Below are 72089 nucleotides of genomic sequence, written 5' to 3' on the forward strand. Positions count from 1 at the left end.
ATCCAAAGAAGCCTTGTCATATGGTTCATGGCATCTTTCCACCACTGTATCCACCCATAATTGAGTGTGGGGCTAGGGCTCTAAGTTCCAAACATGGAAACTATGATCTATAGTGTGTTCATGACTCAACAATGACATGTTGAGAAAAAAATTGAGTTTTAGAAGGACACCTCTGAGCTATTTACCAAGTAACAATAAAGAGATTAGGGAAATGATCCAACAAAGTCACATCCACAAGAGGAATGACGTGTAATTCCCTTTCTTCAAAAAAAATAATTGTGTGGAAATCATTGCATGATTAATCCTTTTAAAAATCCTATCAGAATCAACTATAAAATTAGACCAAGTATGCCAATTCCCACCAATATGATGGCAATGGGAATTGGAATCAAGAAGGCCTAATTTATCTTGCATATAGTACTAGGATTATTTTTCTCCAACTGTCCATCAAAATGATACATTTTCTTTTTTATCAAAAGATAACTCAACCATATTAAAGTCCCTACACATAACCCAAGTGGCAAGTGGTAGAGAATCCACCATCTAGTGCCAAAGTTGGAATCTCTCAAAAACATCACTAGGAGCATAAACATTAACAATCCCAAAAGAATGATTCTATAAGGACAATAAAATCAAAAAAATCTTGTGTATGGGGTCAAATCCATGAGAAATAATAGATGGAATCAAATAAGGTGACAGAAGAGAAAATACACCACCTTGACTAGCTTCATGCTGGGAAGAAAAAACAACATTATATTGCTAACTAACACGACAAGAAACATTAAGTAAGAACCCTAAAATCTTAACTTCTTGGAGGCAAAGGATGTCTGGGATATAGTTCTAACATCTAGTGTCTTAGACATAGTATTTGCAAGGGAGGTTGGTGAGACCTTGCATATTCCATGAGAGAAAATTCATGTAAGAAACTCTTGCATATCTTCCTCATTTTGAAGAGAGGAGAAAATTTTCTCCAATAGTTTATAAGAGTTAAGTGTAGGAGAGGAAACTCTCATAGAGATGAGTCTCCTCTTCTCTAATCCAACATCAAGCTCTTCACCATGGCCTTGAGGACTATGAGAATTTCACAAGGGTTAAGACACATGAGGGACAACCAAGGAAGCTTCTTGAGGAGTGTGGAACCAAGCGGGTTGAAGAGAACTCATAATAAAGTCCATCCCCTTGGAGCCAAGGTTTGAAATGACCACTGGTCCCATCAAAGTGCCAGCCATTGAGGAGGTGGTGATAGGAACAATCTCTAGCGAAGGTTGGAAAAAATAGAAACCTTGATGCTTAGGTAGTAGGTAAGCCTTACCTGTGCACATTACGGTTGTCCATTCATCCTTTTTGGTGTTATCAATTGGATTTTCCTATGTGTCCTTAGTAGGAATTGTCTTGTGACCCACAACTAGAGGAAAATCTTTGATCTTGTGATTAGTTGACTTACATCTATTTTAGGTGTTCAACAAGTTCAACTACATCACCTTTTGACTAAAGGTGTGTGTTCTAACCTAAATATCCATTGATTCTTTAGGGTCATGAGAAAGGTCCACTTTGACATAAACCCTCCTTTAAGGGTGTTCATTGTGTTGGTGTTTGAAAATGCTGGAGGGTTTTCAATTATCCCAATGAGAATATGACATATCTAGGGGCAACTAACTTCCATTTTCAACATGCCATTTCAGACACCAGGCCAACTATAAGGCTTGACCCTTCTTCTACTTCAGGCTCTGCAAAACCTAGGCATATGGACCTCAGATTCTTTATATGGTAACAGTTATCAAAGCATATATTGAATCTAATATAAGAAGATTTTACCCTTATTTCTCCTGATAACTCATGAAATAACATCAATCTATAGTAGCTAAATGCAGATCTAGGAATCTCATAAGCTGAGCGAGGGCATTCTATTATAGCTCTTCAACACAAAAGGGGAAACGCGTTTGATTAACAATGTTGATATTAGGAAGTCCCAAATATAAGCAACAAAACCTCATGATCCTATCTTTGATCAGTGCCTTATCTATTGGGAAATTAAATGATTTACATACATACATCTTCTAGAAATCTCAAACATATCTCTACATCAAGATCCCTGATCTATCCTTCACCTTTTGAACAGACATCTATTTCAGATTTGAATCTCATACTCAAATTATCCCATCATGAAATGTGCAAACCCTGTGATAAACACCAAGCAATTACATGGCTCTTTGTTCTATCTGCAAGAAATTTTAACCACATACATTCCGAAATGAAATGCAACCTAATTCATGCTCTTGGTTCACAAATTAGAAGAAATTACACATCCATGAATAGGAGACAAGATCCAGACTAAATTTGAAACCCTTTGCTACACTTTATTTATTTTCCTTGAAATCAAATACATGAAAGATGTACAAAAAATAACTCACAAGTCACCTAATAGACAAGAACTATCTGTATATAACTCAATTGTTGTTCATACAAGAAGAAATGCTAAAGAATGATGTCTTAGTATTTGAAATCCATCAAAACTGGAACCAGAATATGGTATCACAGTAATGTGTAATTTTTTTCCAAAGAAATGAAACTCGTACAATGAGAAAGAAAGGAATAACATAGCAGGAAGTGAGAACTCAGATCTGTTGTAAAGATGACATGCGTCCACTCAGAAATCCTTCCCAAGAAGATGAAATACCTGTTTCTACCCTCTCTCTTTAATTGCATCTCAGATCCCTTTTCAATTTTCTTTTAGAGGCATAAAATATCTCAAAGATGTCATGATGAAAGATCACAACTGATTCTGATGTTAAAATGAATTCATGGTAAAAAGTGAAAATCAGTTGAAATGTAACTTCTAAAATGTAAGAAAATGGTTTAAAGATGATTTTCTTCACATTCGAATCTCAATAAGCCCTTAGAACTATCCTCCAACCAATTTTGATGCTCCATTATCAAATATGCATGTTTTGCTACCAATGCCCTAGAAATCACAAACTGACCTATATCATGAACTAGTGAATACTTGTGCAAGAACTGACATCAGATTCAGAAAATTTGGATTCGCTCAGTTCCAGTGGTATATTGGAGTGCCAATTTTTGATAAAAAATGCCCAGGTTATGGCCCTCTAAAGTTTCAAGCTCTCATTCATAACTTAATGTATATTTTGCACAAATTTAAACTTTACATAAAGTTCAAACTATATTAAAGTTGAGACATTAATTTAAAAGACCTGCATGTGGATTTGAGGAAAAATAATAATAAAATATTAAAATTTGAAAATTCTCAAATTTCCCCTCATTTTCTACCTAGGCCAAACTTCCTTTGACTAAATGGCACATGGCACATTCTAACTGGTCCTCTGTTCTGCCACCTCATTGCGCCAAGTCACCCATGCCACATCAGTGTTGCTATACCACTATGGCTAACTAGTGAGCATTTTTTCTTGGTGAGATAGTGACGATTGTCGGATCATCCATGTGGCACATATCTCCTTCCTCTATCTGCAATCTCACCACATCATCACCTACTCGTACATATTGCTACTTGTCACATGTTGATTCACTTATCTATAACCAAGCAGGACCTATGATGCTGATTTGACTCTTGCTAGATTCCTGAGTTTTCTACCAACCTCACTATGTTGCTAGCCAAATTTTCCAAGATTTCTTGGCTAGTGAAGTAGCGAGGCACTTAACTTTTGAATTTTTTGATTGCCCATTTCTGTTGATGTCACCATAGGTATGCGTGTTTGTTTCTTCAAAACTTATGGCTGCTACATCCACATTGGACTGGAACCCACACACAAGGTTGGCTTCCACAAAGAGGTGTGTCTTAAAGACAACATACCATTTGACTGTCCATGTATTTAAACATTAGAAACATCATTAAATCCCAATCAATATGGGATAACACCTGCTGTGTTTTCCTCAACTCCTCTGTAGATGCTGATTTCTTCTGTTGCATATGTGTGAGCTATTCCAGCTGCTTTGGCAGTTGCTCATTCTTACATGGAGCTCTAACCTTGTGATTGATAGCTCCACAATGGAGCTTCATTTTTATGTAGATATCCCTGCCTATTGGTCATTTTTTGCCATGAATCCGTAGGCTCTTCATAGTGATGGCCATTTCTTATGCACATGGTCATTCAAAATGAAGTTGCCCCCTTCTAAAAAATGTGATACTGTTGCTGGAGGAAGCCATGGGCTTCAAAAACATGGATACATGCTTCCTTGAGCTTTGTTTCACCAGTAGATCTATACATTCTACTAAAAATGTGGACTGCTCCTTCCTTTGTGGATGCTCGCTATTGTACTCTTTATTTTCTCTAGACATGGAGCACATCTTCCATGCTAAAAACTACCTCTCAGCTACAACTTTCAAACTGAGACTACAATGTGGGAGAGAGCAACCTTTATGCAATCATTCCCTTAATTCAATGTTCAATCTTACAACAAAAAAGCTTCATTGTGCTTGTGGATTTACTCATATCATTTACCAGAATGTAGATTGCCCGATGGTGGGTGTTTCAAATCATCTGCACGTTTCCTCTCCTTTTGAGAACTATGATTATGCATTCAAATAATTAGAATCATGATAAAATTTATTTGATATTAACAATAACCCATGCTTGAAGAATTTAGTCAGATCCCAAAGCGGGTCTGGCTAAAATTTTTGCCTTTCAAACAAATGGCATCCTCCTATTTATCCCATGATTGCAATGTAATGACTGGAATTAGAACAATCACTAGAACATCGCTTTAAAATTCCATTTTAATCATTTTTACACTAGTGTGAAATTTGTGTTTGGAGGCCTGCTAGGTGGCTGTAAAAACTAACTCAATCAAGTAACCAGGCCATAAAAATCGGAATGAGTGTTCAATCCCGCACACTCTATCATATTGAAAATTCTTAGCCCATGAAAATTTTCCAGTAAAAAGATTTTAATTTCGAAACATCCATACTTCAATTACCCTGTAGGCAAACAATGTTAAAAATCATAAACTGGGCTCGGGTTTTGCATTATAAACTGAGTTATTGATCACTTGGGGTTCTGAAAACCAGGGTATAAGTTCTTTGCCATGAGGAGAAAATAATTCTATGGTTTGGGCTCATGACGAATCACAGGATGCATTTGGAAAATTTCTAAAAACAGGTACTTGGAAATTTTAACTGGGAAATGTGTCAAAAAGTGATTTTTGGTAAACGGTCAAACATAAGAAAGTATGCAGATGGATTCATCATGACTTGAGAACTGGCATACTTCATGAATTTCTAGGACACAACAGGATGGTATAATTTATTTAGGCTTTCCAATCACAAGATCAAAGTTATAACATGCCAAACAGGGGTACAGATCAATCTGAATACCTTAGCCATAACAAAACAATGTAAACTGGGTTTTTAATCATGTTTGCAAATTGACCAAATGGATTTTTCATGATCTCAAAACTAGAACATATGAAGTATCTAACCCCTAGAAAATGATGCAAAAGGAATTTTCTTACTCGGGTCAACTGGTCAAAAGTTATAATCTGTCAAACAGTGCTACTCAGAATTATGGAAAATATGCAAATTTACAACAATGATAACTGACCAACTTTGAGGGGTTTGAAAACTAGACAAAAAAATTGAAACAACTTGAAACTTGAAAAATAGGTTCTTTGATATGCATACTAAACATCCTCAAAATGGTGAGCCATGAAACATAACTGGGTATAAGATATTCAAAGGCAAACTGGGCTCTCTGTTGCTATTTGACACTTGGGGTAAAAATGCAACAACTGAAACAACTCAAAAGAAGACATCACCGAATGGTTCCAAATGTCAATCTGTCATTATGGAACACATACATAGGCTGAATGAAGGGTGTTAGAAACATAAAACACCTTTAAGCATTAAAATCTACAACTAGGGACATAGGCCTGAAAAGCGTTCAAAGGGGCTTGAAACTACTCAAAATTTGGAATGGTTGCTCAAAATGAGAATGCCATTTTGAGCACCAACACATTGAATAATTTCTCAAGCTCCACACAAAAAACCCTTCTAAGGGTTTGAGCAATAACATGAATAAACTTCCAGCAGGGAATGGGAACCCTGGAAACTTGACCCAGATAGGGACTTTCAACTTTTTGTCATCAGACATGCTGATATCATAAGACCAACACTTGAAAACTAGTAGTGAAGACCTAATTAATCATGACTCATAGTTAAAAAGCATGTTGGCTTGGGAAAGGTTAGTGAAGGAGAAAAAATCTTTAGTAAGACTCTAAATGTCATTGATCTAGACTCTATGAGGATTCTAATTCTTAGCAACCCATTCCTTGAGCATGCTTTTAGGAGGAGTCCAACCCAAAAAATACCTTATTAGGGCATGGTTCTCTAAATAGCTACATGCATCTCTAAACTCTTCAATATTAAGGATGATATGAGGGGAAGAAGGCTTGCCTCATGAATCGCTTTTAGAACAAACTTTCTTAGCTATTTATTTAGAGGAGGCCCCATGAGGATCTGTTGTAACAACTCTATTACCAAAAAATCTTACTAGGATAATGCTAGCTAGAGCCATAAGTAAAAACCCCTAATATTCCTGCAGTTAATTTGGTATGAAAAGTGAAAACTAGAAGTAAATTCAAAAAACAATGTTGTACCATATATATATTTTTGATGGCAAACCCCTCCATCATTCATGGTGCAATAAGTCTACTTAAAAATTCTATTATCACATGTAACTAGAAATTAGAGGATGGATGCTATTCCTCCTCCCCTCTCCCCTATCCAGTCTCAGCCTCCTTTGGAGGAAAAAGTGAATGTCATCACTGGTGAGAATGAGGGGGAAGTGTAGGTCAATAATAGGACAAAGGCCTGGAAAAATTTCAATATGAGGACTGCTACTATGGGGATTTTTAGGGAAGTTATGAACCCTCAAATCTTGGTGGACAACCTAGAGCAAGCTAGGCTCAATGAGCTCATAGACCCAGCTATCCTGGCCATTTCAGACAATGCAAGGGAGACTGGAATGAACCTTCTGAATAACGCCCATAGCAGTATGATTGACAACTTTAGATCAATCAAATGGCTCTTCCATGAGCTGGAGGAAGTTAGAGAAAGGGTATCCTACATGGAAAGTATTAAGAATAAGACAGGTAATGACATCCAGGAGGACCAGGATAAAAGAGAAAGCTTAAATGAAAGGAGATTAAGAAATCTTGAAAACTACAACCACAACCTAGCAAGTCAGATGATTTCTCTCCTGAGTTCGATGAATGACAACATCTAATCCCTTGCTGGTAAACTTAAGGATAGGGGCTTGCTAGTGGAGGAGGGAGGACAGAATAGGGATAAGGCCAGGCTAGTTGATGACAAGGCCACAATCAGTACATTCACCAGTATGGATCAGGGCATGGAGAAGGTCTAGGATCAAATGGCAAAGGAGCAACAAAAGATAGTTGAGGCAGCTCAGACTATGCAGGAAATGGAGAAGATAACTAAAGACTAGTTTTCTTGTCTTTTGTCTTTTTGTCTTCCTGGCTTTTGGCTTTTGGACAGGCTTTCTGTAGTCTGTTTTAGTTTGTTTGTTTTCTGGCCTTTCTATGGGCCTCTGTTTTGGGCTGGGCCTTCGAGCTCTTTTTCAGCTATTGGATCTCTATCTTGGCTAGGCTTCTTTTGCTTATTATCAGCCTTGTTTTTGTAATACTTATGGGTTTCAGGATCCCTTAAAACCTGTTTATCTTATCAAAAACAAAATATTGATCTAAACATTTAACCATCCTTCATTTTGTGTTTATTTTTTATAAAATTGAAGAACATAAATCTTAGGTAGGGTTAGGGATCTTTATTAAAGGATTTTTAGTCAATTTTGTACACACAGGTTTTGGGAGAGTGATTTTAGAATTGAAGTTTAACAATTATGAGTATTTGGATTGTGTTCATTTACTAGATTGTCCAAAATTGTAGCTATTAGATTAAGGTAAGGTTTGACAATCCCTATATGGAAATTTTTTGGAATATCTATCTACCGTGTGTCTGCCACATTGTTAAAATTTAAATGTTAAAAGTTATGGAATGTAATTATTGGAGCAACTTTGGATTTCATTTGAAAATAAAATTTAATCATGCATTAAATTAGAAACTTATGTGAGATGTAAAGAGAAGAACACTTCTAATATTTTTTCAAAAACTTAGATCTAAGTAATGACAAAAAATTCAATATTTTTTTGATTAATGTAAAAATAGGTTTTGAGGGGACCCAAAATCCCATATAGTAATTAACTAAGATAAAGCATTAAGTTCAAAGTATTACCAAAATAAATAGGTTTTAAACTAACTCGAAACCTCAAATATAAAGAACTGCAATACAAAACAAAATCCCAAAGGGGAATAACTTACTACTGTAAAAAAGATAAAGACCAGTAGTACTAACCAGACATTGTGACCAAAACTAGAAATTAGTAGCACATGATAGGCCAAAATGATGCACATAACCAAAAAGGTTCCTAGAAGCCGCTTAGATGAGACCTTTCACTACTTTAGGAAGGTTTTTATGAATGTTAACAACTACCTTGATAGATTGTTTATCAATCAAACCAAAACCAACCTCAATAACCTTCTTAGTGCTCTGTTTAGTATGCTTGTAGGGACCCCTACTCAAAGAAAAAACCATTGGAGATACAATCTCATCCACACTTTTCCTTGCCAAGCTAGTATCAACTAAAGATAAGTTAGAGGTAACCACATTCATATTCCGCTCACTATTCTTAATAGACTTCTTGAATTTATCCTCATATTCTAGGAGCTTGCCAAGAATGTCCCCAACCTTTACTTCTAGCTCCATTCTATTTTTATTTTCTACCTCCAAATTATCTTATAGATCCTTAACCATCTTTCTCAGAGAATTAATTTTATTATAGATCGATGTCCCAACCATGGGGGATAGCTCAAAATGCATCTTAACCTTATGGATAAACTCAAGATTACCACTGCACTCCTTCTCAACCATCTCATTAGGGTCATTAATTACATATTTAAAATTCTCACCATATTAAGCCTTGTTTAGATCCTCTGGCCTAGTTTCCATGATACTCTCTAATAGATTCTTCTCATCCTTATCAAAAATATTATTACTTGACTCTTCCACATTATGGTCCATCTCAGGCACATCCTCCATTGGTTTGTTTAGAGGGCTACATGGGATTTCCTGCAAATCCTCCTTATTCTTAGTCAAATATTTAACTTTCCTATTCTCATTATCCAAGGAAGGTTCCTCCATAGAAATGTCCCTAGATTCCAATAGGAGGACCATTTGAGAATCATCATGACTCCTTTTCTCCAATTTTGGGGTTTCATCAATATCAACCTTACTATCATACAATTTTTTTGATGCACTCCCAGTTCTCATGGTTTTAACTGATGCCTCCTCTTGGCTTCCAAAATATCCTTCATTATTTAAACTACACCCACCACTCTCTTTAATAGCCTCTATATTTTGACCTCCCACATTCTTCTTTTTTCCTTCTACCTTGACTTCCATATCATCATTTGAGTCTATATCCTTTTCTGAAATTTTTTATTTCTTCTTTCTAGTTCCCATCTTTAAAGTAATACATGCCTAATTAATATGATAATAATGAAAAGGTACTTACCCAATTTTTTTTTTCCTTCTAAACTTAATCCTTGAGTCCATATCCATTTTTGTATCTTTAAAGCAATAGTAACCCCATAGTAATATTCTCACTAGATCATTTAAAAAAAGAATTCCTCCACAATGTGTGACTTATAACCATGGCATTTTTCTAGATAACAGGTAACCTTACCTTTTTTAGCTACTCACATATAGGCTAATTCTCTTTCTAAGACTTGTAATTTGACGACTCCTACTATCTCGGCTCACCTCTCATTTTCTAGGCTAGATAATCATAGATCTTTCATAGAGAAGAAATGACACTCCTATAAAGGATGAAAAAAGAACAAAATTTTAAGACCCAATGACTCCTTCTCTAACACTGAGAACATGTGCCTCATTAATATGATAATAATGAAAAGGTACTCACCCAAATCTTGATGAATCATTTCATTATTACCAACACCCAAACAATTCAAAAAGAAAAATTAGTTAACCCACCACACATTAGTTTCAGTCACATCAAACCTTAATAATTCCTTAAGCTACATATGGGCACTTAAGTCATCCCTTCATGTCATCTATCTATGAGTGTTCATCACAATATTAGTGATCTAGTCAGCCACCTTATTAGTTTCTTGGTAGCTATGGGAAATATGGACTTTATCAAAATTATTTAAGAGACCCTTTATTTCCATGATCATAGCTTCAATATTCCATGAAATATAATTTTTATTATTTAAAGAGTTAATTATGTTAAGAGAGTCCCCTTCCAACCAAAGATTCTAATTTCCAATTCCCATTTTCATTCTAATTGCACAAAGAACAATAGTTTCCTTTGCAATGTGACTAGAGGAAATTCCAATAGGGATTGCAATAGCATTAACAAATCTGCTATAGTAATCCCTCAAAACTCCTACACAATCAGCCCTTCCCAAGTTTCCTTTCGTAGACCAATCAAGAATTACTTTTAACCATCCAATCAAAGGGAAAATCCAAACCACATACTCTCTTATCATTTTTTTTTTATAGAGATATTCATGGTTTCATCCATGCTATTAAAATCCAATTTTCCTCCATTATGGGAGATTAAATTATCCTTAATTACCTTAATGATTTTTTGACCCACCACCTAAGCTAGAGAATATTTTCCCCTGAAGATACAACTATTCTTTTCTTTCTAGACACCCCAACACAAATGAGGAAGAGAAGTTCCATAGAAATTTGACTTCAATACCTTTCATAGGATATTTCTTGCTCATAAATCAATTAGTCAGCTTATTAGCATGATCCCAGATCACTTTCCAATATTCCAAAATAATCATCCATACCTTTTGACTAAAGCTGGAATGGATGAACTAATGGTCAGTATTTTTGCATCTTTCTTGCAAAGAACACATCTATTAACCAAATGAAATCCTCTCTTACTCAAATTATCAATAGCTAAAAAATTATTCTAAAGAGCAATCTTGAAGAGAATTTTGACATTAAGAACAAGACCTCTTATCCAAGCCTTTACCCTAGAGAGGGTCTATCCTTAATTTTAGTTCTAAAGATCATTGCCACATTGTATTTCTCACTAGAATGGATTCCTAAAATAAGAGAATATTGAGAGTTTGGATTAATATACACATAATTAAGAGAATTTTAAATAAATCCAAGGTCTAGATTAATATCCAAAATATTCATCTAGTTCCCATTTTTCCAATAATTAGAAACATAGTCTCCAAATCTCTATTTGCACCTCTCTATAGTACCTCAACAATTAAAAGTAATCTCTAGAGCATAGTTGAAAAGATAGTAATCCTCCAAAAACTTCACTCTCCTTCAATCATCCACCTTCCATCTACTCCCTAAAGTTGTAATCTCCTTAACCCCTTGAACAACATTCCAAATGGAAGAAGCATTGGAAATGGAGGGGGGGATTTATGAACTCCTAGATAGAAGGTGCATTAAACAAATACTTATGTTTTCCCATCTTACTCCATTCCTTAGTTTCATCAAAGACTCTCCAACCCTTCTTAGCAAGAAGAGATTTGTTCATTAGTCTCAAAGGCCTAATACCAAGTCCACCTAAACTCTTTGACTTACAAACTAAGTCCCAAGCCACCAATGACATTATTTTATTTCCTTCTTTCCTATCCAAAGGAAGTTTTTCTAAATTATTTAAATAGCATCAACATACTTTATTGAAATTCTAAAGAGGTTGAGAGCATAGGTAGGTAAACTTTAGAGGCAAGATTTGAGCAATATGATTTTACCAGCTTGACTAAGAAAATTTCCTTTCCAACCTAATAACTTCATATTAAACTTATCCACAAGAAAATCCTAAAAAGATACAAATTACTTTAACCCTAAAGGAAGGACCAAATAAGTTCCTTGCAGTGAAGGAATAACATATCCTGTAATACTCGCAATCTTCACCTGTCTTGGAAGAGGAGTATTAATGAAAAAATTACAAAATTCTCCCAATTAAAATTCTAACTAAAGGCATTAGAGTAAAGATTAAGGGAGATCTTCAAACTCCTAGCTTCCCTTATAAAGGCTATTCCCATAAAAATTGTGTGATCAAAAAATTGTTAATAAGAACAAAACAAAGGGTTAGATAAAGGTATAATATTATGAATAGCTCCCTTATTCAATAGTCCCTTAGTATGTCTACCCAAACATTCAACCATTATAGTGAACATGATAAGAAAAATATGATCCTCCTACCTCAACCCCCTAGTTAGTTTGAAAAAGAGAGAAGAGGCCCCATTAACAAAAATTGCCATAAAGGAAGTATTAACTATTAGAGAAATAAGTATGATGCCCCTTTCACCAAAATAAAATTCCTCAAGCACTTTAGAAAGGAAAGTCCATTCTTCCTAGTCATAGGCTTTAGACACATCCACTTTCATAACAAGTCCCTAAGTATAAAAAGTAATCTTTGAGTGGATATTCTCATGAACCATAATGATTGAGTCCTAAATATGCCTTCTAGGAAAAAATTCATTTTTCTACTCAAAAATAAAAATTGGGATAATTTTAAGGATCCTTATAGTAAAAAATTTAGGGACGATCTTATAGATCAAGTTACAAAGACTAATAGGTTTGAAAGAATCAAGGAAGGCCGCACTAGCCTTCTTAGTAATTAGGCTAAGGAAAGTGGAATTATTCTATTTTATCATTTTTCTATCCCCAAAAAAATCCTTAATCATATTACAAACCCTTACCAATCACATCCCAAAGAATGTTGAAGAAAAATATAGGAAACCCATCTGGCCCTGGGGATTTGTCCCCATTGAAAAAAAAAACCTTCCTTATTTTCTTAGCTGTGGGGATACCCACCAACATTTATTTTTCTCTTTAGAAATAAGGAGGTAATAGATTCCAAAATTTCATCCTAACCTACTTGTGAAAGACCCTTGTTAGAAGTTAATAAGGAATAGGAGAAACCCACTATTTCTTTAGTAATTTCCTCCTCATTCGAAATATCTCTAGAATCAATATTCAATCTATAAATCTACTTATAACCCAATGTATTATAGTAGTTAAATGGAAGTATTTTGAATTTATATCTCCTTCCTTTAGGAATATAGCCCTAGCTTGATCTTTGTCTCCAAAAAACCCTCTTCCTTTACCATAATATCATGGTACTTGACCATCTTATAATTTTCTTTCTCTCCAAGATCAATAGTGTATCCTTCAAATTTAATTCTATCTTGAATCTCCTTTAGATCTTCTTTTAGGAAAGTCTTTTGCTATAAAATATCTCCAAAAGATAACTTATCCCATAATTTCACCATATCTTTCACACGTCTTAGCTTCTTGGCCACTATGAAGAGAGAAGATCCCTCCACCCTAATGTTCCAACAATTATCAAAGTCATGCAAAAGAAATGAGCACTAGATCCACATTTTTTCAAATATAGTAAAGGGGAAATTCCTTCTCCCTAAAAATGAACCAAAAAAAAGAACTAGAAGAAAGTGGTCTGAAGCAACCTTATGAATAAAAGATAAAGAATGGACAAAATCATGAATCTAGTTGGGAGAAATTAGGACTCTATCAATGTGATCTTGAATGGAACTCTCCCCCACCCTTTTATTGGTCTAAGTAAATTTGATTCCTTGTAGGTCCATGTCCTATAAGGCTTCATGATTAATTAAATCCATGAGATCAACTTGACCTTCAAATTGAATCCTATTACCTCAAATTTTTTCATGATCAGAGAGAGGTACATTAAACTCCCCCATTAAGATCCAACTTCAAGCATCAATCTTCCTCTTTCCATAAAATATATTGACTCAATATATTTTCCTATCTTTCTTATTTTTTGGAGCATAAATATTAACTAGAATCTAGTTTATACATAAATTGGAGAGATGGAGCTTAAGAACCAACAAATTCTTACTAGAATCAAAGATTTGATGATTCAACAAAGCCTGATTCCAAATCACCATTGTCCCACTAGATGCCCCTTCCAAACTACTAGGCATAATGCTACAATTTTTAAAAAGCCTTATCTTTTCTTCTTTTTCCTTTTCCATCTTAGTCTCATGAAGCAAGAGAATATTATGTTTATGATCTCCAACCAAATTTATAACCACATCAACTTTATGGAGGCTATGTAGCCCCCTTATATTCCATGACACAATTTTGATTTCTTTCTTGGGGTATATTTTAGAATAGCATCATGTTTTCCATCATCTATATTTTGCATATTCTCCTATTCTTCTTTATTCTTTGAAATTTTCCTAGAGAACCAAATTCTAGTTTTACAACTAGGGAAGCTAGCAGAGAAAGATTTCTTCTAATTGACACCCTATTCAAAGATTAGGAACAACCCCTTTCCTTATTAGTCTTCTTTCTATTTCACCTTTTGTGTTTCTTGTCTCCAAATCAACTAGGCCCCCTTTCTTAACCATTAAACTATTTTGAGATTCACCAACATTATCTTTATCTTTTGGATAGGTCAACATAACAATCTCAATTGAGGGGGAATCATAACCCAAAATTCCACATTTTTTAGGCTCGTAGAAGGATTCAGTCTAGGCTTCCCCTTGCAATAAATCTTCTACTCTACTCCCTAAAGTTCAATACTGATCTTCATTTTCATCCTTAGTGGTATCCCCTTCCCCAATACTGAACTCTAGATTCAAAGACTCTAAGATAAGGGCCTAAACTTTAGCAGGCCAAGCAAAACAATTCATACAATTTTTAGGATGTGTATCCTTTAGTTCATACTCACCCAACTATACTTACTGAGATGTGAAAATCAAATTGTTAAAAAATTGAAGAATGACTTAAACATTGAAAAACAAATGAATGAGAGAATGTTGAAATTACAAGAAGACATGAATCAATTGAATCAGCAAAATGAGGAGAATCTTCATAGGAGAAAAGATAAAGCAAGACTTGGATACAATGAAGAAAAAGGTGAATATTCCAAGCAAGGTGCAAAAAGAAATAAAAAACGCTCATGCAATCATTGTGGGAAAATTGGTTATACATCAAACAAATGCTAGAGCAATGGAAAAGAAAAATTCAATGGAAAGTGCTACAACTACAATCAGCATGGTGACAAAGCTAATGAATGCAAGGAGGAACAAAAATTTGAAGGTAAATGTCACAAATTGAAAAAGCATGGTCACAAGGTATCTCAATGCAGATCCAAATCATTCAATCTAGTTGAACAATTTGTAAAAGCAATATTTGGATGGGACTACAATGCCTGGTGCAAATGTCATTATTGTGGAGAATATGCACACACTGGCATAAATTGTGCAAGGCATCATCTAAGAAAGAAAGATACTACTATAAGGTGGTACACATGCACTAAACTCGGTCATATAGCTAAAAACTGCATGAATATAGGCAAAGTTGAAGATGAAAAGAAAGTAAGGGCTAACAACATAAGGAAACAAATGAGGTAGAAATGGATTCCTAAATCTACTAAGGACGCAAGCTCAAATCATGGAAGTGAAATCACTCAAGAAGTGGGTGACTCCATCCCATCAAACTAAATTCCTAAGAATGCATTGGAGCTATACTCAACAAGAAAATCATAAGAAGTTTCAAGAAATATGAGGAATGCAAATGATCCAATTAGTATTCCAGATACACTAGGATCACAGAAAAGTTATCTTTTGCCAAGTTGCATTAGACTCCACCGAGGAAAGTTGGTTTAAGACCCTACCGAGCAAGGTCAGGAGTAAGAGAAATTTGGTTCATCTATTGAGTTGATACTCTTGCCAAGTTAGGTCATTGGATGACAGTCAGTCATGCACTGTGTCATTTTAGTGTTGAGCATTTATGAAATTTTCTCAACAAAAGGGGGAAATTTTGATTTTATTTTTCACTACATTCACAAAATTTGAAGAGCAGAGTGATTTGAAAGACGAGTATAGTGTTTTCAAGTGATTTAGTAGTGAGATCTTCATGAAGTTTATCATCTACTGAGTAGTGATGGCATCTACCAGTGGAAGCAGCACTAAACCAAAGAAGGGTTCTGAAATGTTGGTTAAGGGTGTTGAATGGAAGGCACCAAATTTCAGGATTGTTTTGGCTATTGCTGAATCTCTTGGTCCTTATGGGGCTCAATCACAAATCCTACCAAAGGTACTCCTAATTAACAACATAAGAACTAATTTTAAATGTTTTGTTCAAGAATTAGGGACATTAGAAATAGATGCTACCCTAGCTGAAATGTGTGTTGATGGAGTTTTGAAACTTGAGCATAAACATTTGGAAGCTAAAGGATTAACTCATATCCTTCACATGCCTCAAAATTTCCAAGTGAAATGGATAAGATTTGAGTCAGTTTCACAATGGTCAATTATGGTTGGAGCAACCCATTCTAATTACAAAGAAGATGATACACAAGGTTACAGGTCTGCCAATACTAAGCAAAGCTAAGACAACCAAAACCCTAGCCAAATGGGATGGTAGAGGTTTGAAAATAAAGAGATTAGGTTTGGCATCCACATTATTGCACACAAGATCTTTAGCTTGAGTCAGTCAAACAATGTTCCTTGTGAGGCAGTTGACCTAGCATACAAGGTTATAAAGAAGAACCTTGAATTTGATTTGTCAGATGTGTTGCTGAAGTAGTTAAACAAAAACATTGAAAGTGTGAAAACTTCCAAGAATAATTCCTTCAAGTTCGGTTCATTACTCACCTATTTATTTTTCTATGTTCAAAAATTCTTTCCATCTAAGGGCATAGTTATATGGAGGAAAGACACCCCTATTCTTTATCAGATAAATGAATTTATCGAAGAAATGGGTGAAAATTTTGAAAGGGTGTTGGATAACTATTTTGAGGCATTCAAGGAGAAAATGAACAATAGATTCCAAATCCCACCCAAGCTTGTTGAAGACTACAAGGATGACATATGTTTCATGGTAAACTATGATAGAGTATACATTCAAGTAGTCATACCAAGAGTGGCATGGGTAAAACCATTGCCTTATGAAATTAACATTGATGAAGCTAGAGACATCATTGAGGCTTTAGTAAATGAGCCAGCTAATCCTAATCTTCCTGCATTTGGCACATATGAGGAAGCCAAGAAGAGGATAGATCTTAGTATCAAGATTCCTCAAGCTCTCAGTAGAAGCAAGAAGAGAATTGCCAAATTAAAGATAGCTAAAGGTCCTCTAATGCTTACTGAGGGCAAGGGTGAGGATAAAGAAGAGGAATATGAAGAAGAAGAAGAAGAAGAAGAATTAGAGAAAGAGGAACTAGCAAGGAAGAAAGGTAAGGTGATTATCACCAAACCTCAGAAGAAACCTACTACAGTGTTCTCTAGGAGAGCGATGAAAGGTAAAAGTGAACTAGTATTCATTCGCTCTCCACCTTCATTTGAGGAAAGGATGAAATAGCTAAGAGTTGGAGCAGGAATATGTAACTTCAAAGTTCTCAAATATGAGACTCGGACTCCAACTGAGCAAAAAGAGATTGAGGAGTTAGGAGAAGATTGGCATTTGGAAATACTCTGCTACACAAATTCAACTTCAAATCCATGCATATATTTTTTCCAAAATCGAAGTCAGATGGGAGAACACAGTGCAAATTGTAAAAGACATCTTTGAACAACATTTGAAATAGTTAGTACCGAATCTGACTAATGCAGAAGTAAAGAAGGCAATAAAAGAGCATGAAGATAGAATGATTGTAAAGCTTAACACATGTTTCATATTAATGAATAATATAGAATCAATGGTTAAGCATGCCTCAAACATTTGGAGAGATGTATATCATCTCAACAAGCCATTAGATGAAACTATTGTAATTAAAGATGATGATAGTGATGATGATGATGATGACAACACTCCTTCAATCTTAGTTATTGTAGGGGAGTTGCATGCTCTAATGGACGAGAAGGAATTTGAAGAGATGAATGAAGAATGAAAGGAGGAAGAAGTAGAAGAGGAAGAAAAGGATGAAGATTATCTAGTTAGAATTGTAGTAGAAGCAATTGCATATCTTCCTCACACTCTACCACATACTGTCGCATCTATGGAGATAGATTCTACTAGTGAGATTGTGAGCACAAGAACACCATCAATTGCTCAATCTTTACTAGCCTCCTCCCAGCTCTAGGTGTCTGCAATGGAAGTGTCAAGCACTTCATCTACCAAGCCAACTATTACTTCTTTAGCTACCAAGTTAGCTCCCTCTACTCAATCATCATCAGTATGTGCAATAGTAAGTTCTACAATTTTTTCTTCATCAATTCTTGTAAGCTCTACATTTTTGTTTTCATTAGCATTGTCTGCATTAACTTTGATTCTAGTTACTTTAGAAATTTCTATGGGTATTCTATCAAGTATGGCACCATTTTTGGGAAGCGTTCCAATTTTTGACTCAGTTAGTACTCCTAGTCTTAACCCATTTTTCATTGCTAACCCTTTTATCTCTACTATTGTGTCTGTTCCAAAGGTTAAACTAGCAATCACTGAAGTAAAACAAAGACAACCATTGAAACTTCTGACCACTAGAAAGGAAATTGAAGAAGATATTGACTTAGATATAGAGATAGTAATACCTAAGATTGACTATGAGACTGCTACTATTGAAGAAATGAGGTTAGCTAGTCAACTCATAGAGAAGAAAGCTACGCAAAAGAAGTTAAGGTCTTAAAGGGATAAGGAGTATAGAATAATTGAAAATGCTAAGAATATAATCATAGAAGCTTTAGGTGTTGAAGTGGATTCCTAATGGGGACACAACACAAGAATAGAATGGACACAATAGAAAAAGGGAAATTGTATTAACTGAAAAATAAGCTAGTACATTCAATACAGATAAAATAATATTCAAAACATGCCCTAAGGACTTACAATAGCATAAATGTGGAGATAATTTCTCCTTTCAGTACCTCCTCCTCAAATTCCACTCTGAACTTCCTTTTTACAATGCCAGGAATCTCCTTAAATAGACCTCGAAGGCTTAAGGACTAGGAATACATTCTAGAAGGTGCTAGTAGGCATCCACTAACCAAATAGAAGGCTCCAAAAACTGCATTAGAAGTTGGTGCAAATCTAGAAGAATCCAAAAATAGTAATCAAACTTTCAGGAGGCATAACTTTTGAACCATAGCTCTGATTGACGAATCGTTTACATTTTCAGAAAGCTCTCAAAGTGCTCTATAGCCCTATGGACAAGCTTCACTTGTCCCCCATTTTTTGGCCCTTTTTGAGGTCATTTAATGCCCTTAACCTAACTTTGAAGCATTCTTAGGAGGTCTCCAAAACCTAAAAAACTGCAATAACTTTCAAATCGTGGGGCCTTTTGACCTGATTCTTTTTCTGGAATCCTCTAAATCACAATTACATTTAGCTAGCCAATTCACACCTTCTAGTTTACCAAAATGATGGCCCAATTACATAGTCCTATTTTTTCGAGATTTACTAGCTCACTGACAGTGGAACTGTGAGAGTTGGAACCTTTATTTGAAAACACATGAAACAGAAACTAAGTCTAAGTACATTTTTTTGGGTGACACAGGATTGCCCTTATACCTCTGGATGCTCCTGCATCAGACACCCAGGGTAGATTGAAAAGTGACCCTGTCACTTTATGAATGGTAGAGGAAATCCCAAATGGGAAACCTCAATTGCAAAAATCTAAGTTGAGTCCTCAATCGGTCGTCATTTCCATTTGATCAAATACTCTTCATACTGCTTGTTTCTGGTACTCCTACCCACACGATGATCTAGAATGTCTCCTATCTCCTCCTTCTTAGAAGTAGGAATCAGACATTGCTCTAACACCAGCTCCTCATTTGCACCATCGTCATGATACTCATTTAAATCTACAATGTTGAAAATGGGAGAAATGTGAATAGCATCTGGCAGCTCCACCTCATATGCATTTCTTGAGTCATGTTTCTTCAAAATTTTGCAAGGGCCAAATTTCTTCATTTTCAGCTTGTTCTAAGTACCGGCTGGAAATCTTTCTTTTTGTAAGTGCACCATGACTAGATCCCCTACTTGGAACTCCTTATGTCTTCTCCTTTGATCAGCACCTAGCTTTATACTCTTGATTCATCTTGGTAATGTGTGCCTAAACCTCCTCATGTAGATGCTTGATATGTTCAGCAAATTCTTCCACTTCAGCACTTGTCCTCTCCCCTTGCTCTATCTTCCTCAATTTTGGCGCAATCCTTGGGCTATTCCCATATACAATTTGGAATGGTGATTTTCTAGTACTCCTATTTATAGAGTTATTGTAAGAAAACTCTACTTGTGGTAGAATCAAATCCCATCCCTTGGGCTTATCCCCAACTAAACATCTTAGGAAATTGCCTAGACTTCTATTTACCACTTCTGTTTGACCATTAGTTTTTGGGTGATGCATGGAACTAAATTTCAAGTATGTTCTAAAATTTTTCCACAATGTCCTCTAGAAATACCTCACAAATTTAGTATCTATATTAGAAACTATACTCCTTGGAAGACCATGTAGTCTTACCACCTCTTTGAAAAACAAGTCTGCAATATGGATAGCATCATGAGTTTTGTGGCATGGAATGAAATGTGCCATTTTGGAGAACCTATCAACCACCATGAATATTGAGTCATTACCCCTTTGTGTCTGTGGCAATCCAAGAACAAAATCCATACTTATGTCCTCCCATGGCCTTGATGGAATAGGCAATGGATGATATAGGCCAGTATTGTGACTAAACCCCTTGGCAACTTGACAAACCTGGCAACTTTGTACAAACTTCTTCAAATCCTATGAAATTTGAGGCCAAAAATAATGTTCTCTAAGAATGGCAATGGTCTTATCTTGACCAAAATGTCCTGCCATCCCTCCACTATGTTTATCCTTATTCAGATTTTCCCTCATGGAACTCCTTGGAATGCACAATTGACTACCCTTGAACAACATGCCATCCTACATCAAATAGTCTAACCACTTGGTTCTATCTATAGCAACAAGTTCTTTACAAGCTTTCCATGCTTCAGAAAAATTAGGATCCTCGGGGTACAAATTCTTGAGTTCATCAAACCCAACTACTTCAACCTGCATTACTGTAAGCAACAACTGTCTCCTACTTAGTGCATCTGCAACCTTGTTAGATTTTCCACTTCTATGCTTCAACACAAATGTATAACTCTGCAAGAACTCTACCCACTTCATATGCCTCTAATTCAATTTACCTTGGCTATTTAGGTACTGTAATGCTTGATGATCAATATACAAAACAAATTCCTTGGGCAATAAATAATGCCTCCATTTCTTTAAGGCCTAAACTATTGCATAGAATTCTTGATCATAAATAGAATACGTCTTCTTTGCATCATTCAATTTTTCACTAAAATATGCAATAGGCTTACCTTCTTGGCTTAATACAGCCCAATTGCACTGCTACTAGCATCACAATCCACCTAGAAAACCTTTCTAAAATTTGGAAGTGCCAACACAGGTTGTTCTGTTACCTTCTTCTTCAACAATTCAAAACTTCTCGTAACTGCTGCAGACCATTTGAACTCTTTTCTATCCCCTCTTAAATTGTATTAGTTAGGGGTGCACATATGGCACTGAAATTCTTAATAAACTTCCTGTAAAAACTAACCAGGCCATGAAATGATCTTACCTCAATAGCAAACCTTGGAGTAGGCCATTCCAAGATGGCTTTTACCTTCTCTGGATCCATTTTGAGACCGTCGGGTGATATAACAAACCCCAAATAGACTAACTCCCTTTTTGCAAAGATACACTTCTTCAAATTAATTAATAGTTTCTCTTCCCTTAGCCTTTCTAGGACACTACGAATATGCAGTAAATGTTCTTCCAAAGTCTTGCTGAAAATTAAAATATCATCCAAATAGACAATAAAAAATTTTCCCAAGAACTTCTTAAGTACCTCATTCATGAGCCGCATGAAGGCGCTTGGGGCATTCGTCAATCCAAAGGGCATGACTAACCACTCATAAAGACCCTCCTTGGCCTTGAACACTGTTTTCCACTCATATCCTTCTCGAATCCATATCTGATGATAGCCACTCTTGAGATCTATCTTTGTGAAGTATTGAGCTCCACTCAAGCAGTCCATAAGATCATCCATCCTTGGCAAAGGAAACTAGTACTTTATGGTTATCCTATTTATAGCTCGAGAATTTGTACACATCCTCCACTCTCCATCCTTCTTTGATGTGAGTACTACAGGTACTGCACATGGACTCAGGCTCTCTTGAATCAAGCCCTTCCTCAACAACTCCTGAACCTGTCTATTTAGCTCCTCTATTTCAGTAGGACTCATCCTGTGAGCAGCCTTTTTAGGAAAACTAGCTCCTGGAATCAGATCTATCTGATAACTAATTTGCCTTACTCATGGCAATCCATCTGGAACATTATCAAAGATAATATCTCCAAACTCCCCTAGTAAATTTGAAACTTCAAGTGGCATTTCACTACTACCTTCTTTATCTTTCCTAGTAATCAAAGCATAGCACATATGCTGATGTTTCACACCATCTAAAAACTTCCTTCCATCAACAAGACAAATCCTAGCACTACTACATGCCTTTTCACCTTCCTTTTTCATCGGCTTCAATTTGTGGCAAACTCCGTCCTTTGTCAGAGAGTAAGTGTTTGCATGTCCATCATGTACTGCATGTCTATCAAACTGCCATGGTCTACCCAACAATAGATGGAAAACATCCATCGAAATAACATCACAGAGAAATTCATCATGGTAACTCCCAATTTTGAATTTCACTAAACATTGTTCACTTACTAGGACCTTATGATCATCTTTTACCCAAGCAGTTTGATAGGGCTGGGGATGTTTCTCCCTCTTGAGCTTTAGCTTAGAGACCATCTCTTCTGATACCAAGTTATCAATGATACCACCATCAATGATCATGTCACAACATTTATCCTCACACTTGCATCTGGTATGAATAAAACTCCTCAGTTGTCCTAGTTCAATCTCACCACTTAGTAGGACTCTTTCATTGACCAAGGTCTCTTCTCTTTTTGCATCCTCTGAATGTGATGATTGTGCATCCTCATCCACATGAGCAACCCTAGCTTGGCCCTTAGCTCTCCTATCTGTCCTTCCTTTTCGTTGAGGGCATTCAAAGGCATGATGACCTTCTTCATTACAATGGAAATAGGTACCACAGAAGCCTCCTCTTCCTTTGTCCATGTCCTCTACCTCTTCCTCTCTGATTTCCAAAGTCTTGATCATGGGAGCAGTTGAAACCCTCATTCCTCTGGTTCCTGCTAGTACCCACATCTTCATTTTTCTTTTGGGTTTCATTGTAGCCTCCAGATGATCTACCGCTTCCCCTTCCTCCTTGACCGCACCCTCTTTTTCTTTCTTCAAACCTTTTATTCAGCTTCTCTTCAACTCATAGGGAAAACTGGTATGCCTCTTCAACACTAGTCATTCTTACCAAACTTAATTCCTCCTAGATGCTAGGTCGCAACCCACAGATATAACAAGAAATCTTCTCCTTATTTGCTTCTGTATGCCCTACTCTAATCAAGAGTCGGTAAAATTCCTCAGTATATTCTTGGACTGATCTTCCTGCTTGCTTTAACCCATGCATCTTCTTAAACAAATCAAGCTCGTAGTCTACAGGAATGAACTGCTTCTTCAATTTGTCCACCATGCGATCCCATCTTGTGATCTTCTCCTTTCCTCTTCTATTTCTTTCCAATTGAACCTCTTGCCAATAGATTTTGTCATGGCCTTTTAGTTTGGCCTTTGCAAACTTAACCCTATCTAGGTCCCTGATATCCTCATACTCAAATTATTCTTCCAGTTCATTGATCCAATCAATCAACTCATCTGGTTTCAGATTTCCTGAAAATACACCCACTTCAATTGTAGGTCTTTTCCCAAACTTAGTAATGGCCCTAAAGAGCCTTTCCTCTACATGATTCAGAACTTCCCCATCAAATTCCCCTTCTGGTCCCATTTCTTCTTCTCCATTGTCATCCTCACTGTCGTCACCTACGGCAACATTTGCTCCTCTACGGAGCTCCTCTTGCAATGCCTATACCTGCCTTTGGAGGGCTCTAACGTCCTCAAGATTAATAGCTCTGGCCCGTCTGCCATGCTCTCTTCATGTAGGCATCTTCTAACTTGAACCCACAACCACACAGTCCTAGCGCAAACTACCTCACAGTCGGCGCTCTGTCTACACACTCAAGAAAACTAGCTCTGATACCACTTGCTGGGGACACAACCCAAGAATAGAATATACACAACAGAAAAAAGGAAATTGTATTAACTAAAAAATAAGCTATTACAATTAGTACAAAGAAAATAAACTTCAAAACATGCCCTAAGGGCTTACAATAGCATAAATGTGGAGATAATTTCTCCTTTCAGTACCTCCTCTCAAACTCCACTCCGAACTGCCTTTTTACAATGCCAAGAATCTCCTTAAATAGACCTCGAAGGGTTAAGGACTAGGAATACATTCTAGAAGGTGCTAGTAGGCATCCACCAACCAAATAGAAGGATCTAGAAGCTGCATTAGAAATCGGTGCAAATCTAGAAGAATCCAGAAACAGTAACCTAACTTTTGGGAGGCATAACTTTTGAACTGTAGCTTTGATTGACGAACCGTTTACATTTTCAAAAATCTCTCAAAGCACTCTATAGCCCTATGGAAAATCTTCACTCATCCCCCATTTTTTGGCCCTTTTTGAGGTCATTTAATGCCCTTAACCTGACTTTGAAGCATTCTTAGGAGGTTTCAAAAACCTAAAAAATTGCAATAACTTTCAAACCGTGGGGCCTTTTGACCTGATTCCTTTTTTGGAATGCTCTGAATCACAATTACATTCATCTGGCCAATTCACACCTTCTAGTTTACCAAAATGATGGCCCAATTACATACTCCTATTTTTTCAAAATTTACTAGCTCACTGATAGTGGAACTGTGAGAGTTGGAACCTTTATTTGACCCAAATGGGTGTCCAAAAATGAAAACACACGAAATAGAAACTAAGTCTAAGTACATTTTTTTGGGTGACACAGGATTGCCCTTATACCTCTGGATGCTCCTGCATTAATTCCACTCAACATATTTTGATTTAGTCAGAAGAGGCTATACTGAAATATAATGAGGACTCCTTTGGATAAGAGAAACTCATTGAAAAGGCTGAAAGGAAGTTTGATAACAAGGTGCTAGAACATATTGCTCAGTAGATTGCAATCAAACAAGATGAGTTGCCCACATTTTTGGGTAATTTTGAAAATTCTTTTAATAATGCAGCATCACTTTTTGCCAAACTTTGTGATGTGTCTAGTTTTACCAATGAAATAAAGGAGAAGCTAAATAAGATTGATGCTGACATGAAATCTAATGCATCAAATTTGCAAGCTGACCCCTCTTCTAGCTCCTCTCATCACACCAAGGTGAAATTTGTAGTAGAAGTGCAAGTAGAACTTCTAAGAGAAGAAGCAAGAATAAGGCAAAACTTGACTGATATTTAGAACATGATCTTACCAATAATGGATATAATGTAGAAACATATTGCTCATTGCAAGACATTGGTTAAGGATCAGAACTTCTCAGTGGCTGATCACATGATCAAATTATCAGCAGAAGTTTAGATTGCTCTCTTCACTTGTCAAATTTTGTAAGAGAATTGGGATACCTCATTTTCTCTCATTCTCAACATAAATTAAGAATTTCTCTCTCATTTTGGTGTAATTATAAAGATAGTATATGTAGCCCTTTGGCATTATTGTCAAAAAGTGGGAGAGATATTTATATAACCAAAAAGGGAAACTCTGTATATAAGGAGAGATATTAGTATAAGTGAAAAGGGGAGATAAAACTCAATAGAGTTAGCATGTATATGTGTATAGCTATGTACATAAGTATCCTTTTATATACATTATGTGTCATCAAGGAGATATATGTAGAAATGTATATGCAACAACTTTACAAAGATCAATTTTGAAAAACCAAAATTCAGTGAGTCAGTTTATGTACATATGTTTTGGCTTATAAGTGTTTTGTCACTAATGCCAAAGGGGGAGATTGTTAGAATTAAGTTGCTATTGCCATTAGTGACAACACTTATCCATATCAGTATAGCTACCGAGCTCGACACTTAATTTCCTACACTCACCGAGCATTCTAGTAGTGTTTAGCAGTTTACACAGAGCAGACAGTGGCTATCGAGTAAATATAGGCAATGTGAAGATCAGCAGTGTCTACCAAGCTTCACAGTGTCTACTGAGTAGTAAGTTTGTGTCATGAAGATTCAGTGTAAATTGAGCATTGGAAGAAGTAGTGTTTACTAAGTGAAGCAAGGTAAACTCAATGTGCAGTATCTATCGAGTCACCAAGTGATTAGTATGGACCGAGCCTTTACTTCTACCGAGTGCATGATGATGTTGAATAATGTAGTGGACACCGTGTATCAGAAGGTCACTGAGTCAGTTCAATGAACTCAAGTTATTTACTATTGGGCCGACTTTGTAATATATTGTTCATTTGTATTTTGGCCGATCTTGCAGTTTTGTAAATTGTAAAGGTATATATGTAAGGTGTATTGTAAGATATCATATGTATGAAGACATAGAGAAGTAATGTGAAGTGACTTTTGAGAAGTACATGTGAAGGGTTATCCACAACAGTTGAAGGAATATAGCAAGGTAAATACAGAGGCAAAAAAGTTATATCCATCACATAAGGTGATCAATGCATAGGGGATCTTATCAGCAATTAGTTGTAAGTAGATCCACTACTTCATCTTAATAGGTGAATTAGTTTCTAAATCCTTTAACAAGGTAGACTTAACCATCTTTGTATAAATCTCTTAACCAAGTGCATACTTCATTGTATGTTTGTAAATCCTCTAACAAGGTGGACCTAGTAGTCCTTTGTGCTCCTAACAGGGCAGATCACCAGAAGTGGTCAATGTAAGCCTTAATAGGCCAACTTTATGCTATAGTATTGAAATTTTGTGGGTACCATCCCCACCCCAATTTTACTTTCTATTTGGAAGGTTTCTAGGTCACCAAAACATTGTGTTCTTTTGTGTGGTGAATGTTTTATCTTTCAGTATTAATGTATGCAGTAGCATAGATGGATTTATGGTAAATTTAAAAGGAAGGATTTTAAAGTTATTGATTCACCCCTCCCCTCTTAGTAACTTGTCATATCTTGAATATTTCCAACACTTTATCCTAACTAGCCTTAGATTTCCATACCATTTCTTATCCACCTACAAATTTTTATTTATTGGATCTTATTTTTTTAATCTACCTTTAGTTTCTTTGGACATTTTTTGGCCTAATGACCCACAATTTTATAATAAAAGAAAGGATTTGACAAGTCTACAAATTCTACTTCCTGAAATCATTTACCTAGTTTAGAAATAATTGCAATCTTCTACGGAAGATTCTTAAGATGATGAACCTTCACATGTATTCTTTCATACAATAGCCTTGTCTTAATAGCATTTATGCTATCTATAGCCAATAAATCTTCAAAAGACCCTACGAGACTTTTAAAAATATTCACATGCCAAAACTCCAATGGGAGACTTGAAAGTCTTACCCAAAAAGGGGTTGTAAGGAAAATAGAATCACAAAGATCCTTAGTATCCCAAATGATCATGGACCCCTACATAACAACATAATCATATCTTCCTTACAAGTAAAATGAAAGAAAAGGAACTCTCTTCAATAGCTACAATATCCACTTGACCATGAAGGGCCCATTTCCTTTTGACCATAGACCTTAGAATTTTAATGCTTGGCCTCAGCATCAAAATTTTACCAAGGTAAATTCTATTAATGATATCGAATAATCCACAATGGGATCTAGGAAAAAAACTTGAAACTCATTTTTTCCAACAAGAATTAGGAGTCATAGGTGGAAATGATGACTCACCCACAAGATTTCTACAAAATAAAGAAGAGAAGAGAGGTCCTTTCTCCATATTAGCCCGATCCACCTCATTAGATTCACATGGGGCAAGAAACCACCTAAAGAACTATTCTCTAGATGTGATGTCCCATCTTTCCCTCAATTTACTTTGTGGGGCCCTGTGAACCATGTGAGATTCACCACAAATGATAGGAGCCATAGGATCATATGTATTTCCATTTTCATCCACCTACTTTGAATCACTATTGTAGTCCATAACTCCATGACCATTTTCCTTATCTAGCTTCCTACTTGAGCTCTCCATTTGATTCAACATTATACTCTAAAGGAAAATGATTATTATAAGCTATGGTTTAAAATATAATTATTTCAAATATAATTTCTATTGGAAATATAGGATAGGCTAGGTTACTAAGAGGGAAGGGGTGAATTAGGAACCGATAAAAATTATTCTTATTTCACCAATTAATCTTTCATATATATTCTGATCTAATTATATGCATAAAAAATTGAAAGCATTAAAACATTCATAACACTTTGACACAGGATATGGTGACCCAGAAACCTTCCAAATAGAAAGTAAAACTGCGGCAGGGATGATACCCACAAGCTTTATTACTACAATATAAATTTGGCTAGTTAAGGCTTACAGTTGATTACTTCTAATGATCTACCCTATTCAGAGCAATAAGGACTGCTACGTCCACCTTGCTAAAGGGTTTACAAATTATACATTGAAATATGCACTTGGTAAAGAGATTTTCAAAAGACTATTAAGTCTACCTTGTTAAAGGATTTAATTGTTCCACCTATTAGGATGAACTAGTGGCTAATCTCTGATCTACAACTTTGATTTGCTAGTTGAGATTCCTTTGGAGTGTGATGATCACTTTGCTATGATAGATAAATATTTGCTACTCCTTATACTTCTTGTGGCCTTCTTAATTTTCACATTTGCTCTTATTATATTTACATCATATGTTCTTCTATATATCTTGGATGTGATACACTACATTACATATATACCAATCCAAATCATAATTCATCAAAGTCAGCTACAATACAAGTAGACTAAAATACACAAAGTCAGCTCAACTACTAGTACTCAAGTTCTAAAGACAAACTTAGTGAGGTTTTGATACTTGGCAACCATTGTCAACACTTGGCATAGTCATGCTCTTGGCAGAAGTAGAAGCTCTATTCATACTAATCACTTCCAAGTAGTCTAAACTTGGTAAACATTGGTGACTCTATGAACATTACAAAACTCGACATATAAATTGAATCACTTGGTTGACATTACAAGACTCATTCAACATAAGCACTATGAGCTCGGTATAAACTAAATCACTTGGTTGACACTTCCTAGCTCAATCAACACTTGATTCACATCATTGATGCTATGAATTAAGTAAATACTGTAGACCATAGTTTTTACTGTGCAACTTGGTATATATTATGAAGCTCAGTTTGCACTGATACTCATAAACTTGGTAGATACTACTAAGTGTGAACTAAATACTTATCCTAGAACTCAATAGCAACTGTAGAACTTGGTAGAACCTAAATTATTCGGTTAACATTGTAAATTGCAAGATAAGCTAGGTAGTTGCTAACCATTTGACTATGTTTTAGTCACTAATAAACAAACTTGACCATAATATCAACAAATTTCAGTAGAAACCCTTGTAAAGATTCATGAAACAAAACTTATATTTTTCTTAGATTTAAATAGAATTTATTGGTTCAAACTCTTTGTGAAAATCAAATACAATCAAGATAGAAAATCAAGTATATTATGCTTGCATGTTTCAAAATACCTTAGGCATGTGAAAATAATATATTCAAGCTTATTTTATTTTTAAAAATGTAATCTATTTTTTAGAGTTATTTAAAAAAAATTATTTATTAATTTCAAGAACTTTAAAAAATTAAGTAACAATTAGGCTTTGAATTTTAAATTATTTTTTTAAATTTTTTTTTTAATAAGTGGCCCTTTTAAAAAACAAGTGTTTTCTTTATATGAGTTATAACTTAGTTATAATTTAAGAAGAGTTATAGTGGAGTTCACCTTATAAATATTTAGTTATGTATAATTGATATTATGTGTGAAACTATAAATAGTTAAAATAAAATTATAATTTTGAGATTGAGTTATTTGTAGCTGCATTATAAATTAAAGGAAAAGTAAATATAAATATTGGACTTAAATAGAAGTCAAATTAATATTCTAAAAATGAAATTGATATTAATATTTGGTCTAACAATATACATGTATGTTATTAAATAAGTCATTTATGATTTAAGATTATTTAAATTAATAATATGATAATAATGCATGACATTTTATAGGCACAAAGAGATTTGAAATTTAAATACTCATTCATTGAAATAAGTATATTAGCCTAGCAATTTTTGTAAACATGCATATCCATACTTTATTACTCAACATAACTTTATGGCCTAATCTAAACATATAAAATACAAAATTAAAAGATAGAGTTGAACAGGATAAACTTTAAGAAAGCCACCTCCAAAAAAAGATATAAAATATTGGCAAATCTTTCATTATTTTGAAAAAAACAAATTTATTTCTATTGATGAATTTCTCAAATTTTAATTCTAAATATAATTAATATTGGTGATTATTGTTGAATCATAATTTTTTTGTATAAAATATTGATGAATCTCAATAATAATAGGAAGTTCATTAATCACCATGGAATATTACAAATCAAAATTGAACATTTTTTTACCTCATAGAATATTATGAGGATCATTACATATACTTTAAATCAATAGTAAAAAACTAAATATTGGTTATATATCCCTAAAATAACTAATAATTATGATAATTATTGGTTACCTTAATTTAATTTCTCCAATATTATATTATATTTAAGTGACTAAAATCTAATCATGTAATGAATATTGTGGTGAATATTTGAGTTTAAATTTTTTAATAAAATAAATTATTGAGCGATTTTAAATATTATAGAACTAAATTGTATAAAACTATGGTGATTTAGGTTGTATCAAATCTTAAATTATTAGCCAAATTACTAGCCAAATAATTCTAAAATTAGCCAATTCGCAAATATTAGCCACTAAGATATACCTTTGAGCTGAAATTTGTGTTTCTTTATGTTTTGTTTAAAGTCTTGTGATATTTGTTTCATGATGATTTTATGCAACTTGTGTAGTTGCCCAAACTAGGATGTGCACTAGAAGCTTTTTATATTTCTTTTGTGATGATTATTTGACTGGATGTCATGATGTATTTTATGATTTAGGTTTAGATTTATGTTTATGAGATTTATTTTAATGAGCATTTATGATGAATTTAGTCTTTAGAACCAATACATTTTATAGTTTTTTTGTCATGAAACCAAATTCAATTAACAATATTTTTGCGGCGTAGGACACAATTGTGGTTTGTAAGTTTGGGGACTATCTAGTCTAGGTGCATTCCATGGGAGTGGTTTACAATTGGAGAGAGGGGTCAAAGTGGTTGCAAAGATAACTCATTGTAAGTTTTCTAATAAGTAATAACATAGTAATTAAAATATTTATACACATATTAAAAAGATAAATATAGATGTTTCTTCCATTCCTTAAGTTCTTATATATGCTAAGGAGAAGAATGCAGTAATACCTAATGAGAGATAAAATTAGTTTTCCTCATCTTTATGAGAGGGTATTCCAGTTCTATACGAGTCATGTTGAGGGTTTGAGGTTTTGAGTGACCAATCTAGGGTAACATTTTGCTTTTAAGGGTTCATCGAATAGTGAGAAACTAGTCTAGGGTAACTCAAGTATGTTGACCATGCAATGACACTCCCTTTATGTAGCCTAAGTCTCCTCCATAAATTTTACATTTGTCTTTTATGGCATATTTAATATTGAAGTTATTGATTAGTGATTTATTCTCATTGATGACAATTATTTATTTATTGGTTATCAAAATTTGATTTAAATTTTGTTTTTCTTTCAATGTTTATCTTTCTTTGGTTTTGATATTTAATTTTCACTTGGTTTGTGACCTTAGTATGAGATGTTGGTATTGGTTGATTTTCTATTCAACTTTGGTTATCTTTTCTTGATGAGTATTTTATGTTACCCTTAAGGTAGATTGAGCTATCAAGATTCATTTCGTAGGATTTGATATCAGAGTGTGGATCATATTTTATCTCCCTTACATAGTGGGAGTTTTACCTAACTAGGTTACCATAAGGTCCAAAGGTAGCAACTTCTTACCATTTTCCCCCATTTAGATCAACATTGATGTTGGATGTTCCTCTGATTTAGTTGTATTCTTATTCTTATTCTTATCTCTTAGAGTCTTTGTATTAAGCCATGCATCTATATATTCATGTATGATGTATCTTGAATCTTAAGATCCTACATGATAACATGTATTATATTCTATAGTACTTATATTTATTATTACATACACAATGACATGTGAAATTGATGTTGTTAGTGGATGTAACTCATTTTGTTAGTTGTAGTTATGTATTTTCTTATGAGATTATGTATCTATTTTTATCATGAATATGGACATTGTATGAGTTAAGAATAAAACTAATTATAAAACCTTTTTAACATGACTCTGTAGGAAGCAACCCTTGAGGAATGAAACTGTAATTATAATGGCTTAAGTGTAGTTGATGTGTATATGTATATTACTTCCACACAGTTACTTTTATGTTGCAAATATTTTTTTAAAAATGATTTAGTAAACATTGTGACATATTAAATTAATTTCTCTTGGATTTGCAAGTGAGATATTACAATAATCTAATTGATCAAGTATTCTCCATTTCATGATTATAATATTGTAAATTAAATTTAAAGTATGTCTCGAATCTTCTTTTATAATTTTGGATTGTTAAATAAGCTTCCTATAGTATATACAATAATTTGGTTATTTTGTTAAAATACTTACCAAGATCACTTCAATTTGACATTTAAAATGAATGCTAAATTACAAAGCATATTAATCATATGGAGCCTGATGCCCAACCCCTAATTTTTGTTAAGAAAAGACCAATCATAAAAGATAATCACACCAAAAATAATTTATTGTTTATTTGACTAAAATTTTGATTCTTAAACAAATCTTTAAAATTAAAATGATTCTCTCACCCAAACCTATTCTACACACTATCTATACACAATTCATACTTAAGAAGTATTGAAATTGGCATCAATTTTATATTCGTATGGTTGTAGAAGACAGTACAAATTGTAGAACCCTGATAACCATTTCTAAGCCTAACAAAATAAATATCTTTTACAAATATAACTTTTACTCCATAATATTAGATTATTGATTGCCAATAGGATATAAACTTTACCCTATAATATTAGATTATTGACTGCCAATAATTAAAGAAAACATCTTTCTAAGCACTAAAGAGTGGCACTCTTTTTACTATTTTATTTTTTATTTTTTATTTTTCTTATGGATTTGAATATTAATGTTATTTTGAAATGCACTTTTATTCATAAATTTTCTCATACAAAATTTCTTTTTTTATTTTTAGTGGGAATCCTAGAGAATTTATAGTATAGCGCATAGTCATATTAATGTTTGCTTTGTATTATAAAGAGACGATTCTAGTTTTTTGATCCCTTATAGATTCCTAATATTAGGATGTGATTATATAATCATATAGAAGAGTCAAAAGGAAAAAAAATTAGAGACTACATCTACTTACAAGATATAGATATACATATGATGATGAAGTTGACTATTAATTTTGGTACTTCTTCCTATAAAATTTACAAGTACTTTTTAGAACTTAGAAATTGTTGGTTATGTAGGTGTGAATATTCATTTTACTTTGAGGTCATAGATTGAAATTTGTGGAAGTTTGGAGTCCTAGTATATTGAGATTTAAGGTTGACTAAATATTTAAATTTTAAGGTTGATATGTGCTTATAATCTTTTTTTAACTAAATTTTTATGCTACAAATGTGACACTTGTTTTTCAAAATTTTATATATAATTAATGAATTTAGGTTGGGAATTATCTACAACATTTTATTATAGTGAGATGGTTTGGATGTAGACTATTTATACCTAAGATACTTATTTCATATTAAATAAAATTTTAACAGTGTGTCATAAAATGGTCATTTTTGGATTATATTTTTCATTGGATGAGAGGATGGATTGTTAGAGTATGTATAAAGTTCTCTTTTGGAAGTAATATAATTTTTTTTATGATTTCATATAAAACTTGGATAAATATTTTTGTTGGATACTTTTATGGTGAAGGTTTTTTCTTGAATTCAAAATCTTGGTTATACTTTAACGTTATGAGAATTTTAGTTAAGTATGTGAGATCCATTATGATATTTAAACTAATATGCTCACCATGATACCTTAGATATCTCACATCAGGATTTGAAGGGAGCTTTAGTATTGGTATGTTTCAATTTACCATTAACGGATTGATGTTTAGATGTCTTGGAGGATCTATTTGACCTATTTGATTTAGTAGTATTTAACATTTTTAGTTTCAATTGCAAGAGATAGTTATGTTCATACTATCAAAGATATTGATATCTAAGAGTACGATTGCCATAATGTCTTAGTTTATTCTTTCTTCTAGCTAAAAAAATTGATATGATATAGGTTGTCTTGAGATCAAAATGTTTGCATTGGTGCATACAATCTCTAGGAGAAAATGCCATGTAATTTATTTTTATTTTTATTCTTCGTTAAAGATTTGGAATGACACTTTTCTTGTTGGCTCTCTTGGTATTAAGCATTTGGTCATTTTATTTGAGATTTAATAATGGTTTTTTAATTATATTTTAAGTTTAGGATAGATTGAAGTGAGATTTCCTCCATGTCAGCTCCTTGTTATATATGTCAGAGTTTTTCTCTTATAGACTTCGAGTATTTCATGTGCAACATGAAATCTTTCATCAAAGATACAAATGGTTTTTGTAATGTTAGATACTATAGCTAATATTTGCATATACTATATATATGTGACCAATAATTGGTACTAGAGCTAGCTTGCCCTAAAGTTAGATTAACCACTTAAGGAACATCCAAGATGCAAAATCAATATGGTAGAAAGGTATCTAGGTTGGATGTTAGAACTTACATAATTTTTGGAAGGAGAGGATATAATTACATTTAGACTGAATCTCACATTTGATTTTATTGATGCTATCAGGAAGAAATATGTTCCTCTAGCATATGTTACTCCTACATGTGATGAATTCTAAATTGATTTCTCAATATTGTAGAATGAACAAAAATAAGAGCTTCCTTATTTAGCATAATTAAGACATAATTTACTAATCACAAGGTTTAAACAAACTTTCTTCTCAATTTTGTATTTATTCTAAATCTTTTCATTACTTTTGAAATAAACATAGCTTTCATATGTCCTCACACACTTTTAACTTTTCTCATCATTCCATAAATATAGTGTTGTGGAAATAAAAGATATCAATAAGCTTGGCAAATAGAAAAATAGGAATTATAAATGCAAGGTATTGACCAAAAATTGTCTTTTATACTCTAATATTAATTTCTTTAATATTTTCCCTTAGCATTATAATTGATTTTGATCTATGGACTACATTTATTATACTTTAAAAAATAAAATTAAACCATATAAAATAAAATAAAATAAATTTATTCATCCTTTAAATTAAATTTAAATACTATACTCTAATATATTGAATTTATTTTAATATAGTATCCCTCTATTTCCCCTTTTAATATAAAATTTATTTATCTTATAGCCCCACTTGCCTAAAATTCTCTTAAGCCTTCATTAAATTACAATTATTTTAATTCAATACTCTTTTCTATTTTCCTATTCTTTCTCTTCTTTATAATTTTCATGTAATCTTGATTAAAATGGTGGATTACCCTTAATCATTTTAAAAATAACTTTTTCTAAGGTGACCACTTCTCCAATTTTTTTATTCTCCAACCATTTTAGATTCCTCTCTTCCTAATAAAAGTGAACTTTGAAATTTATGTGCTTATCCTCCTAGCATATATATCACCTATGTGTCTCTTATGGTGATAGCACTTGTATGCCACCTCATTCCTTTTATAACCTTCTATTGGTTAACATTTTGTTCTCCTATTAGGTTTTATAAACTAACTCTTTTTAATGCCCAATGTTTGGAGGAACAAAAGGATGTTACTAATAAATGGGTTAGTGTATGTGTTATATCACTACCCTCTAAATTACAAGGTGCAACTCCCTTTATTTTGAAATGATATACAATGAACTATTGTATTTATTTGATCATGACTTTAAAGAATAAGCTCTTGACCTAAGAGCAGAAGAGGCTACTAACCAAATGGCTTGTAGACACAAAAAATTAAGACAAAATTGGATTTGGTTAACTCACAGCCCCCAATGGAATGTTTGTTACAAGTTATCATAAAGTTTTAACATCTAACTTCTAATTATAAACTATTTTAACTTCTACAACCATGACTACTAATTCTAATGATGTAGATACAATATGGAGGTGCATAAATAGAACCACACATGATACCATAAATGGAATTATCTATGATACAATCACCATAATGGAATAGAATCCAAGAGAAAATAATAGTACTAATCTTTTAGCCCTCAACACAAACCTAATCTATCCTATGATTGGAGCAACAAACGTGAATGCCAAATCAAGGTAAATGGAATTACCAACTCAACACTGTCAAGTTTTTCGACCCTTTCATTATCATTAGAAATTACATTTATACTTTTTCTTTTAAACCCATTCATCACTAAGAATCCAATAGTCATGTTATTACAAATATTTAATTTAATAAATCTTGGAATAAAATCCTAAATTTGTAGGCAGATTAATCTATTAATATCTTTCTTGATGTTAAGCCCTGGTCCTATGATGACCCTATAGACATATAGTAGACACTTGGATTTTTGTAATTGAAACAAATTAATGGAAAAAAAAAAAATTTCCTTCATGTTCCCAAGAAAAATCTACTTTGGCACTAATACTTGTATTTCATATCTTAACAATCACAACAAGTTTGAATCTTTGTCATCAATCTCCTATCAATGATCATGATTTAAACATGGCAACTTTTTCATCTTAATCTTTGTCACTTCTTCCCAACTATCCATCGTACAATAATTTAACCCATGCAATTATGTAATGACTAATTGTTATTTCATTTCAAAGCTTCACAACTAAAGACCCTAATTGCAAATGAAACCATGTGATATGTGCTAGCCTTTCACTCAACTATTTTTACTATTTTTTCACCCTCGCAACATAAGATTCTAACTCAGCATTTAACCCTTCAAAGTTGTGATCAAAGCATTTCCCTACTTCACCACCTTAACTCTAGGTTAGTCTTAACCATGTGGGATGGAGTGATAACTGTGAACTTAACAATTTTCTAATTTATCATTGCCTTGTAACTTGAAAAATCTTTAATGCTTTCTAGCCTACGAAATTGCAATAACTATAATCTCGTGGCTTTAGAAGACTTTATTGACATGTACTCAATTTCTTTATTAATTGGAACCTACTAAGACATGTGTCAAATGCTCACATTCTTTATTTGGTTATTCTTCAAGCATCTTTATAAAGTAAAAAAGTGACAGGCATTGATATGCTTTTGATCAACGACATCCATAAAGTGAAGATCTTTTATAATAGTTAGAAACACCAACCACCCTGAGCATGTCATCTAGAAAACTTGTTCTAACACATTCTTTTCTATAGCCCATAGTTGAGTCCAATCCCACCATCTCTATGTCAAATACACACATTCTTGCTTTGGTTATTTCTTATGCAACTTTATAAATAGAGAAAGCAATAGGCATTGATCTTTTAAGATTTGATAGTGGGGAAGATGTATCATTTGACATCTCTTGGAAAATAAAAAGGGGCCCATAGGGATAGGTGAAAGCTCATTACTTCCTTGTAAATATGAAATCTTAACTCATCTCTTAACCCTATGAAGCCGTAAATACATGCTTCCACTCCTTTGCAACCTCAATCTCAATTTACTCTTAACTACTAGTGATAATGCAATGAAGAACTTTTGATGCTTTGCTTCCTTAGTTTGAGGTTAAATTTAACTATTTTCAAAGATGTGATAGCCTTAGATCTTAACTGTCATGTTAACCCTTCACACCATCACAACTTAAATTTCTTTGAGTTAGAGTTAATTCATGACCTTCAATTTGATCCTCATCTAATGGTTAGGAATTCATCTCTAAGGGCAATTGGCCTTTCAACCCATGATGTGGAGATTCAGATGCATTTTGCACCATTGATTTGATTTCCAACTTTTCTCTTGCCATCTTTGACTAGGTGTTTCTGTCATTGTTGAATATTTGATCTCTTCCTCTGCATTGAATCCAAATTCTCTTCCTTATAACCTATTTCCATTATCTACACCATATCCTCTAGCCTTGGTATCAATGTTCTCTATTGTGGTTTTCTCTGAATATAAGTATGATCCTCTTTTGAAATGCATCTTGTCTTCACCATGAACACATGATCAAAGAATTAGTGTTTCAAAAAAAAATTCCCTCTCATCTAGGAAATGCATAGAGTTACCCTCCCTTTCCTAATCACCTAATATTAATGAATGCATTAGATTGCTTTTAAATGCCCACCTTGGTGCACACAAAGGGATAGATGAGAGGAGAAGTTCCTTAAGGGTAATCTAGACATAGACATGAAATCACATTGACTCAACCCTAATTCTAGAATTTTCAAAAATATAGGGGAACTATAATCATGGCAATAGTTGGCTCTGACTAGTGAACTAGGCTTGTTAGTGCCTAGGCAAGAACTTAGCAATCTCTGGTTTCACTAAAAAAGTTGAGAACTTGGCAACAAAAAGAATAGCCTAATCTAGGAAAGCAACAACAACTAACTAAGAAAGTGATCATATAATCTAAAGAAAAATGCTTGAAAGGAAAACCTTCCTAACTAGCTACTATGTAGGCCTTACCTAATTTAGTTTTGCATTTAATACAATTTCAAATCATTCCCATGATTAGAACATGGTAGGAGCTGTCCAATGGGATATGAAAAATTAAAATAATTGTTCTAGTTCACTTGCATGATTGGAAATGGCCCTTTCCACAAAGACTAAAACTTGGAGTGCATTCCTCTTGGTTCATGCCTCTTATCGCATAGCAAGACTAAATTACCTTCCATAAAAGGGATGTATTATCATAAATTGGTCCTATCTACCCATAAAGGGTCATGTATCTTCTTGTGAAAACTTCTCTAATTATTTGAGACTAATTTCTTCAAGATATTAATCAAATTCTTATTTGTAGACTTAGCTTGTCGATTTCCTTGATGATAATAGCCAAAGAATGACCAATTTGGATACCATTATCATAAAAAAATTCAACAATTTTGGAGGAAGAGGAATAAGATGCATTGTCCATTATCAATTTCATAGGAACTCCAAACCTGACAAATATATTTTCTTTAAGAAATTAACACACCACTTTTGATGAGGTCTTCTTCATTGGCTTGGCTTCCACCCATTTACTAAAATAATTTGTGGCATTCAATATGTAAGAGTGTCCTTGGCTTAAAGAGGGATTAATTAGGCTTATGAAATCCAACCCCCATTGGTGAAAAGGAGCTTCAATCACCAGTGGCCTGAGATGAAAGGCAATGTTAAGGCTTACCAATAAACATCCTATATTTCTCATAATTGGAAACCCACTTATATGCATCCTTAAACAAACCAAGCCACTAGTAGCATTGCCCCAAAATTTTGAATGCAGTAATAGTGGAAGAAAAATGTCCTCCATGTGCTTCATCATGGAAAGATCTTAATAGCTTTACCTATTGCTCCTTATCAATACATCTTAGAAATGTACCATCGATAGCTCTCTTATACAAAACACCATCATGAATTACATACGTTAAGGCTTTTGTTACTAAATCTCTCTTGTACTTGGCATTTAATCCATCACAACACTCACCATAGGTTAGAAAGTATATAATATTCAAAAACCAAGGATCTTGAAGGCTAACCATAAGGACCTTTGTAATATCTTCTAATTCAACTTGTTGATCTTCTACCAAGGCTTTACAAAGTGCATTTCCTATCACAAGTTTGGTTGGCTTAATTTCTATATCATACTCTTGGACCTTTTCTATCCAAGATCCTCTATTATTGCAAACAACCTCCTGTTGTGTCAAGATATTTTTAACTGCAAGATCGGGCACATATCTCACTGAATGGGAATGCAACACATAGAACCTGAAATTCTTGAGTGCTCTCATCATTGCATATGCATGTTTCTCCATTTGTCATTATTTTAATTCTTAATTCTTTAATGGAATACTCATGAAAGCAATTTGGACTTATATTTCTTCTTTGTTTTCCAGCATCAAAATGGTTGACATGGTATAATTTTATGTATAACAATATATGATAAAATCCTTAGTATAGTCTAGATGAACTAGAATAGGAGCTTTGGAAATAGCACCTTTGATGTCTTCAAAAGCCTTTTTTCCAATATCACTCTATATGAAAGCTTTATTACCCTTCATCATATCTACTATACACCTAACTATTTTAGTGAAATTAGGCACAAACATCCTTAAGAAATTTTGTTGGCCAAAGAAAGACTTTACTCTAGGTTTACTCAATGACAGGGATAGCTTTAACTCTATATGGATCAATTTGTATCCCTTCTTTAAAGATAATGTGACCAAGAAGTTTACCTTTTGTCACACAAAATACTGATTTCTTGGGATTCAATAAGACACCATGCTCTCTACACCTTTTTAGCACTCTTTCTAATTCTTTGATGTGATTTTATATTTTCTTGAAAAAGACTATAAGATCATCAAGGTACACAACAATGATTTCATCATTCAAATCACCAAAAGCCAAATTTATTGCACATTGAAATATTGCACCTATATTAATTAATCCAAAAGGAATCCTATTACATGAAAAAGTGCTCCAAGGTGTGGTTAATGTTGTCTTGAACTAAAATATCCTAGCTACTTGAATCTGATTATACCCTAAAAATCCATCTAACATAGACATAATCTCTAACCCTGCAACAGTTTGTAAGAGGTGATCCATGTTGGGGAGAGCTAAGTTATCTTTGAGAGAAGCCCAATTTAGATTTCTAAAATCCACACAAATTCTTTTCTCTCCATTTTTATTCCTCACTAGAACAATGTTAGCTACCCAAGTAGAGTTATGAATAGCATATATGATCATAGCCTTCAACATTTTATCAATCTCCTTAAAAATTGATCCATCGACTATAGGGTTGTAATTCCTTTATTTATGTCTAAATGGTGTTGCTCCTGGCTTAAGGGGGATTTCATGTTTCAATTTCCCATTCATGAAATTTTTTAAATCTTCATGGCTCCAGGAAAATACATATTGATATTCAATGAGTAATTTTTTGATTTCTACCCTCTCCTTTTGTGTGCAACACTTCCCTATGTTTATCATTTTTGGACTGATTTTTGTCCCTATATTTATTCCATCATACTCACCACAAGCTTTTCTTTTCTTATCTCCTTCTCTCTTAATGTATGCATCATGTCTATCAAAATTCTTTTCCAAAGAAATGAGATGATATGGGATCTTGTTACCTTTCAACTAGATCATATTTGGCTCTGGTTTCCTTTTTCCATCTATCAATGGTTCACCACTTGAATTAATGCTTCCTTCAAAATATAAGCTATCAAAAGGTTGTTCCCCTTTAATGAATTTTTGTATGTGTTTCTCATCATCAAAAACCTTCCAAGAATTTTCATTATCAGGAACATTGGACCTAAATAGAACTTCTACTTTATGAATTTGATCTTTGAAGGAAGGATGTGGTAGGAGCAAAGATGAAGAGTATGCCAAAGAATCAGCTCCTAAATTCAATGCCCTTGTTGTTTCTATAATTGAGAAAGAATCCAAACTTTTGATCTCATCCCACACCTTATTATGGTAGTTTTTCAATTAGTTATTTACCACATATTGGTTCTTCACTTTCGTTACCACCAATTTTGCATCTTGTTGAGCTTTGAATATCTTAACCCCTTTTTGTTTTGCTACCATTATTCCAAGGAGAAGGGCTTCATATTTTGCATTATTTTTGGTATTCTTGAAATCTAAATTGTATGCCAAACATGTTGTTTCTCTACTAGGTGTTGTCAAAAACTCTCCTGCACTTGAACTAGCATTAGCACAACTGCCATCAAATTCTAAAGTCCAAAATTGTTCACCATTAGTCTACTCTAACTCTTCTTGAATATTAGGGGTATTGAAAAATAGCATATAGTTAACAAAATGCATTTCTTTATATAATATTTGAGACCTAGGATCATATGATTTTAGGATAGTGAACTTTTCTTTTTCTTCTAGTTCTAGTTTCTCCCTTTTGTTCCCAACTAGAATGGTAGCATAGGACCAGCCCAATCTTATCTCTCCCCCCATGTCCTTGCAAAAAAAATATACTTAGGATCATTCAATCACTTGCAAGGATGTCTTCCAATAGGATGGTGAGTTTTATCCTTTTAGAAGGATAGGCAGCTAGAGAAACTTGAGCATATTTTATTTGTCCAAGCAAGGGTACTTGTTTTAGATCCATTGAGTAACAATGGAAAAAAGTTTGAGTCAAGGATAGACCTAGAGCTTTACCTACAAAGGTAGGAATCACATTATCTAAAGCCCCTAAGTTTATAATGCAATTACTCAACCTATTTCCATTAATAAACAAGGAAATGTAAAAAGGATTTGGTTTTTTATTGGGAAAAAAACAAATCCATAGATCCCTTAGATGTCTTAGAAAACTAGTTACTGCTATCACTCAATAGCTATATAGAAAAATGTTGTAACACGGTAGATGCAGTGTATGTTATCTTTAACAAAACTTTAAACATTCACAGTTATTAACATGCATGCATAAAGAATTAACACGAACACAAGAGACACCAGATTTAACGTGGAAACCCAATATGGAAAAAACCACCAAGTAACTACCTACTAATTTTCACTCTTCTAAAGTGAGCCCTATTAGGAGCCAATCCTATTAAAGGTTACAAAACACATTGTTAGGTGTGATCTTGTCAAAGGATTTAATCACCCTACTAGGAGTGGCCTTACTAGAGGACTTTAGAGCAATTCAATAGAACTATCACCTTGTTAGAGGATTACAAAATGGCTATTAGATGAACTTTGTTAAGAGAATTAGAAATCACTGCTACAATGGTGAGAAAGTAACAATGACTTGACCTAAATGAGATGCAACTATATTGCTGATACAGATCTTAGTTTTGCTTTACTAGATCCTCTCTTGATTGAATATAACTTTGTTTCTCCTCAAGGATATTTGATCCTTCTTCAAAATTCACTCACACTTTCCTCTTTACATAATCAACACACTTGCATACTCGCTCATTACACTTTGAATTCACAACTTGACCTTTTATTTATACCTTAAAAATTGTCAAGTTGGCTTATTTACAAGCTACATTTATCAATATTCATTACATCAGTTAGCTACAATCATTACATGAAACAACTAAGCTTTATTTCTCAAAAAAATGAAATCCTTCATTGGCTGACCCTGCTCGGTAAACACTGCTCCAGAGATGATTTCTAGTTTTAACCAATTGAAGCTCAATGAACACTATGAACTCTATAAAATCCTTTGGAGACCAAGTGGACTTGATAAACATTGACTTTCCTTTGCTAACCTTGTTAGCTCGGTTACCACTGACTTCTACCACAAAATCCTTTGATGCTCGAGTGAGCTCAGTAGACATAGTTTCCATAGAGTAAGTATTAGGAATGTCCAGTAGACTCTAGACTTTTCTTTGTTGACCAACTAAACTTAGTAGACTCTATAATTTTCTTTACTAACCAACTAAGCTTGGTAGACTTTGTAATTTTCTTTGCTAACCAATTAAGCTTGATAGACTATGTCTACTGACTAATATGACATTTGTGTAACATCAAAGACAACACACAATTGAACAATTGTATCCAACACCATCTTTATTATTAAAATGCTCAACAAGTATTTGGAGTTGATCAAGATTAGACTTCAAATAATCTAGTGTAGATATCTAAATCCTCACCTTTTCACAGTATTGTATTATATCAAAGGAATTATCTAACTTACCTTTGTGTTCCTTTTGTGAAGTTGAAGGTATCATGCCACTATCTCTAGTTGCTTTGTTTGATGGTGCATGATTTTTGGCATGAACTAGATGGTAGGTTTAATTCTTTTTCTTCTGACCCATAGTCATGACTATCAATTGAGGTCCACCTAGAGTTTCAAAACTGTCTCCACCAATCTTTGAATCTGATTGATATTCCAAATAAAAGTTTTTAGAGTCGTCACAAGGAGTATGATCATATTTACTTTCTAGATATTCCACTATTTTCTCATTATTGTCCTCCATCTTCTTATATCTGATCATGTCAGCGCATGTATCTCCATTACATGTATCCTATCTCTCTGGAGTAGCCTCAATTGCTAACCTCTATTAAGCAGGTGGTATTTTAAAAGTCTTACATCCATTTGGATGTCTAGAACCTTCTTGATAAGGTTGGTGAAAATAATGAATAGGCCTATTGATTTGTTTCTACAATGAAATAACCCTATTAGATAACTTTTGGAGCATGACATCTATATTATTTCAAGTGCTAGTTGCATTACCAATGGTTCCCAATTGGAGTTATATTTTCCACTAACCAAAGGCTATCATGCTATCTTCCATCTCCATAACTAGTGTTAATGCAGCTTGTAAATTTTCTAGATTTTCTCTCGTAATTTGATACCCTAGATCATAAGGCATAGAGTTGATGTAGAAGGTCTTCTTATTGTCTTCTATTAGTGCACTTGAAGTAGCTATTCTCTTGATAAGTTTTTAAAATCTTGCATTAGAATCTGTCATACAAATGGATGGTTCTTTCTTCATTTATGAAACTCGTATCAACTACTAGAAACAATTGATTAATTGTGTATTATCTTTGATGTTACACAAAAATATCATATCATTACTAGTCAATGTATGTTGAGCTCACTCGGGTGATGAAGAAGTCCCTATATTTGATGAGCATTCTAGAGTTTTCTTAGTTCAGAAGATAGTATCTACCGAGTTCACTCAGTAATCAAAGGAAATTTTGTAGAAGTTGAGTGTTAATCGAGCTCACTCAGTTAATAAAGAAATGTTGGATGGAACCAATGTTAACCAAACTCACTTGGTTACCAAAGGAACTTTGTGAATATGCAATGTAAACTAAGTTTACTTGGTTAATGTGAATGGGAAATGTGGGCCTGCATGATTCACACACACTTCAACATAATCCTTATTTGAAGAATAATCATGGAATGAACATGGGATTGCTCATCCAAAATGTACAATAGGTCAATTTGTTTCCCCCAACTAGAATGATTTTTCTAATTTCTCTTAGATCAAGAAGATAGCAACCATACATCTAGAATGACAGATTTTATACCTAATTGAGATGTGAGATTAATCTATGCAATGCAATATTAATCTAGAAATAAATATAACATTTTAATCTAAATGAATGCATTTAAATCTAAAATGAGATTAAAAATGCAAGAAAATCAAAAGATATGAATATAAGAAAATGAGTAATTATTTAAGCATAAGTTCAATATAATTCATGTACATCCTCTAAAATGAGGAATTGAAAGTATCTTAAAAAGAATTCCAAAATTGATCAATGATCAAGATCAATTTTGATGGATGGTCAAGATTGGAATTAGGATTTAGTTGGAATGGAAACTTCCTTGTGAAGATGAGTTAACTAATTTAATTCTTAGTGCCATGGAGAGTTAACTGTATTAATTTTAGTCCACTCAAAGTTTCCATTTCTAAATTGAAGAGAGAATTTGGAGAGTATATTTAATTTAATAAAGTTAAATATGACCTCATAAATGCATAATCTTAATTAATTGAATAATGAAATTCAATACATTGAAATGAGGATATATTTAATTAAATCAAATAAATTTAATTTCCTTGTACATTAGCTAGAACGTAATTTTAATTTAATTAAAGTATGAAGACTTATAATTAAATTAAACTTAATTAATAGCTTTACTATAGCTAATTTGAGTCAATACTTAGGAATTAAATAAAGTATGTAATTAATACAAATTAAGGATTCTCTGCATTTGACACTTATGTCAAGTAGTTATTATTAGAATTTAGAATTACCTAGTAAAATAGGACTTAGAATTGATTAAATAAACCAAAATTGGTTTTGCATGGCAATGTGCCAATTTTCGAGTATTAGATTTGCCCCTCTTTGAATGAATGTGCGAGCAACATGTTTAATTCAAAGAAATTAGAAGTGTGAAGCATAGATCAAGAAATAAGATTAGTTCTGAAATTTATGATACAGAGACTAATTGATAAGCTTTTTAAGGTTATCTCTAGAACAAAGCTTAACCTTAGGGAATCTAGATTGAACACCTAGATATTGATGTTGATAAACTTTTTAAGGTTATCTCAAGAATGAAGCTTAACCTTAGGGAATCTACATAGAACACCTAGAAACCAAAATTGATAGAACAAAGATAATAAAACTTCATAGGATTGTTCCCAGAATGAGACTCAATTCTCAAGAGTTGGGGTTAGACTATGCCGATACCTATATGTTAGCAACTAACAAGATTAATCATGATTCATAGTATTATCCTCAAAATGAGGCTTAATCCTTAGGAGTCAAGGTTAGACTTTCTCAATACATATCCATTAAATAGTGATTGAAACCAAGAGTTTAGAATTGTCTCTATAATAGAGCCTAACTCTTAGCAATAGTTAGGATTATCCCTAGAACAAGCTTAATCTTGAGCAAGAGTTTGGAATGATCTCTAGAATGGAGCTTAATCCCCCAGAGTCCATATAAAACACTTGAATATTGGTCCATAAAAGATAAAAATACCTATCATAATTCATAGAATCATCCCCAAAATGAGGCTTGATCCTCAGGAGTCAAGGTTATCCATCAAACTCTGAAAATAATTGTTATAAGATTGATCAACTGATCAAAAGATAAGATAGATGACATATGATGCTAGATAGAGGGGAACAAGATGCCCTGAGCAATGAGATGCCTCAAGCAATGAGAATATAAGATTTAGATTGAGTTGAAGCTAGCTTTGAAAGATTCAATAATGTAATCATCCTACCCCCTCGAGAGTGAAATTAAAAGATGACACACCAGAACAATGATGTAGAGTTGTATACTAAAGATACTAAATAAATCTAAGGTTTGGAAGCACATAGAAGAGATCAAAATGAGCTAAGAAAATTTGAAGTCGATTCGAAGTGATTTTGAGTTCCAAAGAACCAAGTTTGACCAAAGTTGACTACATTTGACTTTTTCTAGAAATTTTGTAAATTTGAAAAAAATGTGATTTAGAAAGACTCCAAGGTTCAAAAAGTATCATAAAAATGGACTGTAGAAGCATTTGATCATTTCAGCCCCTAAATTTTAAAATGCAATTTTGAGCTCTTTATGTGTGTCAAATTTTGAACTCGATCCCAAAAATGAATTCAAAGTAGCCAAATTAGCTAGGGGATGATTTTCACATCAATTGAAGACTTTGAAAAATTAGGTCAAAACCTATGTAAGGGCCCAAAAGGTTATTTTCAATTCATTTGTACCTTTTGTCTTTTGTGAAGAAGAGAGCTCTAAGGAGATAGATGGTGGTCCCCATGCATTTGGATCAATTTCAGCATTCCAAGCAATACAACTGACTAACAAACTATGGACATCTAGTGAGTAGTTGATTATCCCACTTTGCATTTGAAATTTTACATATTTTCAGCATTTTTAGCAAATTTTTTAAGGTTTTTACGTTGTCCATTGTTGGATTTCTTGCAAGGATGTCATTCTTTGCATGATCCTCAATCTTCTTTCATGTGAGGAAGTACTAAAATGGAACTTCTCCATTGGACATTCTATGTTTCCTTGCATGAGAGATGGTGGTTGATATTTCATTGAGTCTATTGAACTTTCTTAATCAAAGATTTGATTTCTCATGTGAAAAAGTGTAATCTTGTTAGAAATGCTTTAGAATAACTTGGGCGGGTGGAGGGGGGTGAATCAGTTATTCAAGGTCCAAATCTCTGAATAAAACTTTTTCATCAAGTAAAGTAAGTTCATTAAATTGTTTATGCATCCAAGCTTAAACTTTCCTTCTTAGCAAGTTACTGAAAATCAACATGCAAGAATAACACATGAAGAACCAACACATAATATAATGATTTGCATGGAAACCCAATTTGGGAAAAACCACTAGTAACATGCTACTCAATTCTCACTCTTTTGAAGTGATGCCATGTGAAAGGCCTTCCCTATTAAAGGCTACAACACACTGTTAAATGTGACTTGATTAAAGGATTTAACCACCTGGTTAGAAGTGGGCCTGGTTAGAGGACTTTAGAACATTCACTTGGAATGCCACCTTGTTAAAGGATTTACAAATGGTTGTTAACCCAACCTAAATCCATAGGATTTACCCTAACTAGTACAATTGTTATAGAGTAATAATAAGGGCTTTTGACCTGATATAACTCACAACTTAATGTGTAGATTTCATATCTCAGTTCAGCTCATAACATTTCCTAGCTTTCAATCTCTTCTGCTCTAATAACTTGTCCTCTTTTCGAGCTTTGTCTCCTTGAGTCTCCATGCTTAGTGTACCAATACAATCTCCTATATGGCCACTTATTGAAATAGAGTCTCTATGCTCTATCCTTCCTTCCTCTTGATGCCTTCTTCTTAACACCCTTCAACAACTTTGACCCAACAACTCTAGCTTCTTGGCCTATGACTCCTTAAATAGAAGTCTGGAATAATTTTCCTACTTAAATCTTCCATTTTTTAATTTCAATTTGAATGGATTAGGTAGGGTTCAATGAATCTACCCCATATCTTATTCCTTCAAGAAAAATCATGAAGAATCCTCTTGAATTAACCCAAAAATGGTTTACCCAAAATTTTGTGCCACCAACTCATCATCCTTATCCTCCATCTAGTACACAAAATTCAAGGTAACAAACTTGTCAGCTTAGATTTGGTGAATCTTTGACTTTTCAAATAATACAACTCGACACTATTGAAATTCTAGTGCTTGGCACATACTACGTTACTTGGCACCAACTACGTTTTACTGATGCTTGGCACCTACTATGGATTGACTTGGCATCCACTAAGTTTTTCTTATGCTCAGTACATATTACTTGCTCGGCTCCTTTTGTATCACTTGACACGCACTAGATTTTTCTTTTGCTCGGCACTAACTAAAAATCTACTCAGCATGAACTAGCTTGCTCAACATCCACTAATGAACTCATTCAAGCTTTGCAAACAGCCTTGTTACAACTTGTACTTCTAAAGTTTCTAAGTGTGGGCAACCTCTCTATCTTCAAGCATTTTATCAATACATCATTTTACCATTATCTTAACTAATCCTTGCACTTCATTACAAAACAATAACTCAACCTTTCCCTTAGGTACTTTTTTTAGATCTTATTGATTAAATCCTCTTCATCAATCAACTAAGTGATAGTATTTGGATCTTATAAGAAATTGTCATTATAGAAAATAGTAGGTTTGACATCAGTGACAAACAATGATTGAAAACATTCTTTATCAACAATCTCACTCTTTGCAAACAATCTTCTTTTTCAACAATGATTTTCAATCAAATTTCTAATAATCTCCCTCTTGGGCATTGATGGAAAACCAAACTGATCAACCAAGTTATCAAAATGCTAACTAGGTTAAAACAATAAAACAAATGCCAAAAATAAATTGTGTTATCATTGTTATTTTCATCAATTTTCACATCTCCCTCTCCAATCTTCTATCTTGATTTCTTTGTTTCTACTTCTCCCTCTTAAGTGTTATTTCTCCCTCTTACATTTTGTTTCTTCCTCAGTATACATTGATAGGTTTATACTATTTTGGTATTAGCTACTTCTTCCTTTGATTCTATAGATTTGATCAATTTCTACAAATTCTCCCTCTTTGACAATAATTCCAAAGACATATTATTTCAGCATCTCAACATGTAAGTATAACATCTTCAAGAACTTCAATTTCTCCCTCTGTCACCTTGCTTGTGACTAATTTGGAACTTCAACACTTTAGTTACCTTAGGAAAAAACCTAAAGTAAGTATCCTCCACATCAATTTGTAAAATTTCATCATTCAACTCATTTGATGCAGGGCAATCTTGTTGTTGCTCAAATAGCCTTGGATAGGGGTATCACCCCTAACTTACCTCTAAGATACTCAATGTATCTTTAGGTAGTGCTTTTGTGAAGATGTCAGCAATTTTTTCCTTTGAGCTAACATATTACATCCTTGCTTGTCTTCCACCAATTCTCTTACATAGTGATACTTAATTGCAATGTGCTTTGTTTTGGCATGCATCACAGGATTCTTTGATATGTTGATGGCACTTGTGTTATCACAATAGAGTATCACAGGTTCAGTCACCTCTTCCTTCATACCTTACAGCAGATGTTTGATCCATACAATATTAGTGCAATTGATAGCAGCAGCAACATATTTTGCTTCTGCTATGGACTATAAGGTACAACTTTTCTTTTTGCTAGTCCAAGTGACTAACCTTTTTCCTAAGAAATGTGCTCCTCCACTAGTGCTTTTTCTGTCGTCAACATTACCTCCCCAATCTACACTAGTGTAGGCTTTCAACTCAAACTTTTCACTCCTCTTGTAGTATAATCCAAAGTCATCTATTCCTTTTAGGTACCTCAATATTCTTTTTACTACCATTAGATGATTTTCTCTTGGGTTAGTAGAAAATCTTGCCACTATTCCAACAACTAATGCAATGTCTAGTCTACTGTACACAACATACTGTAACTTTCCAATCATTGATCTATATATTATTTGGTTTACTTTAGCTAACTCATCATTCTTGGATAACTTATGTCCTGTTACTATTGGTGTACTTACTAGTTTTGAATCTTCTAAGTCCAATGTCTTGAGAATCTCCTTGATATCTTTTGATTGGGTCACAAATATGCCATGTTTTAGTTGATGTACTTGCAATCCAACAAAGAATTTGATTTCTCCAAACATTGACATCTCAAACTCATGTTTCATTTGATCAGAAAAGTCTTTGCATAGGGCATCTTTTCCTCCAAATATTACATCATCAACAAAGATTTTAGATATCAGAATATCATTACCTTTTTTTGATTTGATATATAGGTTGTTGTTGTCATCTATTCTCTCAAATCCAATCTTCATAAGATATTTGTGTAGTCTCTCATACCATGCTCTAGGTGCTTGCTTTAAACCATAGAGTGCTTTATGTAGTTTTCAAACCATATCCTTATTGTTATCATCAAAAAATCTCTCTGGTTGTTCTATGTAGACTTCCTCTTCCAGTTTACCATTCAGAAAGGCAAATTTTACACATCCATTTGGTAGACTTTAAAACCTCTGTAGGCAGCATATGCAAGTAGTGTTCTTACTCCTTCCATTCTTGCAATAGGAGAAAATGTTTCCCCATAGTCTAGTTCTTCTTCTTGTGCATAACCTTTGTAGACTAGTCTGGCCTTATTTCTTGTAATCTCACCATTCTCATCTAGCTTGTTTCTAAATACCCATTTGGTACCAATCACATTTTTATCAACTAGTCTTGGAACTAAGGTCCAAGTTTTGTTCTTCTTTATCTGATCTATCTCCTCTTCCATAGCTTCAAGCCAATTATCATCTTGCAATGCATCTTTCATTATTTTGGGCTCAATCTTGCTCAACAGACATGATTCATTTCTTAGTTTGTTCCTTGTCATTGGTCTAGCTTCCTTGTCACCACTGATTTATTTAGCAGGGTGATGTCTTCTCACATACTTGGATAGTCTTGGTTCTATCCTTCTTTCCATGTTCGATATTTTAGTTTCAGAGTCACTATGCACATTTCTTTCAAATATTTCATCATCTCTTTCATGTGTATTGATTTTAGAATTAGAATGTACATTATCTTCATTCTGTAACTTAGCTTATGAATGCAGCTCGATATTCACTGGCTATGATTTGGCTGATACTAAAATTTGTTGCTGATTCCCAACCTGATTGGTAGCTTTATCTTCAATAGGAATTCCTTCAAAGAAGTATACAAAGGATTTGTATTCTTCTAATTTCTTGATTTCATCAACTTGAGCTTTTGCATGCTCATCAAAATTTACATTTTCACTCTCCACAATCTTGTTAGCGTTAGTATTCAAACACTTATAAGCCTTACTTCTAGTGGAGCATCCAAGGAATATATCTTCATCACTTTTTGCATCAAACTTGCCATTTCTATAATCTTTAAGAATATACCATTTACAACCAAATAATTTGAAATGGTTTACATTGGGTGAGTGACCATACCATAATTCAAAAGGTTTTGCATTTGTACCTTTCTTGAATTGTACTCAATTCAGGGTGTAGATAGTTGTACTTATAGCTTCTCTCCAGTACTTCAGAGAAACATTTTTTTCTATCATTTATGTCCAAGCATAGTCTATCACTTATCTATTCTTTCTCTTTGCAATTCCATTCTGAGGTGGAGTCCTTGGTGCTGATGTTTGTCTTTTAATTCCTTTGTCATTGCAAAATTTCTCAAACTCTTTTGATGTGAATTCTCCTTCTCTGTCTGATCTTAGGCACTTTAGACTCTTACTTGTTTCTTTTTGAACCCAAGTGAAATACCACTTAAACATTTGAAATACTTCTATTGGGCCAAATAAATTAGTATGCACTAATTCTAGCACTTCTTTGGAAGTGTAGGTTTTTCTTTTTAAACTTGATTTGGTCATCTTTCCTAGTTGACATTGTTTGCACATTGTATTTTCAGACTTCTTCAACTTAGGCAAACCTCTAACTTTCTTTATTTTGTTGATGCTAATCAGATTATCAAAGTTGACATGACATAGCCTTCTACGCCATAACCACACATCATCAAATCTAACAACAAAACATTATGGATCTTCCATATCTAGGTAAAATAGATAACTCCTAGTTTGTTCACCTTTTCCTATCAGATTTCTGTCAATGTCATAGATTTTGGTAGATTTTTTTTCAAATTCTTTTTTGCAACCTATATTACTTAATTGTGACACACTCAACAGATTGTAGTTCAATCCTTCAACATAATATGCATTATCACATGAAATTTTCTCTGTAAGTTCAATAGAACCTTTTGCTTTGATTTGACATGGAACATCATTTCCAAATCTAACACTATTTCTATCATACTAAGTAAAGGTAATAGACTTACTTTTGTCTCTTGTCATGTGATGTGAGCATCCACTGTCTATGATCCATTTGTCATTTTTGTTCACACAAGGTACTAGTGTTGTTGCCTCATCTTCATCTAATTCACCCTTCATGGCTACATAGACTGCCTCATCATCATTTTCATCAGAATCCTCTTCTTCAACAATGTAACAGTTTTTGCCTTTATCTTTGTAATCTCTACTATCATCTTCTCTTATGTTCTTGTTCTTGTTGCCTTCTCTTTAATTCTTCTTCTGTGTGCATCTTGCTACAATATGTCCTACATCATTGCAATTCAAAAAAATGATAGGGAGCTTACCTTTGAATTTACCTTTCCCTCTTTGAATTTACCTTTCTTCTAGCTAGCAATGCTTCAAATTGTTCGACATCTTCTTCATCTGTGCTATTGTCACTGGATGCATACTTTACCTTTTTCTTTTTCTTCTTTGTTTTCACCTCCTTAGTGTCTTTCAATGATAGCTTGGCCTTGAAAGTAGATTTAAGATTCTCAGGTCTGTAGTTATCAAAGTTGGACAACTCAAATGTAGTGAGTCAACCTACTATTCCTTTAAAAGTTAGCTAGTTTCTTGGTACACACCTTAACTCTTGTATGGCTGAAACTCTAATAGCATAGATGGGGAGCAAGGTTCTTAAGTATTTTTTATTGATAGAATCATCTTCTAAATGACCACCCAAACTTCTTATTGCACTTACTAATTCTTTCATTCTAGAGGCATATTAAACAACATTCTCACCTTCCTCAATTTTCATGTCATAAAACTTTCCTTTGAGGCTTTCTCTTTTTTCTCTTTGAACATTCTGATCCCCTCAATAGATATCAATCACGGCTTTCCATATTTGAATGTAGATTCATATCCCTTGATGTCATCAAATTCAACATAGTTGAAGGCAGAGGCAATCTCCAACATTGTCTGATTGTGCTCCTTTTTATTCATATCTTCTACAGTGGGTATAGTTGGATCAAGATATTATACTTTAATTGAGGTTTGTGCATGATCACTTATTGATCCAAGGTGTAGCTTCATCAAATTTTTCCATGCAGTGAAGTTATCTTTGTTGAGCTTGGGAACTTCTCTCTTGGACATCTTTGATCTTCCTACTTCTAGTACCTTTAAACTAAATCAATAGATGACTCTGATACCAACTGTTAGAAATGCTTTAGAATAATTGAGAGGTGGGTTAAATCAATTATTCAAGGTCCAAATATTCAAATAAAACTTTTTTATCAAGTAAAGTAAGTCCATTAAACTATTTATGCATCCAAGCTTAAACTTTCCTACTTAGCAAGTTACTAAAAATCAACATGAAATAATAACACATGAAGAATCAACACATAAAACAATGATTTACGTGGAAACCCAATTTGGAAAAAATCACCAGTAACATGCTACTCAATTCTCACTCTTCTAAAGTGATGCCCTGTAAAAGGCCTGCCCTGTTAAAGGCTACAACACACTAATAAATGTGACCTCGTTAAAGGATTTAACCACCCTATTAGAAGTGGGTTTGGTTAGAGGACTTTAGAACATTCACTTGGAATGCCACCATGTTAAAGAATTTACAAATGGCTGTTAAAACAACATAAGTCCATAGGATTTACCTTAACTAGTACAACTATTTAAGAGTAACAATAAGGGCTTTTGACCTGATACAACTCACAACTTAACTTGTAGATTTTAGATCTCAGTTTAGCTCATAACATTGCCTGGCTTTCAGTCTCTTCTACTCTAACAACTTGTCCTCTTTTCAAGCTTTGTCTCATTCAGTCTCCATGCTCAATGTACTAGTGCAATCTCCTATATGGCCACTTATCGAAGTAGAGTCTCTATGCTTTGTCCTTCCTTCTTATTGATGCCTTCTCCTTGACATCCTTCAACAACTTTGACCCATTAACTCTAGCTTCTTAGCTTGTGTTTCCTTAAATAGAAGTCTGGAATACTTTTCCCACTCAAATCTTCCATCTTTTAGTTTCAGTTTGAATGGATTAGGTAGGCTTCAATGAATCTACCCATATCATATTCCTTCTACAAACATCATGAACAATTCTCTCGAATTCATCCAAAAGTGGTTTACCCAAAAAAAATATTCCACCAGCTCATCATCCTTATCCTCCATCTGGTTCACAAAATTCAAGGTAACAAACTTGTCAGCTCATATTTGGTAAATCTTTGACTTTTCAAATAATGTAGCAACTTAGCACTATTGAAATTCTAGTGCTCAACACATACTGTGTTACTCAGCACTAACTATGTTTTACTGATGCTTGGCACATACTATGGGTTCACTTGGCATCCACTAAGTTTTTCTGATGCTCGATACCTATTACTTGCTCGGCTCCTTCTTTATCACTCTGTACACACTAGATTTTTCTTTTGCTTGGCACTAACTAAAAATCTTCTCAACATGAACTAGCTTGCTCAACATCCACTATTGAACTTAGTCAAGCTTTGTAGATAGCCTTGTTACAACTTGTACTTCTAAAGTTTCTAAGTGTGTCCAACCTCTGTATCTTCAAGTATTTTATCAATACATCATTTTACCATTGTTTTAACTAATCCTTGCACTTCATTACAAAACCATAACTCAACCTTTCCCTTAGGCACTTTTGTTACATCTTGTTGATTAAATCCTCTTCACCAATCATCTAAGTGATAGTATTGGATCTTATAAGCAATTGTCATCCCAGCAAATAGAAGGTTTGGCATCAGTGACAAAACAATGATTGAAAACATTCTTTATCAACAATCTCCCTCTTTGCAAACAATCTTCTTTTTCAACTATGATATTTTCAATGAGATTTCCAACAAATCTCACATGAGAAAATGAAATCTTGCATGAAAAAATGGTGTTGTTTGAAAAATATTGTGTTGAAATTTGACTTTTCATTATTGTTGTTGCGCTTTTGTTCATCATTTTGCATGTCTGGTAATGATTGTGTTCAGGTTTTTTTGTGCTTGTAGGTTATGTTTCCTGATGTCACTTTTAGATCAAATTATCCCCTATATGGAGCATTGATTAGATAGTTGGGTGACGCTAACATGGCACATATTGACACTCTTGGCCTATCATAATATCTTTGCCAGATTTCCTCATTAGTGGTGAATCACAATTTAGTAACAACATTGGTTGAGCATTTCCATTTAGAGATGAACACCTTTCACTTGCCCCAAGGAGAGATGACCTTTACACTAGAGGACATATATAAGATTCTTTGCACACTATTCCATGGGCGATGAGTATTGTATGATATAGTTCCATAGATAGTTATAGCATAACTAAGGGCAATTTTCTAAGAGGATTTTATCATAGGTCTAGCCATCACATGGAATGAGCTCATACATATATATGGTTGCACCCATTGGTTGGCAGTAGTGCTTGGGGTGTTTATCAGCTATTTTTTGATGCCAAATAGGGGCCAACATGGACTTGAGTATGGATGGGGATGGATGTTATAGTTGATATTAGATGAGCCAGTATGCTTTGGATGGGGTTAGTGCATATTGGCATACATGTACCATGAGATGTATGATATTGTGTATCATGAGAAGAAGAACATGGTCATAGGGGTCTATGTTCTTTAGGTGTGGACATGGGAGCACCTGCCCATCATGAGGTTGATTTGTGCTGATGGGAGACATGATTATGAGCCTTATATATGTTGTTATCATGGATAGATGACCCAGATAGCTCTAGGTAAGCTAGAGTAGTGGAAAAGTCAATTGGATGACTTATTAGTAGTGGTATGGAGACAATGGAGAGAGATAGAGGTATGGGATGATACATAGGTGGAGCTAGGATATATTTTTTCTTCTTGACCACTAATTGGTCCCTCTATGTAGGTGATAGTATGGTTGACCCCAAGATATCCCACAGTAGTATTGGGAAGGGTGCTTTAATGGTCTAAGGAGTAACTTGTTGGAGTTCCCTATCCAGTGCACTTGGTTTGGACTTAATTGGTGATCTCTATCAAAAGTTATAGCATTTTCTTTCAAAATTGTCCAAAAACCCTAGGTTCAATAGGGTTTTGTGCAAATGGATGTATAGGTCATGACTGTATAGTTCAAATGGCACAAAACCTAGTGAAAATGGAAGCCCTACGAGTGTAATTTCATATCCAAAAAGTAGGAATTGAAAAACTCAAGGGAGTTAATTTTTTTTGCAAGCCCTAGGCCAAATATTTGTATGCATTTGGTCTAAATTTGAAGAAATTTTATTGTTGGAGTTGTAAGGGAAGGAAAGTAGTCAAATAAAAGGTGGATTGGCATTGTGTTTATTATCCCTCAGAGTCCTAAAGAATTTGTCTATGTACCCATTTCATTTGTCTTCCTTTGAAAACCAAGCCTAAAGGGGCTCATTTAGGTCTATGTACTTAGGAAGATTTGTGGAGTGCTAGAGTAGATTGGAATTTTCTCTTGTGGGATGTTGTTAGGGTTTTCAAACACTTTTCATTTCCATCCTTAGATCACGTATTGGATGTGGGGTTATTTTAGATGCAACAATTTCTAAATTTTAGCCCTTGTAGCCCTATTTGTGAATAGGTTGGTGGAACTTGCATTGAAGTTGGAAAAGTGTGTTTAGGGATTGGATTGTTCTCCTTTGAAGTTGAAATAGGCATGTTTCTATTAGTAAAGGGTGTTTGAAACACTTTGAATTCATTATTGCGTACTTGGTGATTTTAGAGTATTGGCACTTAGACTAAACCTTCCACTATTGCACTCTACATCAGGTGGTATTAGAGTGGTTTAGATCTTGAGGAATAGAGATATAGGCAATATGTTTGAAGGAGAAGAACGAGAAAGGGAGATCCCCCTAAGGATCACTAATGTTGAATTGGCCAAACTTGTAAAAGAGCAGATGGCAGAGAGTAGAGTAGTAAGGGAAGAGAATAGGAACATGAAATAAGAATTGGAGAAACTCAAGGGTAAGATGACAAAAGGAGATAATTATGAGTCTAAGGAAGAGGAAGTTGAAAGGGAACCCTATGAGGAGGAGATACCATTGGACCAGAGACCACTCTTACAAGCCTTGGAAAGAGTAGGGGTGAAAGGAGGAGACTTGCCTACTTTTCATGGTGAATTGAATCAAGATGAGTGTATGGATTGGTTGGAAGCATTAGACAACCATTTTGAGTGTGATCGGGTCCTTACAAGTTAGAGGTTCAAATTAGAAAAGGAAAAAATTAAGGGCCCTACCTTGAGTTGGTGGACCTTTTTACAAAGTGAAAGAGAGGATGAGGGAAAGGAGCAGATTAGCACATGGAAGAGGATGAAGGTAGAAATTAGGAAGCAATTCATCCTTGAGGATTATGAGCTTCTAATAAATCAAAATTTGCATAATCTAAAACAAAAGGATATGGATGTTAGCACATATGCCCAAGGGTTTCACAATTTGACTCTTAGGGAAAAGGTATATGAGACCACCAAACAAAAGTTGGCAAGGTACATAAATGGTTTGAAATACAACATTCAAGATGAACTAACCCTAATTGCTATTGATTCAGTTCATCAATGTTTTAATTTAGCTTTGAAGATTGAGGAAAATAAAAAGAGGAGAGGAGAATCTAGTTTCAATAGGAGGAAAGGAAATAATTTTAGAGGAAGAGGAGGAAGGTTTCAAGGGAAGAATAATTAGTCTAAAGAAGAAGGAAAGAACCAAAATACTTAGCAGGGGTACTTTCAGAGGTAGGAGACCTAACAATAGTAGAGGAGGTGGAAATGGTAGAGGAAGGGGAGGTAGTGTGTTCATTGGAAAGTGTTTTACATGCAATCAAATAGAACATCAATCCTTTAGATAACCTCAAAAACTTGGAGACAATCCTAGGCAAGGAGATAGGAGAGTCCAATTGCTACAAGAAGAAGATGTCTAAAGCATCTCTTCCTATCATTTCACTTCTTCTAGACCTCTAGATCCTGAGATTGGTGAATTCCTAATGCTACAAAGAACACTCTTGAAGGTGCCCAACCCCATTGAACCACCATAAAGGAATGCGCTATTCAGGACAACTTGCAAAGTCAAAGGCAAGGTATGTAAAATAATTGTAGATTTTGGATCAACAGACAATATAGCATCTAGGGAGATGGTTGATAAGTTTAAATTGCAAAAGATACCACATCCTTATCCCTGTAAGTCATCTTGGCTTACTAAGGAGAACCAAACCCTTGTCAATGAACATGTATGGATAGAATTCACCCTAGGAGAATATGTAGAAAAAATCCTTTATGATGTCACAAATATGGATGCTTGGCACCTCTTACTAGGAAGACCATGGAAATATGATGTTAATGCCAAACATGATGGGGAAACCAATGTGTATACTATAACCAAAGGAGGCATAAATTATACCATGAGCCCCTTACCTACTAATGGGAAATTAGACCATGTAGTTAGTAATGTTCCCTTGGTAGGGGAGAAGGAGTTGATGCAGACCTTAAGGGAGAAGGATACCCCATGTTTTCCCATAATAAACAAGCCTAAAAAGGAGATTATAGTGAAACCTAAAGACAAACCCAAGAAGGGACGATGGTGGGAAGATGTTGGTCCTAAGGAGGTTAGGGCTCTTCTAGAAAAGTATCATGGGATAGTTGCAGGTAGTATTCCAACCTCCTTGCCACCTAAGAGAGAAGTTAGCCATTGTATTGAACTTATCCCTGGTGCAACATTGCCTAATAAGGCTGTATACAAATTGACCCTAGAACAATATGTAGAGATTGCAAGGTAGATTGAAGACTTGTTGTCTAAAGGGCTGATTAGGAAGAGTGTAAGTCCTTGTGCTATCCTTGTAGTCATAGCACCCAAAAAGGAAGGCACTTGAAGAATTTGTATAGACTCTAGGGCAATCAACAAGATTACTATTAGATATAGATTCCCAATGCCAAGAATGGAAGACCTTTTGGATTTCCTAGGTGGAGCAAACTATTACTCTAAGGTGGACTTGAAAAGTGGGTATCATCAAATTAGGACAAGAGAGGGGGATGAATGGAAAACAACTTTTAAAAGCATAGAGGGGCTTTATGAATGGATTGTAATGCCATTTGGGTTATCAAATGCACCTAGTACCTTTATGAGGCTCATGAATGAGGTCCTCAGGCCCTTCCTAAACAAATTTGTGGTTGTCTATCTTGATAACATCCTAATCTTTAGTAAAGAAAAAGAAGAAAACTTAAGGCACATAGACCAAGTCTTAAAGAGGTTACATGAGGAAGGACTCAAGAGAAATCTTGAAAAGTGCACTTTCATGAAGGAAGAACTCATATTTTTGGGCTATGTCATTTCTAAGGGCTGCCTTAAAATGGATCCATCCAAAATAGATGCCATTCTTAACTAGCCACCTCCAAAGAACCCATCAGAGGTCAAGAGTTTCCATGGGCTTTGTAACTTTTATAAGAAATTTGTTAAAAAAATTAGTGGGGTCTATGAACCTATAATAGACACTATAAAAGGAGGGAGAAAATGTCAATTTTTTTGGACTAAGGAACCAGCAGAAGCATTTGAAACACTCGAACAAAAGATAAAATAAGCACCCATCCTAAGGTTCCCTGATTTCAACAAGATATTTATAGTAGAATGTGATGCCAGTACTAAAGCCATAGGGGGAGTCTTGAGTGATGCCAGTACTAGGCCTTCCAAGAACTAAGGTAGGACATGATAGCATTTTTGTAGTAGTTGACTAGTTCTCAAAGATGGCCCACTTTATTCCTTGTAGGACAACACATGATGCATCTCATATAGTAGGGTTGTTATTTAAAGAAGTGGTTAGATTGCATGGCCTACCTATGTCTATCATGTCTAATAGGGATACTAAGTTCCTAGGACATTTTTGGAGAACACTATGGAAAAAGCTAGGAACCAACTTGAACTTTTTATCTACTTATCATCACCAATCTGATGGGCAAACTTAGGTTATCAAAAGGTCCCTGGGCAACTTGTTAAGTTTTTTGACTCAACAACATGGAGGATCATGGGATATAGTCCTTCCATAGGTAGAATACTCCTATAATGATTCCTTAAACAAAAGTACTAGTATGACTCCCTTCCAAATTGTTTATGGAAGCCACCCAAGAGGTATTTTGGAACTTAGAAACATCAGTGACATGGAAAGAAGGAGTGCACAGGTAGAAGACTTTGCCCAAGTCATGAAAGACATCCAGGACCAAGTAAGGGATATATTGCAACATGCAACAACAAAATATAAAGAACATACAAATAGGAAAAGAAGAGATTTGAAATTTAAGGTGGGAGACATGGTTATGATACACCTTAAAAAGGAGAGGCTTCCAAAGGGTCAATATACCAAAATCATGATGAAGAAAGTAAGCCCTTTCAAGATTCTGAAGAAATGTGGCAATAATGCCTATAAAATAGACACTTCCACCTAATATAGGAGTTTCTTCCATCTTTAATGTTTCTAAACTTTATGCTTATAAGCCTTCTACTAATGATTTTGATGCAGGAACAAGTCAATCTAATAATGCAGATGTATCTCAGCTACTAAAGACCACCAAACCACAAATAGAATGCATATTGGATAAGAAGATTTCAAAACAAACTAGGAGGGGTACATATTACTCATATTTGGTCAAATGGAAGAATGCACCAATTGAAGATGCAACTTGGAAGAATCAAACAGACATTGAAAGAGTAGGTTATCAGCTTGACGCAATCCCAACTCAAGGGACTTGAGTTCTTTTGAGGAGGCTAGCATGGTGCAGGGCACTCAAGGTCATCACAAGGCATCCACAAGGCACCTCAAGGATCCTACAGTACACCACCTTCCTAAAGGATTCATGAGCAAAATAATAAGGTTTTTGGATGATAGGAATAGTTTCATGATGTTATAAGCCCATTTGTAAAGGCTTGAGGCTCATTTGGTAATTCTATAAACCATGAGTCCTTAAGGCCTATAGGGAATTTAGTAGTTAGGAAATAGGGGTAAAACACCTTAGATTAAGTTATTAGAATTCCAAGGATAGTTTAGAGGTTCTAGCAAGTTAATTTCAATAAAAAATGCAAATACAACAAAAAGTTGCTATGCAACTTTTGCTTAAAAGTTGCAAATTGCTAATGAGGGAGTTAGAACTGATTATAACTATTCCCTAGGTATTTGATTGATGGAACATGTTTATAAATGTATGATCCAACCTTCCTAGCAGAATAGGTTGGTTGATGTATGGAGTTTTCCTAATATCGATAAAATTACTAGTTTTTTGGCTCAAATCTACTGCATTTTCATTTTCCCATGTGTTGTACGGACTATGAAATGTGGTTTAATGGTCTTAGGAGTAACTTTTTGGAGTTCCCTATCCAATGCAGTTGGTTTGAACTTAATTGGTGATCTTTATCAAAAGCTACAACCTTTTCTTTCAAAACTGTCCAAAAACCCTAAGTTCAACAAGGTTTTGTGCAAATGGATGTATAGGTCATGATTGTATCATTCAAATGGTAGAAAACCCAATGAAAATGGAATCCTTGGGAGTGTATTTTCATATCCAAAAATTAGGAGTTGAAAAACCAAATGGAGTTAATTTTTCTTCCAAGCCCTAGGCCAAATATTTGTATGTATTTGGTCTAAATTTGAATAAATTTGCTTTCTAGAGTTATAAGGGAAGGAAAGTAGTCAAATAAAAGGTGGATTGGAATTGTGTTGATTAACCCTCAAAGTCTTGAAGACTTAGTTCTTGTCTATGTACCCATTTCATTGATATTCCTTTGAAAACCAAGCCTAAAGGAGCCCACTTAGGTCTGTGTACTTAGTTGTCAAATACTTCTCATTTCCATCCTTAGATCAGGTATTGGATGTATGGCTATGTTAGATGTAACAATTTCTCAATTTTAGCCCTTGTAGCCCTATTTATGAATAGGTTGGTGGAACTTGCATTGAAGTTGAAAAAGTGTGTTTAGGGACTGGATTGTTGTCCTTTGAAGTTGAATTAGGTGTGTTGTAGTTAGTAAAGGGTGTTTGAAACACTTTGAAGTCATTATTGCATACTTGGTGATTTGAGAGTATTGGCACTTAGACTAAACCTTCCGTTGTTGCACTCTGCATCACATAGGAATTTTAGTCTTGATATAATTGCTAGATAGTATTAGAAGATTTTGACCTGATGACTTGCAATCTTTAATTTTTGATTCTAGATCCTTATTTTTCTTTGTCTGCTCTGATCCTTGCTTGATCTAATCTGTCACTCTTCAAAGTTTTGATACTCTGTTCTTGATCAACTAGATTCTACAATGCTACTCTATTCTTCACTAGGTATTTTCACCCTTATGTACTTTTCTATAATTCACCCATACACTTCTGCAATGCCCTGCTAAGAGATCCTTGGAAACAAGGATGAAAACAAGCTAGAATATTTTTTTTTAAAACCAAGTGTAAGCACACATGATAGAAACCTACACAGATCATAAAGATAGCAACGGAAGACTGACACACCATCCAACACCAATAGATCTCCAAATGCCACTACTACCAAAACCATGAACATGAAATCATAAGAGATCAACCAATTTGAAAGACCAAAGCAAACTCCTATAAATTTGCTAAGTTTGAATTCTAAGCCCTGAAATTTCCTAGAATCTTTACCTTAGCTCGTAGAGGTCTGAAACCCATCTCAAATGATTCGTCACATATATTAGCATATATCTTAAGTATAAGGAATTAAACAATATTTTTTAAACCTCAAAGAACAATAATGGAAGATGCAAAACTAGGAAATAATAGAAACATCCTAGATCCAAAATGCAACAACATAGGGTTGAAGAACATCGAAAAGGGTATCCAAAACAACTCTCCAAAAGTTCGGATCAAGTCAAAAAGTGCCTGCTCTCGGCCCACGCAGGTTTTTACAAAACCTGTGCAATACTTTAAAACAACACTAAAAAGTGACATGCGACATTTCTTACAAAGGAGGGCGACACTTTTAGAGTTCGAGTGATACTTTTCTCAAAGGCGTGTGATACTTTCAGGGTATTGTACGACATTTCTCTGAGAGGTGTGTGATACTTTCTAGTGTTGTACAAAATTTCTCCAAGAGGTGTGCGATACTTTCTAGCATCATACGACATAGTTTCTATGGGCATGCGATACATTTTTATGTCACACCATGCTGATAAAATGTCACCCAAAGAAACACAAGAACACTTAAAGAGACCACAAAAAGGGAAAAATAGAGCATAAAACCTCCACACTAGGGAGTATCGTATCCACATCTTGAGGCATGAACATTCAAACTATAATTAAATAATTAAAAGATGAAAAGCTAAAATCTAACCATCTATCAAGCAGTGAAGGGAAAGTATGAAGAGGGAAAACATCACAAAGGACTGAAAGCAACATCGCAATGAGCAAAATAACCACTAAGTACATTGTTTCTTCCAACCATCAATGGCATCATAAGACCATCGTGGGCCCTAGTCATCCCCAGCACGTAACATCCGAAGCTACCAATCAGATCATCGATGTTGTTGTGATAGGGATGTCACTACTAAACATGCTACAATATAAGCAAAATAAATCTAACATGCTAGTCGTACAATAGAAGATAAACTTGCAAGTAGATAACATTACTATCACATGCTAATCATCATAATATGGAATGTGTTAAAACTAACATCACCTAAATATGATAAACAACATCCCAAGGAAAGTATAAATCACAAGAAAGCATAATCTATAAACCAAAGTACCAAGTGACCACATCCAGCAATGACCACACTAGAATACAAGATGATCTATGTACACTGATCCCTAGTAGTGATGAAGGTAGCTATGCCTCCCAACCACATGGCACCCATAGGAACACACATGTTGTGCTGATGGAGATAATGATCCAACCACACACACAATAAACAACCATGGCTAACGCACATGCCAAGCAATATGATGACTGAATCCAAGACAAAGATAATGCATAAACTATAGGTCCTAGTTAGACACCTCAATGGGCTACTATGTAGGGGCTAACATCATGGAGAGTCACTTGGCATCGAAAAGTCCAAGCTTAGATCATGTGTCCTCAAACTTAATTGGGTGTTTACACATTGTGTCCTCAAACTTAATCAGGTGCTCACACATTTTATTATCTTAAGTTTTATTACCAGCCAGTATTTCATTTAGTTATTACTTATATAAAGCTTCCTTTGCCAACCCATGATGCCATGATCATCGGGCTAGAAGATAGAAGCCCCCTTCATATGCTACCCTACCCTACCCATGCTCATCCAATGATGAGTGCCTATAGGCATGCAAATTCCCAACCCAACCCTAACGGTCATAACTTTCAAAAGTACCACGAAAGATCAAGACTTGCAAGTCATCTGACAGTGTACATGCATGTACTCATGTGTGGTGCAACACCATCACAAAGATCATAACAAAGGGAATAGAAGAGAACACAAAGAAACAAGTCCCTCAACCAAAACCAAATTTCAGAGGACGAATGCAACACGCATCCCAATGCAATTAAAGATGCAAAAGTGGTTTGACTGATATTCAAATGGATCATCTAGGTCCATGAACCACATAGTGTCAAAAAAACTTGAGAAAATAGGGCAATACGCAAAATGAAGTAAAAATCCCAAATTTTGGAAAAATTCCAAAATTAAAACCCATTTGGCCTTTGGGTTCAAAAAGCCCAAAAATCCAAAAATAAATGAAATCAGATACCATATGCAAAAATGGCCAGCATAATAGCTCAAAATCTCAAACCCCCATCTTGAAAATTGAGGAAAATGTTCATACCCGACCAACCAGGCAAAACCAGCAAATAGAAATAGAGGGGAACACTAGTTCTCAACCTCCTAACATACAACTACAAGAAATAGAAGCTGAGATAGAGAAAAAACAATAAAATAGGAAGGCCCCACCTATTAGCAAAAAGGACAAAAACTTAAACCCGCATAGTAAAATAAATCACCCGTCAAATCTGCTAAAAATGATGGCAAAGCATAAACTCCCCAAGCCAAATCCAATGAGACCAACCCACGCAGATCCCAAGCTCACAGCTCCTAGAATGAACAAAACAAGAATCCTTCAGAAGAGGATTTCCGAATTTTCTCTACAAATTATATTTCTAAAATGTGAGAAGTGAATAATGAATTCACTTTTCCAACACTTATTCACTTTTTGGAGTGAATAGTCGATTATGGAAAATAGCCAACTATAGTAGCTAAACTCTGAATCGATCCAAACAAAAATAGGTTATTATCCGTAACAAAAATTCACCTAAGGCAAAGCTACTAGAAATTAAGTCCAAAACTATTTAAAACCCGTAAACCCAAAATCACAAAAATTATTTAACACTTTCATGACAAAAGCAAACTTCTAAATGCACAAACACGCTCACTGGTCTAATCATACAATGTAGATGAGTTTGAATTTACTAATCACTGAAAGGTTTTAATTTAAACAATTAGATAAGGGTACATAGACCATATAGGGACGATATTGGTAATTATGAATAGTTGAATCACTAACTCCATGTGCCACTACCAAGGATATAATTCCTGCACACTAAAACACATGATCAAGTGCAATTGCATATAATATCATAGCCAAAGAAACATGTATTAAAATACTTATTTAATCCATTTACATCACTCACACTCACAAAAAGTGTAAAGATACAAGAATGAAGTAAATATCCATAGCATAGAATTCATCTCACGACATAATCAACAAATATGTCCAATAAGCCACATAACTAGATATCATCATAGATCTATTGTCATCTCAAAATAGCATCAACATGTAAAATGATAACCTAAATAGCATAGTACTAAAGCATCTACGGTACTAAATCCAAGATAACATCTGACCCTCAGGTCAACATAAGGTACAAAATAAGAGTATCAAGTATCTCTCAAATCAAAATAGACAAGGTATAGACTGCAAACATGAGAGGCAGTACAACTTCTCTCTCATACATGCATAATGGGGTTTCATCCTCCTTTTAAAGATTTTGAAGATTTAGGGTTAGGGATGAATCTACAATCAATATTAAATCTTCATTTCTCACTCATTTCTTGCACTTTTCATATTGATTGCATGCCTTCTTCATTTTTCTTATTGGTTGCATCTTGATTACATAGGTAATGCAAAAGATTTGATCTAATCTTCAAGATTCTTTGAGATTCATCCTATGTCAGCTTCAAAAATAGTTTACATCTGAGTTTGTGAAGATATAAACTCATATGTTGATTCTGTGTTACTCAGCACTTACCAGTAACTGATGCTCAACACATATAGAAAAATTAGCTCACTTAGCTCCTATAGTAATTTTGTTTCACTCGGCATCTATAGTGACTCAACATTTATACTTTTCTTGGTAGTTGAACTTCACTCGGCACCTAAAGATCACTCAGCACTTGAAGTTCACTTAGCACCTATTGAATTTTTTGGTCGGCACACACTGTAGCTTGGTTTCTATATTATACTTAGCATCATCTTGAGAATTTGTTAAGTGTGTTGACACTCAATTGTCAAAACCAATCTGAGACTAAAAAAATCCTACTTTTTTGGTGTAGACACCTAGAATCCCTTAGAAAGTAAAGTATTTTTATTTTCTGAAAAGTCCCTGATGACATCATCATTTATTAATTATTTATTTATTTAATTTATTTATTTATTTTAATACCATTAAATCCCTTTATCTTAATTAAAAATGTTTAATTAAGGAATCCCTTCCAAAAATGTTTAAATCTTATTTAAATATTATTTCCTTATTTATTAATTATTTAATTAATAAATTGACCAAAAATCTCAAAATAAATAATTTATTTATTTTTTGCCCTAAACTTGGCCAATTGCCTTAAGACCACTAACCTCTTCCAAAATCTTCTAATCCTTCTTTAATTTCGATTAAAGGCTAATCCCATCATTTCCTTACCCTAATCCCAACTCAAAATATTTAATTAAGATTAAATATTAATCCTCATGTTTATTAAAAATGTTTTAATGAATATCTCCTCAACCCAAACCTTTGAGATAAATAAACTTTATTTATCCTCATCTTAGGAAGTTCTAGACTCTTCCATAAGGTCTTCATCCTCATGCTAAGCCTATCTCTAATCCTCCATTTAGCCTAATTCACCCCATCCACCCATACTAACCAAGCTTAGCTACTAACTCACCCACTCTCATTAAATGCCATACACTTGCCCATCTCTAACATCCCTAATCTAATCCTACCTTTAATCATTTGCACAATCCTAAACAAGCTTAAAAGTTTCCTAAGCCAAGCCAAACTCTTCCCTCAAAATATCCCAACCACCAAACCATGAATGCTCTTACAAAGCCATAAATGACTCTTACAAGCCCATTCATTTCTCGTACAAGCCTTTATGAGGGTCTTTATGAGCTTTGAGCCTCCTTTGTTGACCCCTCAACCCCTCTTGCTCTAACCAATGACCATGTAACATGTGTCACTCCTTGATTGGTTGTAAAGAAGCACAATCCATGTGCTCTCTTCTCATGCAATCTAAGACCTCCATAAGCTTTTCCCCATCCTTAAATCTTAGCCCTCAAACCCTCAAGCCTATAAATTGAATCCCCTCCCAAGCCATTTTATCACAATCCTTAAGCTAAAGTTACCATGCTATTTTGAGAAGCCAAATCCATACTTTTGCATACATCCACACCAAAAATCCCAAATCCATCTCCATTGAAGCATAGTTTGATTACCTTGAGCATACATCCTAAATCCATATCCAAATAGACTCATCCCCAAAACAAGAAAGGCCTCATTAAGAGAACCTCTTAATGGTTCATATTCTCAATTGAGGGTTTGTCTTAGTCTCTCTTATATGTTATGGTAGTTTAATGTGTGAATGCTTTTGTTTTTATTAAATTAGTGTTTTTAGCATATTAGATTAGTGTATACAGTTGGCATCTTCTTTTCTTTCACCTCCATGAACTTTTTTTTCAGGTCTCTGATTATCTCTTCATTGGAAGCAATTGGATCTTTTCTATCTTTAGCTCATTATTTATGGAACCATTTCATGTCACCCTAGATGATTTCATCAATGTCATCAAGCCACTAAGAAAATCTTTGATTTCAAAAATCCTTTGTGTGATAACTTCATTCCTCCATTCAATGCAATCTTTGATCACATAGAGGGTTTTGTCATTAAAACTTGTCACCAATTGTTCTACAAGGAAATTCTATAAACCATATTCGTGCACTTTATTCATCCATGAAACCTCTTTGACCTAGTAAGCCTTTTCTTTCTCTTAGACATTAACATTTGATTCTATCTTTCTAATCATGTTAGCAATTTCCTTTCGGGCTTCATTTAGAAGATTTATCTACTTTATTGTCTCATTGTGGACAAATTGAATCCATTCATCAAATTTTTTGGCAACTACCTTTCTCCTTTGTAGATTGTCTAAAAATTGTTGGTTAACTAGAAACTCAACATCAATGGTGGCAGACATCTCATTGAGCGGCTTCGCTTCTAGATATAGGATAATCTTAATGCACTAGGCAATACCCTTCATTGTTTCTTTCATAACATACTTGTGTTTAGCATCCTTCCAGATTTGGTTAGGAATTTTCTTGTTGGATACTTCAAATATCTTCATGTCAACTTTTGTACTCCCATTTCCAATGTCTGTCTTTGATACTTAGTAATCCTAAGAGGTAATCTCATCTTCTTCTTTGTCATGAGATGGTTTGGCAATCTCTACCAACCAATGCCCTATATCTTTATCAAAATCAATCCTAGATTTAATTTTTTCTTTCTTGACTTTGGATGATTTTCCTAGGAATTTTATCACTAGGTCATGGATGGGCAAGGACAATGGCATTATGCTTCACTTCTTCACAACTGAGGTTTCTAGCCATTTTGGTGTTATGGGATTCTTTTTAGGTGCAATGAAAGTATTGTTAAAGGAAAGGGCATCCATAGGGATACTCCCATCTTTAGTTGAGATTTTCTAACTTTCTACCATGCTTTAAATATTTTTATTAGGGATCTTCTCTATTTTGGGTTTGGCTTGAGGGGAATCCAACTCTATTAGGGCTTCTCCTCCTTTAGGGTTGTGTCCACCCTTTTTCTTTCTAGATCTTAAACAAGTTTTTATTTGGATAGCTTTCTCCTTAGGCTAAACTTGATCTTTGGGAATAGCCAATTTAACTTCAACCTTTTGTTTACTAATTTTGCAATGCTGAATTACTCTTACTCAATCCTTACTAGCCCATCACTCTAGACTCCAGAATATAAAGTTTAAGACACTATGCAAGAAAATGAGTACTTAAGGTATAAGTTTTGAGAAAGATCATGAATAGATATGGTAATGTCAAATCATTAATACACCTATGTGAAGATTTATTTGACAAGACATTTTGGTCTTTTCAATTAATTTCTCCCATCAAATCAACATATGATCTCACACATGAGTGATGCCAACTGGTTGTCACACTCCATTCCAATAATGAATCGTACTTTAATACATGTCTTCCAAGTGTCACTATTATCATGCTCTCAATGTCCACTCTTGACATGGTGTACAACTTACAAAACTCTATGCTTAAATATTCTTAGAAAAATTCCTACAAAGAAAATCAGGTAAACACTTGTCAGAAAATGGGAAGTAGAAGTTGAACTTGAAGTTGAATCTAACAACTTCAACTTCAAATTCAACTTGATATTACTATGGACCAACTATTGGTGGCTCAAAATAAACAAGTTTTAGCTTTTAAGCCCTCCTATATAGCTTCGACTTGAACTGAGGAGTGATAGTTCAAGTTCAACTTCGACTTGACAAAACCAAGATACATAAAATAAGGAGGGAAATTATGAGTATAACAATCAGCTTTGACTAGGGACTAATACCATGAAGGATCAAGAATGAACTTAGCATCACGGGTTTCAAAAACTAGATATGAATTGACATACAAGAAGGGGGACTCAAAATGAGGACCACAAAGAAAGAAAAGTAGAGGGAAAGCAAGGGAAAATTAGTATGTACAATGTGAAAAGATAAGAACTTAAAGTTGATATAATTTTAGCTTCTACCCATTGTAGGACACGGGTAGGTAATCTCCATTGGTATACTTCACTCTAAATGCATTATACCCCAATTCTTGAGGAATCAAAAAAGGTCCTTTCCATAGGCTTTTAAATTTGTCGTGAGATCCATTGGGTTCCCTTCTTTTGCCCCATAGAAACACTTTATCCCCTTACATGAATTTTTTGGGCCTTTCTCTTCTATAAAAAAACCTTTTTACTCTGGCTTGGTGTTTTGTGATATGATCTACTAAATCCCCTCTTTCTTCTTCAATTTTCAGAAGGTATAGGATTTTTTCTCAAGAGGGTTAGTAAAAACTTCATCTTCAGTTATCTTTTGGAACTTTAGGGAAGAGAGTTATAGGGGGAGTGATAGTTGTGCCTCCACTCTATGGGTCAATTTAAATGGAGTCATGCCAATAGCTCTTTTAGGAGAGGTTTTATCTACCCATAGTGCTTCGTAGAGTTTCTTGTGTCAATCTCTTATGTTCTCATCCACTAGCTTTTTCATGATATTAATCAAGCTTTTATTCATAGACTTGGATAGTTCATTACCTTGTGGAAATTAACCTGATGAATGTGACAAGAGAATCCCATTATCATAATAGAAAATATGAATTTATCAAGACAAGAAATTTTGCGCATTGTCCACCACTATCATAAAAGGGACTCCAAAATAGGTCAAGATGTTCTCAATTAGGAATTTACATACCACTTGTGATGTAGTTTCTTTCAATAACACTTCCTCCACCCAATTGGTAAAATAT

Source organism: Cupressus sempervirens, chromosome 5, assembly GCF_028749045.1.
Source record: "Cupressus sempervirens isolate cs-2001-9-10 chromosome 5, ASM2874904v1, whole genome shotgun sequence".
NCBI classification, from domain to species: domain Eukaryota; kingdom Viridiplantae; phylum Streptophyta; class Pinopsida; order Cupressales; family Cupressaceae; genus Cupressus; species Cupressus sempervirens.